Consider the following 72089-nt stretch of genomic DNA (forward strand, 5'->3'; position numbering starts at 1 on the left):
ATTCTGCCCAAATCTCTTCGCTAGCGATGTCCAAAACCAGAAAATTAGCCCACCAGTTGTCCAAAAATGTACATTATCTGTGCCCCCTTGAGGAGAAGGAGGGAAGATATTATGCCCCGGTACAAGTACAGGGGCAGGGTACAATCTTGGCACTGGTGGACACTGGATCTCAAGCTACCCTTCTGTCCAGAAGGGCCTTTGACGAACTGAATGCAGGAAGGGGAGAGAATTACCAAATTCCTCTCACCTCTCTTCCTGGACAACTGCAGAACTTTGACGGGAAGGAAATTCCCGTTGAGGGGACTGCAGACTTGGACATTAAGATCGGGCGACACAAGTTGAAACACCCAGTCATAGTTGTGACTCCAGAGGGCACCCTTTGTTTACTAGGGAATGACCTCCTGAGAAGGTTGTCACCCCTAATAGATTGCGTAAACAAGGTCCTCTGGACCCAGACTAGCCGACCCATAAAATTAAAACAGAGTGTCAACCATGTTAGTTTAAACGGCACCTGCCACATGGTTGAACAAAAATCTGACCAAGTAGAATTTCACTTCCAGAATAGCCAAATTCCAGACGTGACAGTAATAGCAGTAGGACAACAGACTGGTGATGGGGGGTCCTCTCTATTTCTGAAAATCAACCTTCCTTCCAGTCTAAAGTGGTACTCCACGCTGGAAGGAAACACTCTGAGATTCTATACTAATCCACAATCAGAAACTCCCACTCCTATAGTCCAGAAAGATGTGAAATCAGCTCAGAGCCTGGCTGATATTCAGCAAATTGGAGAGCAGTTGTTCATCCCTGTTCAGTTAAATGATGGGAAGGACTCTGTTCTCGCTCGAGTGTGTGTGAACAACGGTAAGAGCTTCATCAGCGAAGCCATGTTCCGCCAACTCCCAAAAGATCCAGCCATTCCCACATTCAAACTGATAGACAAATGGGAAATGGACCTGAAAGCGCCTAATTCCAAACATCTCCTGCCAAGCAGGTGTATGCTCAAAATCTCCATTGGCAACAAGAGCATAGTCCACAATTGTTGGGTCGTGCGAGACGTCCCTGCCGCCTTTTACTTAGGCAGTGACATTCTCAATCGCTTTGCCATTAGTTTGGACCTAATAAACTTCAAAGCTTGGTCCCGATTAGCGGATAATCCCATGGGCTTTGATGATCCAGAAAAAGCATTTAGGTCAGCTCAATTGCTACCTTATGCAGTTGAAATCCAGATTAAAGAGGAGGTCACCATCCCAGAAAGGACCCGACAATTCTTCCTGGAAGTGAAAGTTAAAAGAGGACAACATTTGAAAAACCCTGATGCTTACATACATCTAAACGCTTCTCTCCAACAGCAAGGGTTGGGGGTAAACCCAACTCCATTAGTCAACATAGAACATGACACCATTCTAATAGAGGTGGATAACAGCGACTTAAAGAGTATTGCTCTAGCCGCAGGCACCATTATTGGAATGGCGGTTGATGACCGACATTTTTCCATCGACTTAGTAAATGAACTGTTAGGACCAATCCCCAAGGACTGTTTTGACAGTGACAGTGATGACAATACAACACCAGACAGGATTTTTACCCGGCATGGGGGGAACTTCCTGGTGTACACTTCCTGCCCCTATGGTAAGGAAGATGTGACTTGTGACTTCAGGAGGGATGAGGTGATTTTCCAGGTCCATGAGGGCTGCCTTTCCCACCTGAAGCCTCCAGTCCAAATCAGCACTCTGACCAGGGACTTCTCCACCCAGCTGGAGGAGGCCGCTGAAATAGCCAAACCAGAAGTTTTTCCAGGCTTCAGGCAGATGGTGGAAGAGAGAGTCAACCTAGCTGATGCCTGTGTGACCCTGGAACAAAAGCAAAAGTTGAAACAAGTTTTCTTGGATTTCCAAGATCTCTTTGCGGTAGACTCATATGACTGTGGTCGCACTGACATCCACACAACAACAATCCCCACGGACCCTGGCATGACTCCTGTGTTTGTGAAGCAATACCGCTTGCCTCTCGCATCAATGGAGTCCCTTACTGAAATAATTAAGAACCTTGAGTCCCGGGGAATAATCCGTCCAGTCCACAGCACCTTCAATAATCCGGTGCTGGGAATATTGAAGCCAAACGGCCAGTGGAGACTCTGCGCTGACCTTAGGGAGCTCAACAAACGGGTCCATACTTCCCGATGGCCTCTGCCCTACATTGACCAAGGGCTGGCCCAGATCCAGGGGTCACAGGTATTCACTGCAATAGACCTGACCAATGGATACTGGACTGTGCCTGTCAGCAGGGAGGACCAATACAAACTGGCTTTTACCTTTGGGGGCCAGCAGTACACATGGACCCGGACTCCTTTCGGATACCTCAACTCCGGTAATGAGTTCAATATTTTCCTACATAAGGCCATGCCCGACCTGGGTGCGAGGGGTAACCTGGCTTATGTAGATGATGTCCTCATCAAAAGCGCAACTGTTGAGGAACACATAGCGGAGATCCGTTATGTTCTGACACAGTTGAGGGCCGCCGGAGCAAAACTTTCCTTTCAAAAAGCACAGTGGTGTAGAACCCGTGTTAATTTTTTGGGGCATGAGATTACTCCTCAGGGTCTCTGTCCCCAGGAAAAGAAAGTGGAAGCACTTCAGAAACTGAAAGACCCCACAACTCTGCGGGAACTAAGGAGCCTCCTTGGACTGACTAATTACAGAAGAAAGTTCATTGAGGGCTACGCAGAGATCACCAGACCCCTGATTCATCTCCTGAAGGGGGGGGTCAAGTGGGAATGGGGTCCAGAACAAGCCGAGGCAGTAAGACAACTCAAAAGAAGCCTCTCACAAGCGCCCTGCCTAGCTTACCCTGTCAGAAACAAGGAGTTCTTCCTGGAGACAGGGTTCTCTAATACGTGCTTGACGGCAGTATTATACCAAAAGCATGACAAGGTCAATAAAGTAATCTCCTATGCGAGCAAAACTTTATCCTCTGTGGAGGAAAAATTCAACGATTGTGAGAAGGCACTCCTGGCAACGGTGTGGGCATTGAAGAATTACCGCCCGTTTATCCAGGGGGAACACATCATAGTGGAGACTCCACACCAGCCTCTGCAATATCTCCAAAGTGACAGAATCCGGGCCGGAAATGTGAGTAATTCCCGAATTACTTCCTGGATTCTGTCAATGCAAGGCTTTCCTGTGGAGGTCAGATATGGCCAAAACAAGAAGAGTCACCTTGCGCAAGGTCTGGCTGACTTGCATGATTGTGCCAGAGAAAACTGTCTCGAGGACGAAAGTCTAAAAATCAAGGACAACATGGAGGCATACCTTAATTCCCCACACAAAGTCTTTGAAGAGGACAAGTGTGAGGGAATGCCCACTGTCTATGTGGATGGATGCTCTTACCATGTTGACAACAACGGGGAGAAAGAACTGGTGGCCGGCGTAGGGAATGCATGGGTGAATGAGTCCCCAGAACCCTCCGCTGGATACAAAATTGGTCCCCGAAGTAGTCAGGTGGCAGAATTGATGGCTGTGCATCAGGCCATCCTCACTGCTGTCCAGCATCAACTCCGCGAACTGGTCACAATCACAGATTCAGATTATGTACGGAACGGGTTCGTGGAGCACCTGGTTAATTGGAAAACCAGAGGAATGTTATGTGCTAACAACAAACCCTTGAAACATGGGAAGTTGATTCAAAACATTGATGATCTGGTCACCTCGAATGAGATGACCATCTATTGGAAAAAGATCAAGGGTCATTCCAAAGTAGAGGGACCAGACAAAACTGGAAATGACTTAGCTGATCAGCTGGCCAAAACCGGGGCCATCCAAGGGGATCTAATTGAGATTGAGTCCCTGTTGGGGGAAATCCAGGTCCCTGCTATCACTAGGTCCCAGACAAATGCTCACAACGACCTTTCAATTGCACAATGGAGTAAGGAGACCCCTGATGCTGATTTGATTACAGCTCAGAAGGGGGATCCAATAATTGGTCAATTTTACCAGCACCTTGAGGACCCTGAGAACTTTCCCCTGACGGATACCGATTACATTGGGAAAGAGGACCTAAGAGTGTTGATGAAATGTCCAAAAATGTTCCGAATCCAAGACGGTTTGCTGGTAAGGAAATCCAAAGCTGGCCACGATCAGTGGGTGGTTCCTACCTCATTCCAAAGCCTGATGTTAAGTCACGCCCATGATGCGGCCACCGACGGTCATAGGGGGTTTCACACAACACTGGAAATCTTAAGAGAGGTTGCATACTGGCCACACATGGGGCAGGACCTCGACCAATACTTGAAGGGGTGTCTCGTGTGTGCACAATTTCAGCCATCATCCCTCACGCACCGCGCGCCTCTCCAAAAGCGGGGGATGACACTGCCATGGTCAGATTTACAAATCGACTTTGTAGGCCCCGTGATTCGCTCTGCTAGGGGGAATAAGTACATGTTGACTGTCACATGCTTGTTCACCAAGTGGGTGGAATGTCTCCCAGCCCCAAACTGCAAGGCAGAAACGGCAGCTGCCTTGATGATTAACCACATCTTTTCCCGTTTTGGTCTACCTCAAAGGATTGAGTCAGACAGAGGTAGCCACTTCACCAGTGAAGTAATGACAAAGATGTGGGAGATACTGGGGGTCAAGAGAAAGCTGCATATTGCTTACAGGCCAGCTTCTTCTGGGGCAGTAGAGAGATATAACCGGACAATTGTGAGCATATTAAAGAAGTTTGTGGCAGATTCTGGGCCAAGTTGGGATATCCGATTACCTCTGGTCCTAATGGCCATCAGATCTACCCCTTCATCTGCAACCAAAATGTCACCATTTGAGTTGATGACTGGGCGCAAGATGGTGCTTCCGCAGCATTTGCTCTACAGGACCCAAGAGCAGACACTGATAAATGCCTCCACTACTCATGAGTATGTGGAGAATTTAAGGAAACACCTCCAACATGCTTTTGCTTACGCTCAGCGGAATCTGGAAAGATCGGCTGATAGCATGAAGACCCATTATGACCTGAAAACTTCCAGGAAGGAATATCAGGTGGGAGACCGGGTCTATCTATACAACTTCCAAAGGAACCAGGCCAAGCAGCGCAAATTTTTGCCTACATGGAAGGGACCCTTTGAGATCATCGACAAGATCTCCCCTGTGGCCTACAAAATCCACATCCCCAAAGGTCCTTTGGCAGCGGGGGAAGACAAGTGGGTCCACATAAACCAGTTGAAATGTTGCCATCCCAGGCACACTCTGCAACAACTGGAGGAATCCTCTGGAATCCTAGTGGGTACTGTCTCAGATTAATTCAGTTCCAACCATAAAACATACCACATCTAGTCTCTAAAATATTGTGATTTGCATGAAACTGTCTCTTAGTTATACTGTTTTTTTTTTTCAAAATAAGAATGTAATGTTTGTTATGATGAAATGCATATGCTGCCCCACTATCTCAACAGTGGTGGAAAAATGTCTATGAATAGGTATTGCCGCTCTTCCTTTGTCGCCCTAGGAGAAAGAAAACCTGGAGACGGGCCAAGGAGGATGATCCGGAGACCGGGAGCAGAGACGCAACGGGCCCGGGGTACCGCCCAATATTCCCATCAGGACCGGCGAGGAGAACCGATCGATCCGACCGGATGGAGAAAAAGATGCTGAACTGTGCCATCTATTGGAAGAAGATGAGGAAACATCCCAGGTCTTGCGAGTCCCATCAGTGAAACCGAATGGCCATCGCAAGAGGGGGGCTTGTGGGATGTATTTACCCATGCATCCGAGCCCTACCTCAAAACTGTGCAGTACTGACATGGAAAACATCATGATGGCCAGAGTTTCCCAGAAAATGTACAGGGAAATGCAGGAAGAATAGGCTGCCACTCATTTTTACCGATGTTATGGACACAGAAGGACACTGCCTAAAACCACCATTGGACTACCCACACAGTAGTTTGAAACCATCGGGAGTGGCAATGCTGATTGCCAAAAGCAAACCCATAACTGTTGGGAATTCATTTTCTAAAATCCCAAAAAGGGGTGCAGTACCAGTACTCACCACTATCCAAAAGCCGGCGTTTTAAAACAACACCAGATTTTACTTTTTTGTGTAAAACTGAATAAGTGAACCCAAGGCAAGCCAAAGAAAGACTTACTGAGAGGTGGATACAATGTAAAGTTATATTCTGAAGTGACTTGAAGGTTTATAACAAGACTGGCTTAGCTGTGGATTTCAGCAGTTTAAGTAAATTTGGACTGAAAGACACTACAAATCTAAATGTTTAAAAGAAATGAGTGACCTACTTTGAGTGTCACATAGGTTGCAATTGTTTAAATGTCATAGTTTTGAACTTAGAATCAGCATTCTAGCTGCATATGTAAAAAAATGTATTGACTTAAACTGGGGAACAAAAAGTGACATTTTATCTGAAACTTGGCTTAAGGAACTGAATTCTGCCTGGCAACTACCCCCATCAGGAGTGAAACTTGAGTCACAGCTGTGTTCCCAGGCCTATCTGCCTTTTGCTGGCCACACTAAGGATATGCCATCTCCCTGATAATGAATTAAGGGGAGCCCCACAGAACACAGGAGCTCTGAACAATGCAACCCCCTTCACCCAGGCAGATGGTTTATTGCAGAGGTCGTAAAACAGCTTCCTCTTGGCAGAAGCTGGGAGGGGCACTGCCTGTGAGAGCAAGCTGGCTTGGCAGAACTGGAAAAACCAGAAATTCAACCTTGTGCTGGGGGAAACCACACCCCTTTGGGGGCCAGAACATAACTTTAAAAAGAAGGATCATTCATAGAGCGGACATGTGAAAATTTTATCAATGATACCATAATTCTTGTGATTTTTCTGCCCACATTTTAAGAGGTTTTTCGAACCGGTGGCATGTTCAGGGGGGTTTTAGCGGAAAAGAGGATATTACTCAAAATGTGTGCATGTGAAAAATCTGACACTTCATCAATTAATTTCCATACTCCTTGCGCACATGTGTGTAAATTTGGGTTAATGTCAGAAATTGCAAAATCAGTTAAAAGTGCAAAATATTGCCATTTCTGAATGCAAGCCCCCAGGAAGAGCAAAGTTTGGACAGGGTATATCTCCTGTGATATGTGATGTGTGCATGTAATTTTAAACCAATGTTTACCTGTGCAAATATGTCTTTTGTTATCAAATCTAGATTTGTGTGCAAGTTGACAGGAGGAGTGGACTCTCTGCAAGCCATAAAATGACATCGCTCTGACTCACAGTTCTTTCCCCAATCATGGGAGAGGGGAGAATTGGGCCAATGGCAAGTGGAGAGGGGCTGGCTAGTGATGCTGCTCACACACACCCATTTTCAAAACACATAAAAGCAGAGAGAAAGGACAGATAGGGACTTTCAAATCCATTTGCAGCTGGAAGCTCTGCCGGGAAAATCCATACTTTACCTCCATCAATCTCCAGAGAAAGCTGTGCAGAAAGATCCAGACTTTAAATCCCTCAATCTTCAGAATCCAGAGAGAGAGCAGACCCAGATCACTGTGAAGTGCAGAGACCAGAGTCCCGTCTAAAACCTGACCAGATCCATGGCGAGACCCATTTCACTCAAGAATATAGTCTGAGTACCTAGAAAACTGTGCAGAACCAATCTCCTAGTTAAAATAATATAATTCAATCTAGCTTAATCTAAGTAGAACTGTCTCCTAACTGTCACCTGTCATTTGCAAAGCTGTCACCTGTCATTTTCTAGTTGCAAGCGGCACTTGTCTTTTTGAACTTTAAAATTTCAAATCTGAAAAACGACCTTTATTTAATCGCTCATATCTCCGTGACCGTTTGCAGTAACTTTCATCTGGAAGCTGAGATTCTAGGCTTTCCTAGGACCCCAAAATGATATTGCTAGCCCTTGTAGTTCCTCTGTAATCGCACCAGACGCATTCGCGAATTTTATCGCGATTTGCAAATTTCTCCACTTGCAAAAAGATAGCTGCTTTTGCTTTCCTCTGAAAGAAATTCGTTTAACCTGCTAATCATTCCTGAATCATTGCAAGAGTGAGCCTGGACTAATATTAACTAGATACCACTCACCCTGAACCTCTGAAAGGGAATTAAAAGCATTTCCAGCATATTTCTCATCCATTGCTAGCACAAATAAAAGCATTTGGGCCTGTGTTTTCAAAACTCCTATCTGTTTTCTTTAAGCGTGCTTGGGGGGGATTGAACTGAATTACATTGATTGCATTTCTGAGAACTGTGTGCTTTCCTCCCATTTCCTTGCATTGCATAAAGAGGGGGGGAGTGAATAGCCAGAGAAAAGTGATTACATTGTTTGGTTGAAATCATATTGAGTATTTTCTGTACTGCATTCATTGAATATTGCATCCACCTGAGCTTACATAAAGCATTCTGTACCACCTTCTTCTTTTGTTCCTATTCACCTGTGTGCTACCTTATCCATTTCATGTCAACTCCTTATTGATTATAGAGAAGCGTGTTGGTGCCAGATTCTCCGTTGTTAATCTTTATCATATCAGATTAAGTGTGCTATTCAATTATTAATTTATTATAAAGTGTGATATATATATCTATTGTTTAAATTATCAAATAAACCTTTTAACTTGCAAAACAGAACTACTTCTTGGCTCAGTGGGGTCAGGAGGATTCCAAGAGAGGGGTGTTATATAGGGGTAGTCATCCAGAACGCATGAACTGGACATAAAGATATATCAATAAGTGTTTTCATTCAGTATTATAGACTAGGCGTTGACTTAGCTGTAGTGTTGAATTGAATCCTCTTACAGTGCTGTGACTGTCCTTGTGGTGGATTCACTGGTGCTTGCTGTGGTTGCAAAGCCTGCTGCGTTTGCGGCACTTGCACTTGATACACTGTCTGATCTTGGGAAAACCCGTCCCTATTTTGTGAGCTATATGCTGGAGGATAAGCTGTCCCCCCTCTTGAGAATTGCCCATTCTGTAAATACCCTTGGCTCCCACATGTTCACGCAATGTGCCCTGTCATACGACATGTCCAACATAAAGGAGGGAGTCTTCTCATTTGTCCTCATTGCATATTTTGATTGTCATTCTGCATATTCTGAAACCCACCTTGGTTATTTTGAAAATCACCCTGATTATTCTGGAAACCACCTCTCCCTCTGAAACCGGTTCCTCTGCCTCTCGGCACGGACCCATTCCCTCGTTGATCCGATTGGCATTGATTATTCGCCTGAGGCATACCCACAGCTTGCTGTGTTCCTAGCCCCTCTCTGCTTGTCAGTACTGCTCCTTCTATGGCATATTTTGATTATTTCTTCAGGGCTAACTCAGCCTCCTCAAGCTTCCAAGTATCCTCCTTCTTCTTATTTTTCTCCTGCAGCAATCGGCAATGATGCACGATAGTCAACTGTATTTCTGCCCAGGGCTTTGCTTCCATTCCCACTTGTTTCTTAAGCTGTCTCTGTACCTGTTCTGGCAATCCCTGACACAAAATGTGGTAAAATACTGGCACTGATTTTCCCCATGGCTCTCGAGTTTCCAAAGGCCACCATCCCTGAAAATGCTGAATGTAAGCAAGCGGATCCTTGTCATCTTTCATCTTACGTGCCATAATTGCACCCATATCTGACGTATCAGTATACTGTACCCTGAATGCTTTCCAAACAGCCGCCCTTCAATTATTACTTGGTGCTCGGTCATGAGCTGTGTTCTGTGCCGTGACACTCGAATAACCTGCTCTTGTCCAAATGTCATCAGCTCTTTCGGCAATAATGGCTGCTAGGAAACCCCTAATGTCCCCTATAGCCAGCCTATTTCCTCCTATCATCTTTTCTAGCTCATAAATTCATTTTCCCGCAGCCGCTGTTAAACTAGGGAGATTGCATCTTAAATTATCCTTGTCCATCTGGGGCAATACCTGTCCATTCGCTCTGTACGAGCGTAACCTCGTCAGCTTTATCATTTTCTCCTTTCCATCTCTTAATCTCCGTTCTATATCTAAGGATTCATTTGATCATTTGATTTTCTCCTCTTTGTCTTGTAAGACCTTAAAGGTCTCCTCCTTTCCTTTAGTCCTTTCTCTTTCTGGACTCTCGTCACTGCTAAAGACATGTAACCCGGATTACTGTATCCTGTTGCCGCTTTTAGTTCCCTTAATGGATACAATCCTTCATCTTTTGTACTATCGCCATTTCCTTCAGGCGCAGTGGGGGAGCAGAAGGATCAACACCTTCCTCCCTGCACTGATTAAGCATCCAATCCTCAGGAGGTGTACCTTCTCGTTCCTCCTGGTACATCTTCCAAAGCTCTAGGCTAGCTAACCTTTTCTCCAATTTCTTCCCTGTGTACGCAGCGTGCAAGTATGTGGTCATGTGTGGCAAAACCACTTTTGACAGCGATCCCCCTTGTGGCCATGGCATGAACATTTTGTCTGTGGTACCCTTAACCCATTCCGCACTGTACTGTTTGAGCTTAGGTGGATGTTTTGGCAGTTGCTTGCTTGACTTAGGCACAGAGAGAAAAACGTTTATTTTCCCAAGATCATGCCATCTTTTTATGTGAGGAATCAGGCTCTCCTGTTTCCAAAATATACATCTGTGCCTGCAACAGGTTGACAAAAGTATAACTCACCAAGCTGCCCACCCAAATACTTATTATTGTGTATTGGAAAGAAATGTTTGGAATACATTTGATTGTTTAAGCAGGGGACATGATTCAACATACCTTTTGGAGACTCAGCGCCCAACAAATCTCCCCACGCATAAAAAGTGTCAGCCTATCAATCGTTTGTCTTTTCTGTGAAACAACCGAGGCTCATAAGTGAACCTGACAATATATCAGGGAAAATAACTGTATTAGGAAAAAAAAGCATGGATCACTTTTAGAGGAGACACCAGCACTAGAGAGAATACACAGCTCCCAAAGACAATGCAGTAAAAAAGGCTGATAACTTTTGAAATGATCCTGTGCTATTCCACAGAATGGAATTGAAAATGAAAGGAAAGAAAGACACTGTGAGTTTAGTTTTGAGAATGGGACAAACTTCAGCAAACAAACACAAAGCAACAGAGGTAATGAACTGCGGCATTTATTTATTTATTTACGCATTTATGAAGCGCGCCAAGGAGAGAAAATGAGATCCATCGTGTAAAAGCTTGGGCCCAGGTTATATGGCTGTGGCTACATGCAGCTTCCAGTCCCTTAAACTGTGCGGCTCTGGCGGATGACAATGAGGAGAGAATGTCCCTGCGAGGAGGGTTCGGGGGGTGCGTATCAGACACTTTATCTGCCCCAGCTGGACATCCTTTACACCGCCCCTTTCTGTTTATTAGAGCTGCACTATCGTCACTGTGTATTCATTTATATTACAGTGGTAATTATGTACTGTAGAGGGTGAGTGTTCAAATAGAGCTGGAGACCAGTCTATGCGTGCGTCAGATGGGTATAGAGGGTGTATGAGTAACAGTGGCCCAGGTGGGCTGCTGGGGGCAGGCACGGATGGTGGCATCATGTGGGAATCTCTGAGGCTGACTTGGCGCGGTTTTCTGGCAAGAGGGTAGGCTTTACCTGCCTGCCGCATTAAAATAACCCAGAAAAGCGCTCTCCTCCAAAGTTTTTGGAAGAGATCAAAAAGCAGCAGTATTACTCTGGTGACACTCTAGAGTATTCCTCACCACCCTGGGTGATATGGATTTCACCACATCACCTGCTCGGGATTCTTCCATGAAGTCTTCAAATTAAGACCAGAGTAGGCTTTGATATCGACTGGACAGTTCCAATCCTTGCAAGGAAGAAAGGACAGAAGCACTCAACAGCAAGCATGGTGTAGAAAAAGACACGATAAGATAAACAGCAACTCCCTTTATAGTGACTTATTGGACTGCGATACCGTTTGCTGCATCGACCTCGTGGCGCAACGGTAGCACGTCTGACTCCAGATCAGTAGCACGTCTGACTCCAGATCAGAAGTTTGCGTGTTCAAATCACGTCGGGGTCAATTAGCCTTTTCTATTTCAAAAGTAAGGATTGCAAGTTTGTTAGCTTCCGAACTGTCTTTAAAATCAATCGTGGTACACGTTTTCTAGAAATTCAATTTTTAAATTATGTTTTTAGAACACCTAGGTCAATGTATTCTTATTTTCTGCAACAACAACAAAAAAATGTCGTTTTTGCAGACAAACACTAGTAGTCTGCTGATTTACAGGCCAAATATTATGACCTTCCACCGATTAGTCACACACAGCACATTGCAAACCCACATATCGCGTTTACCTGCATTGCTAAAAAAAAAAAAAAAAAAGAACTGGACACCTTCAGGGCTGCCTCTTAAAGTTGCAACTGCCCTGTCATTATGATGGCTGTGTATGCTGTACTGCAGACTACCGCCCGCTAGAAAGCCAGAGTGGCGCAGTTTTGTTCTAGCAAATGGTCACTTAGTGTTAAGGCAACCCACACAGTTTGGCGCTTTGCAAATGCCAAATAAGCACGCCATTTCAGCGGTCAAGTTACTAACAGGTTAAATTTGACAGAGGCTTGAGTAAAAACAAGTCATAAACCGATTGCACAAATAGAGTATGATAACGGTCGGGGTAACACTCTTAAAACACAACTGGTACAAACATGTATACGAAATGTACAGTTTGAAATACGTATTTCCAAAATACATCGACTCTGGTGGGACTCGAACCCACAACCTTTGAATTGCTTCACAGCACCCTTAGAAGTCCAACGCGCTATCCATTGCGCCACAGAGCCAACTACCCGCATGGGCATAAATAATCAGGATTATCAACATACGGCCTGGATGGACACGGTGTATGTGTTTAGGAATGCTTTATAAACATGTTGAAAGTTGATATCGTTTTTTAGCGTGGCATCCCATGTACTTCAGTGCTTTGTCAACCTGCCACCTCCCGACATCAGTAGGAGTGGCATTTTGTTGCCTGTTTTGGGGATACTCCTATCAAGAGTACTGCCTACTACACTATGGAAAATCTCAAGAGAAATGCTTTGATGGCTGATCAGTGATGGGCAAAACTCCAGGAAGGGCCCTTTGACACACAGTGGTTGGTCTGTAATAGGTCAGCCTGGCTCCTGGCCCAGAGAGCAGTCACAGCTGTACTATTGCCACTGCTGATCCTTTAAAAGCCTCTCTCTGGTATGTCTCCCTGGGAATGTTCTTGCTTCTTTCCCCCAGCCACCGCCGAGGCCACCCACGTGCCCTATTAACGTGCAAGGCCTTGTCCCATCCAATCTTCCTGCTTCCCTGCGGTTTGCATGTTCTTAACTCAGAGCTCCTTAAACATTTTTTTGAAAAAGAGGAAGATTCTGAAAGTTCAGAAAATGTTTCTAGGCATTTTCCCTCCCTTCAGCAGCAGTGAAACTCTTTCCATAGATGGTGAGAACTGAACAACAGTATTTCACTAAAGTAAAACATAGAACCGACGAGCAAACCAAAAGAGGCTTTTCTGAACAGGTCACATTATAACCGCATCTGGCCTGGCGTTTTCAAGCAATCCTCCAACATGTCATCGTCATGGCAATGGTTTCTTTTCTGACTCGGCTGCATTGAGTGGACATTGTACTTTCTAGGAGTAGCGCCATGATGCCCTCGGGCGACCAATGCGTTTTATAAGTGTAAATAACATAACTAAAACAATGTTGCATGCTTGAAGTCTACAGTTTATCTGAATACAGGAAAGCCTTGTGGCAAAGTACAACATTGGAAGTCATGTTGGTTATGATGGCTCCATTACTTCGGTGCATGTGTTGAGTGAATCGCAGGGTCTATGGTGGAACAGTTACCACTCTGCTCTTTGAATCCTGCGCTCAAATATCGGTGGGATGATTAAGCACGTGACCTCTTAAAAGCCTTGATGGCTATTTCTTACTTTCTATGCTCTCACGTTGTTGAACATGATATACTTTACAATAATGTAATTTTCATTCTTTTTCACTTCAAAATATTGTTCTTTCATATAAATTCGAAATGTTTGAAACACTTCTATATAAAGCACTGAATGCATTATCCATGAAGGGCAAAGCGAAAGGAGGGACTCAAGGACTTATGTTTTTTGTGTTGCAATATGTCAACCTGTCTCTCGCACCAGGTTCAGTCACAGCTCTGCTATTGCAACTGCTGATCAGTTAAAAGCTTGTATTGCATTTTTCTCTGTGGGAATGTTCTTGCCTCTTTCCTCTGGCATCCACTTAAGTGAATCACCTGCTCTGTTAACTTGCTAAAATGACACCTTTCCATGCATCTTTCTACTTGCGTGGTGTTTACCTGTTCTTAATTCAAAGCTTTTTCGAAACATTTTTCAAAAGAAGGACGTTTCTGAAAGTTCAGAATTTTTTCTGGACATTGCCCTCCCACCAGCAGCAGCAAATCTCTTTCCATTTCGCTTACGCGAGCTGACCCAGTATTTCAATAAGAGCACCTGGAGACTGACTGCCCCTGGGTGGTAGCGGTGTGCGGTATAAATCAACATAACATAACATTAACATAAAACATTTTGAATCTCCCAGACCTGTGACGTCAGTTAATCTATACCCTTGCCCAAAGGCAATTACTGTTTTTTATGGCCTGCCCTTGTCATCAAATCCTTCGAGCATGGCCAATTCCCCTCGTACTATGGCTGCCTGAAGCTGTAAGGGAAAAATCTGTCCCCCTCTTCGTCCATGGGGATCTGTGGCCTGAACAAAAGTTCATCAGGTATCCTCCTAATCTTCCCACTAAGCTGGGTAGCCACGTTAACAAAATGGGTACCCCATAAAGAAAGAGTTCTGGCTCTAACGGCATTCCTCACATTCTTCACAGAGCTATCCGTCCTGTAAATGGAATGATACATTTGCCCACGTTTAAATAATATATCCCTGGTATGGAACACACTATAACTTTATCAGTAAAAGAAATCGTCATATTCAGCTTTGTCATTAAATCTCGACCCAGAATATTAACTGGTGTCTGCCTTGAATACAATAAAGGTATAAAACATATCACATTCTCCTATAGAGACTGGCAATTAATCAGTAAAAGGAACTCTACTTGCAGCTCCAGAGAAGTCTTGCGCATTCTCTACTAAAACAGAACAAGATTTGCCTCCTACGGTAACATCAAACCATGGTTCTTGTTGTCTCGGGAGGATAGCTCAGGGGCAACGTGCTTGCCTTGGAAGCAAGACGACACGGAGCAACACAGCTTCGATCCCTGGGTCCGTGCTTAGAAACCTCTGGGTATTAAGCGCATTATAAATAACATCTCATATCGATATCTTGAGGATTTGGTGTCACTGATAGTACTGAACACATCAAGTCAGCCTGTGAGCTGTCCTATTGTGGATACATGCTTATTCCCGTGCCTATAAAAGGACTTCCTCATGCGTCAGTGACACCCCCTACCCTAAGCATCAATAACTGTCCCATGTTTGCACTCTGCTGTATCTGCATGGGTGCGTGCTGTGGGATGTATTTACCCATGCATCCGAGCCCTACCTCAAAACTGTGCAGTACTGACATGGAAAACATCATGATGGCCAGAGTTTCCCAGAAAATGTACAGGGAAATGCAGGAAGAATAGGCTGCCACTCATTTTTACCGATGTTATGGGCACAGAAGGACACTGCCTAAAACCACCATTGGACTACCCACACAGTAGTTTGAAACCATCGGGAGTGGCAATGCTGATTGCCAAAAGCAAACCCATAACTGTTGGGAATTCATTTTCTTAAATCCCAAAAAGGGGTGCAGTACCAGTACTCACCACTATCCAAAAGCCGGCGTTTTAAAACAACACCAGATTTTACTTTTTTGTGTAAAACTGAATAAGTGAACCCAAGGCAAGCCAAAGAAAGACTTACTGAGAGGTGGATACAATGTAAAGTTATATTCTGAAGTGACTTGAAGGTTTATAACAAGACTGGCTTAGCTGTGGATTTCAGCAGTTTAAGTAAATTTGGACTGAAAGACACTACAAATCTAAATGTTTAAAAGAAATGAGTGACCTACTTTGAGTGTCACATAGGTTGCAATTGTTTAAATGTCATAGTTTTGAACTTAGAATCAGCATTCTAGCTGCATATGTAAAAAAATGTATTGACTTAAACTGGGGAACAAAAAGTGACATTTTATCTGAAACTTGGCTTAAGGAACTGAATTCTGCCTGGCAACTACCCCCATCAGGAGTGAAACTTGAGTCACAGCTGTGTTCCCAGGCCTATCTGCCTTTTGCTGGCCACACTAAGGATATGCCATCTCCCTGATAATTGAATTAAGGGGAGCCCCACAGAACACAGGAGCTCTGAACAATGCAACCCACTTCACCCAGGCAGATGGTTTATTACAGAGGTCGTAAAACAGCTTCCTCTTGGCAGAAGCTGGGAGGGGCACTGCCTGTGAGAGCAAGCTGGCTTGGCAGAACTGGAAAAACCAGAAATTCAACCTTGTGCTGGGGGAAACCACACCCCTTTGGGGGCCAGAACATAACTTTAAAAAGAAGGATCATTCATAGAGCGGCATGTGAAAATTTTATCAATGATACCATAATTCTTGTGATTTTTCTGCCCACATTTTAAGAGGTTTTTCGAACCGGTGGCATGTTCAGGGGGGTTTTAGCGGAAAAGAGGATATTACTCAAAATGTGTGCATGTGAAAAATCTGACACTTCATCAATTAATGTCCATACTCCTTGCGCACATGTGTGTAAATTTGGGTTAATGTCAGAAATTGCAAAATCAGTTAAAAGTGCAAAATATTGCCATTTCTGAATGCAAGCCCCCAGGAAGAGCAAAGTTTGGACAGGGTATATCTCCTGTGATATGTGATGTGTGCATGTAATTTTAAACCAATGTTTACCTGTGCAAATATGTCTTTTGTTATCAAATCTAGATTTGTGTGCAAGTTGACAGGAGGAGTGGACTCTCTGCAAGCCATAAAATGACATCGCTCTGACTCACAGTTCTTTCCCCAATCATGGGAGAGGGGAGAATTGGGCCAATGGCAAGTGGAGAGGGGCTGGCTAGTGATGCTGCTCACACACACCCATTTTCAAAACACATAAAAGCAGAGAGACAGGACAGATAGGGACTTTCAAATCCATTTGCAGCTGGAAGCTCTGCCGGGAAAATCCATACTTTACCTCCATCAATCTCCAGAGAAAGCTGTGCAGAAAGATCCAGACTTTAAATCCCTCAATCTTCAGAATCCAGAGAGAGAGCAGACCCAGATCACTGTGAAGTGCAGAGACCAGTGTCCCGTCTAAAACCTGACCAGATCCATGGCGAGGCCCATTTCACTCAAGAATATAGTGTGAGTACCTAGAAAACTGTGCAGAACCAATCTCCTCGTTAAAATAATATAATTCAATCTAGCTTAATCTAAGTAGAACTGTCTCCTAACTGTCACCTGTCATTTGCAAAGCTGTCACCTGTCATTTTCTAGTTGCAAGCGGCACTTGTCTTTTTGAACTTTAAAATTTCAAATCTGAAAAACGACCTTTATTTAATCGCTCATATCTCCGTGACCGTTTGTGCTAGAGACATGCAGTAACTTTCATCTGGAAGCTGAGATCCTAGGCTTTCCTAGGACCCCAAAACGATATTGCTAGCCCTTGTAGTTCCTCTGTAATCGCACCAGACGCATTCGCGAATTTTACAGCGATTTGCAAATTTCTCCACTTGCAAAAAGATAGCTGCTTTTGCTTTCCTCTGAAAGAAATTCGTTTAACCTGCTAATCATTCCTGAATCATTGCAAGAGTGAGCCTGGACTAATATTAACTAGATACCACTCACCCTGAACCTCTGAAAGGGAATTAAAAGCATTTCCAGCATATTTCTCATCCATTGCTAGCACAAATAAAAGCATTTGGGCCTGTGTTTTCAAAACTCCTATCTGTTTTCTTTAAGCGTGCTTGGGGGGGATTGAACTGAATTACATTGATTGCATTTCTGAGAACTGTGTGCTTTCCTCCCATTTCCTTGCATTGCATAAAGAGGGGGGGAGTGAATAGCCAGAGAAAAGTGATTACATTGTTTGGTTGAAATCATATTGAGTATTTTCTGTACTGCATTCATTGAATATTGCATCCACCTGAGCTTACATAAAGCATTCTGTACCACCTTCTTCTTTTGTTCCTATTCACCTGTGTGCTACCTTATCCATTTCATGTCAACTCCTTATTGATTATAGAGAAGCGTGTTGGTGCCAGATTCTCCGTTGTTAATCTTTATCATATCAGATTAAGTGTGCTATTCAATTATTAATTTATTATAAAGTGTGATATATATATCTATTGTTTAAATTATCAAATAAACCTTTTAACTTGCAAAACAGAACTACTTCTTGGCTCAGTGGGGTCAGGAGGATTCCAAGAGAGGGGTGTTATATAGGGGTAGTCATCCAGAACGCATGAACTGGACATAAAGATATATCAATAAGGGTTTTCATTCAGTATTATAGACTAGGCGTTGACTTAGCTGTAGTGTTGAATTGAATCCTCTTACAGTGCTGTGACTGTCCTTGTGGTGGATTCACTGGTGCTTGCTGTGGTTGCAAAGCCTGCTGCGTTTGCGGCACTTGCACTTGATACACTGTCTGATCTTGGGAAAACCCGTCCCTATTTTGTGAGCTATATGCTGGAGGATAAGCTGTCCCCCCTCTTGAGAATTGCCCATTCTGTACATACCCTTGGCTCCCACATGTTCACGCAATGTGCCCTGTCATACCACATGTCCAACATAAAGGAGGGAGTCTTCTCATTTGTCCTCATTGCATATTTTGATTGTCATTCTGCATATTCTGAAACCCACCTTGGTTATTTTGAAAATCACCCTGATTATTCTGGAAACCACCTCTCCCTCTGAAACCGGTTCCTCTGCCTCTCGGCACGGACCCATTCCCTCGTTGATCCGATTGGCATTGATTATTCGCCTGAGGCATACCCACAGCTTGCTGTGTTCCTAGCCCCTCTCTGCTTGTCAGTACTGCTCCTTCTATGGCATATTTTGATTATTTCTTCAGGGCTAACTCAGCCTCCTCAAGCTTCCAAGTATCCTCCTTCTTCTTATTTTTCTCCTGCAGCAATCGGCAATGATGCACGATAGTCAACTGTATTTCTGCCCAGGGCTTTGCTTCCATTCCCACTTGTTTCTTAAGGTGTCTCTGTACCTGTTCTGGCAATCCCTGACACAAAATGTGGTAAAATACTGGCACTGATTTTCCCCACGGCTCTCGAGTTTCCAAAGGCCACCATCCCTGAAAATGCTGAATGTAAGCAAGCGGATCCTTGTCATCTTTCATCTTACGTTCCATAATTGCACCCATATCTGACGTATCAGTATACTGTACCCTGAATGCTTTCCAAACAGCCGCCCTTCAATTATTACTTGGTGCTCGGTCATGAGCTGTGTTCTGTGCCGTGACACTCGAATAACCTGCTCTTGTCCAAATGTCATCAGCTCTTTCGGCAATAATGGCTGCTAGGAAACCCCTAATGTCCCCTATAGCCAGCCTATTTCCTCCTATCATCTTTTCTAGCTCATAAATTCATTTTCCCGCAGCCGCTGTTAAACTAGGGAGATTGCATCTTAAATTATCCTTGTCCATCTGGGGCAATACCTGTCCATTCGCTCTGTACGAGCGTAACCTCGTCAGCTTTATCATTTTCTCCTTTCCATCTCTTAATCTCCGTTCTATATCTAAGGATTCATTTGATCATTTGATTTTCTCCTCTTTGTCTTGTAAGACCTTAAAGGTCTCCTCCTTTCCTTTAGTCCTTTCTCTTTCTGGACTCTCGTCACTGCTAAAGACATGTAACCCGGATTACTGTATCCTGTTGCCGCTTTTAGTTCCCTTAATGGATACAATCCTTCATCTTTTGTACTATCGACATTTCCTTCAGGCGCAGTGGGGGAGCAGAAGGATCAACACCTTCCTCCCTGCACTGATTAAGCATCCAATCCTCAGGAGGTGTACCTTCTCGTTCCTCCTGGTACATCTTCCAAAGCTCTAGGCTAGCTAACCTTTTCTCCAATTTCTTCCCTGTGTACGCAGCGTGCAAGTATGTGGTCATGTGTGGCAAAACCACTTTTGACAGCGATCCCCCTTGTGGCCATGGCATGAACATTTTGTCTGTGGTACCCTTAACCCATTCCGCACTGTACTGTTTGAGCTTAGGTGGATGTTTTGGCAGTTGCTTGCTTGACTTAGGCACAGAGAGAAAAACGTTTATTTTCCCAAGATCATGCCATCTTTTTATGTGAGGAATCAGGCTCTCCTGTTTCCAAAATATACATCTGTGCCTGCAACAGGTTGACAAAAGTATAACTCACCAAGCTGCCCACCCAAATACTTATTATTGTGTATTGGAAAGAAATGTTTGGAATACATTTGATTGTTTAAGCAGGGGACATGATTCAACATACCTTTTGGAGACTCAGCGCCCAACAAATCTCCCCACGCATAAAAAGTGTCAGCCTATCAATCGTTTGTCTTTTCTGTGAAACAACCGAGGCTCATAAGTGAACCTGACAATATATCAGGGAAAATAACTGTATTAGGAAAAAAAAGCATGGATCACTTTTAGAGGAGACACCAGCACTAGAGAGAATACACAGCTCCCAAAGACAATGCAGTAAAAAAGGCTGATAACTTTTGAAATGATCCTGTGCTATTCCACAGAATGGAATTGAAAATGAAAGGAAAGAAAGACACTGTGAGTTTAGTTTTGAGAATGGGACAAACTTCAGCAAACAAACACAAAGCAACAGAGGTAATGAACTGCGGCATTTATTTATTTATTTACGCATTTATGAAGCGCGCCAAGGAGAGAAAATGAGATCCATCGTGTAAAAGCTTGGGCCCAGGTTATATGGCTGTGGCTACATGCAGCTTCCAGTCCCTTAAACTGTGCGGCTCTGGCGGATGACAATGAGGAGAGAATGTCCCTGCGAGGAGGGTTCGGGGGGTGCGTATCAGACACTTCATCTGCCCCAGCTGGACATCCTTTACACCGCCCCTTTCTGTTTATTAGAGCTGCACTATCGTCACTGTGTATTCATTTATATTACAGTGGTAATTATGTACTGTAGAGGGTGAGTGTTCAAATAGAGCTGGAGACCAGTCTATGCGTGCGTCAGATGGGTATAGAGGGTGTATGAGTAACAGTGGCCCAGGTGGGCTGCTGGGGGCAGGCACGGATGGTGGCATCATGTGGGAATCTCTGAGGCTGACTTGGCGCGGTTTTCTGGCAAGAGGGTAGGCTTTACCTGCCTGCCGCATTAAAATAACCCAGAAAAGCGCTCTCCTCCAAAGTTTTTGGAAGAGATCAAAAAGCAGCAGTATTACTCTGGTGACAATCTAGAGTATTCCTCACCACCCTGGGTGATATGGATTTCACCACATCACCTGCTCGGGATTCTTCCATGAAGTCTTCAAATTAAGACCAGAGTAGGCTTTGATATCGACTGGACAGTTCCAATCCTTGCAAGGAAGAAAGGACAGAAGCACTCAACAGCAAGCATGGTGTAGAAAAAGACACGATAAGATAAACAGCAACTCCCTTTATAGTGACTTATTGGACTGCGACACCGTTTGCTGCATCGACCTCGTGGCGCAACGGTAGCGCGTCTGACTCCAGATCAGAAGGTTGCGTGTTCAAATCACGTCGGGGTCAATTAGCCTTTTCTATTTCAAAAGTAAGGATTGCAAGTTTGTTAGCTTCCGAACTGTCTTTAAAATCAATCGTGGTACACGTTTTCTAGAAATTCAATTTTTAAATTATGTTTTTAGAACACCTAGGTCAATGTATTCTTATTTTCTGCAACAACAACAAAAAAATGTCGTTTTTGCAGACAAACACTAGTAGTCTGCTGATTTACAGGCCAAATATTATGACCTTCCACCGATTAGTCACACACAGCACATTGCAAACCCACATATCGCGTTTACCTGCATTGCTAATAAAAAAAAAAAAAAAAAGAACTGGACACCTTCAGGGCTGCCTCTTAAAGTTGCAACTGCACTGTCATTATGATGGCTGTGTATGCTGTACTGCAGACTACCGCCCGCTAGAAAGCCAGAGTGGCGCAGTTTTGTTCTAGCAAATGGTCACTTAGTGTTAAGGCAACCCACACAGTTTGGCGCTTTGCAAATGCCAAATAAGCACGCCATTTCAGCGGTCAAGTTACTAACAGGTTAAATTTGACAGAGGCTTGAGTAAAAACAAGTCATAAACCGATTGCACAAATAGAGTATGATAACGGTCGGGGTAACACTCTTAAAACACAACTGGTACAAACATGTATACGAAATGTACAGTTTGAAATACGTATTTCCAAAATACATCGACTCTGGTGGGACTCGAACCCACAACCTTTGAATTGCTTCACAGCACCCTTAGAAGTCCAACGCGCTATCCATTGCGCCACAGAGCCAACTACCCGCATGGGCAAAATAATCAGGATTATCAACATACGGCCTGGATGGACACGGTGTATGTGTTTAGGAATGCTTTATAAACATGTTGAAAGTTGATATCGTTTTTTAGCGTGGCATCCCATGTACTTCAGTGCTTTGTCAACCTGCCACCTCCCGACATCAGTAGGAGTGGCATTTTGTTGCCTGTTTTGGGGATACTCCTATCAAGAGTACTGCCTACTACACTATGGAAAATCTCAAGAGAAATGCTTTGATGGCTGATCAGTGATGGGCAAAACTCCAGGAAGGGCCCTTTGACACACAGTGGTTGGTCTGTAATAGGTCAGCCTGGCTCCTGGCCCAGAGTGCAGTCACAGCTGTACTATTGCCACTGCTGATCCTTTAAAAGCCTCTCTCTGGTATGTCTCCCTGGGAATGTTCTTGCTTCTTTCCCCCAGCCACCGCCGAGGCCACCCACGTGCCCTATTAACGTGCAAGGCCTTGTCCCATCCAATCTTCCTGCTTCCCTGCGGTTTGCATGTTCTTAACTCAGAGCTCCTTAAACATTTTTTTGAAAAAGAGGAAGATTCTGAAAGTTCAGAAAATGTTTCTAGGAATTTTCCCTCCCTTCAGCAGCAGTGAAACTCTTTCCATAGATGGTGAGAACTGAACAACAGTATTTCACTAAAGTAAAACATAGAACCGACGAGCAAACCAAAAGAGGCTTTTCTGAACAGGTCACATTATAACCGCATCTGGCCTGGCGTTTTCAAGCAATCCTCCAACATGTCATCGTCATGGCAATGGTTTCTTTTCTGACTCGGCTGCATTGAGTGGACATTGTACTTTCTAGGAGTAGCGCCATGATGCCCTCGGGCGACCAATGCGTTTTATAAGTGTAAATAACATAACTAAAACAATGTTGCATGCTTGAAGTCTACAGTTTATCTGAATACAGGAAAGCCTTGTGGCAAAGTACAACATTGGAAGTCATGTTGGTTATGATGGCTCCATTACTTCGGTGCATGTGTTGAGTGAATCGCAGGGTCTATGGTGGAACAGTTACCACTCTGCTCTTTGAATCCTGCGCTCAAATATCGGTGGGATGATTAAGCACGTGACCTCTTAAAAGCCTTGATGGCTATTTCTTACTTTCTATGCTCTCACGTTGTTGAACATGATATACTTTACAATAATGTAATTTTCATTCTTTTTCACTTCAAAATATTGTTCTTTCATATAAATTCGAAATGTTTGAAACACTTCTATATAAAGCACTGAATGCATTATCCATGAAGGGCAAAGCGAAAGGAGGGACTCAAGGACTTATGTTTTTTGTGTTGCAATATGTCAACCTGTCTCTCGCACCAGGTTCAGTCACAGCTCTGCTATTGCAACTGCTGATCAGTTAAAAGCTTGTATTGCATTTTTCTCTGTGGGAATGTTCTTGCCTCTTTCCTCTGGCATCCACTTAAGTGAATCACCTGCTCTGTTAACTTGCTAAAATGACACCTTTCCATGCATCTTTCTACTTGCGTGGTGTTTACCTGTTCTTAATTCAAAGCTTTTTCGAAACATTTTTCAAAAGAAGGACGTTTCTGAAAGTTCAGAATTTTTTCTGGACATTGCCCTCCCACCAGCAGCAGCAAATCTCTTTCCATTTCGCTTACGCGAGCTGACCCAGTATTTCAATAAGAGCACCTGGAGACTGACTGCCCCTGGGTGGTAGCGGTGTGCGGTATAAATCAACATAACATAACATTAACATAAAACATTTTGAATCTCCCAGACCTGTGACGTCAGTTAATCTATACCCTTGCCCAAAGGCAATTACTGTTTTTTATGGCCTGCCCTTGTCATCAAATCCTTCGAGCATGGCCAATTCCCCTCGTACTATGGCTGCCTGAAGCTGTAAGGGAAAAATCTGTCCCCCTCTTCGTCCATGGGGATCTGTGGCCTGAACAAAAGTTCATCAGGTATCCTCCTAATCTTCCCACTAAGCTGGGTAGCCACGTTAACAAAATGGGTACCCCATAAAGAAAGAGTTCTGGCTCTAACGGCATTCCTCACATTCTTCACAGAGCTATCCGTCCTGTAAATGGAATGATACATTTGCCCACGTTTAAATAATATATCCCTGGTATGGAACACACTATACCTTTATCAGTAAAAGAAATCGTCATATTCAGCTTTGTCATTAAATCTCGACCCAGAATATTAAATGGTGTCTGCCTTGAATACAATAAAGGTATAAAACATATCACATTCTCCTATAGAGACTGGCAATTAATCAGTAAAAGGAACTCTACTTGCAGCTCCAGAGAAGTCTTGCGCATTCTCTACTAAAACAGAACAAGATTTGCCTCCTCCGGTAACATCAAACCATGGTTCTTGTTGTCTCGGGAGGATAGCTCAGGGGCAACGTGCTTGCCTTGGAAGCAAGACGACACGGAGCAACACAGCTTCGATCCCTGGGTCCGTGCTTAGAAACCTCTGGGTATTAAGCGCATTATAAATAACATCTCATATCGATATCTTGAGGATTTGGTGTCACTGATAGTACTGAACACATCAAGTCAGCCTGTGAGCTGTCCTATTGTGGATACATGCTTATTCCCGTGCCTATAAAAGGACTTCCTCATGCGTCAGTGACACCCCCTACCCTAAGCATCAATAACTGTCCCATGTTTGCACTCTGCTGTATCTGCATGGGTGCGTGCTGTGGGATGTATTTACCCATGCATCCGAGCCCTACCTCAAAACTGTGCAGTACTGACATGGAAAACATCATGATGGCCAGAGTTTCCCAGAAAATGTACAGGGAAATGCAGGAAGAATAGGCTGCCACTCATTTTTACCGATGTTATGGGCACAGAAGGACACTGCCTAAAACCACCATTGGACTACCCACACAGTAGTTTGAAACCATCGGGAGTGGCAATGCTGATTGCCAAAAGCAAACCCATAACTGTTGGGAATTCATTTTCTTAAATCCCAAAAAGGGGGTGCAGTACCAGTACTCACCACTATCCAAAAGCCGGCGTTTTAAAACAACACCAGATTTTACTTTTTTGTGTAAAACTGAATAAGTGAACCCAAGGCAAGCCAAAGAAAGACTTACTGAGAGGTGGATACAATGTAAAGTTATATTCTGAAGTGACTTGAAGGTTTATAACAAGACTGGCTTAGCTGTGGATTTCAGCAGTTTAAGTAAATTTGGACTGAAAGACACTACAAATCTAAATGTTTAAAAGAAATGAGTGACCTACTTTGAGTGTCACATAGGTTGCAATTGTTTAAATGTCATAGTTTTGAACTTAGAATCAGCATTCTAGCTGCATATGTAAAAAAATGTATTGACTTAAACTGGGGAACAAAAAGTGACATTTTATCTGAAACTTGGCTTAAGGAACTGAATTCTGCCTGGCAACTACCCCCATCAGGAGTGAAACTTGAGTCACAGCTGTGTTCCCAGGCCTATCTGCCTTTTGCTGGCCACACTAAGGATATGCCATCTCCCTGATAATTGAATTAAGGGGAGCCCCACAGAACACAGGAGCTCTGAACAATGCAACCCACTTCACCCAGGCAGATGGTTTATTACAGAGGTCGTAAAACAGCTTCCTCTTGGCAGAAGCTGGGAGGGGCACTGCCTGTGAGAGCAAGCTGGCTTGGCAGAACTGGAAAAACCAGAAATTCAACCTTGTGCTGGGGGAAACCACACCCCTTTGGGGGCCAGAACATAACTTTAAAAAGAAGGATCATTCATAGAGCGGCATGTGAAAATTTTATCAATGATACCATAATTCTTGTGATTTTTCTGCCCACATTTTAAGAGGTTTTTCGAACCGGTGGCATGTTCAGGGGGGTTTTAGCGGAAAAGAGGATATTACTCAAAATGTGTGCATGTGAAAAATCTGACACTTCATCAATTAATGTCCATACTCCTTGCGCACATGTGTGTAAATTTGGGTTAATGTCAGAAATTGCAAAATCAGTTAAAAGTGCAAAATATTGCCATTTCTGAATGCAAGCCCCCAGGAAGAGCAAAGTTTGGACAGGGTATATCTCCTGTGATATGTGATGTGTGCATGTAATTTTAAACCAATGTTTACCTGTGCAAATATGTCTTTTGTTATCAAATCTAGATTTGTGTGCAAGTTGACAGGAGGAGTGGACTCTCTGCAAGCCATAAAATGACATCGCTCTGACTCACAGTTCTTTCCCCAATCATGGGAGAGGGGAGAATTGGGCCAATGGCAAGTGGAGAGGGGCTGGCTAGTGATGCTGCTCACACACACCCATTTTCAAAACACATAAAAGCAGAGAGACAGGACAGATAGGGACTTTCAAATCCATTTGCAGCTGGAAGCTCTGCCGGGAAAATCCATACTTTACCTCCATCAATCTCCAGAGAAAGCTGTGCAGAAAGATCCAGACTTTAAATCCCTCAATCTTCAGAATCCAGAGAGAGAGCAGACCCAGATCACTGTGAAGTGCAGAGACCAGTGTCCCGTCTAAAACCTGACCAGATCCATGGCGAGGCCCATTTCACTCAAGAATATAGTGTGAGTACCTAGAAAACTGTGCAGAACCAATCTCCTCGTTAAAATAATATTATTCAATCTAGCTTAATCTAAGTAGAACTGTCTCCTAACTGTCACCTGTCATTTGCAAAGCTGTCACCTGTCATTTTCTAGTTGCAAGCGGCACTTGTCTTTTTGAACTTTAAAATTTCAAATCTGAAAAACGACCTTTATTTAATCGCTCATATCTCCGTGACCGTTTGTGCTAGAGACATGCAGTAACTTTCATCTGGAAGCTGAGATCCTAGGCTTTCCTAGGACCCCAAAAAGATATTGCTAGCCCTTGTAGTTCCTCTGTAATCGCACCAGACGCATTCGCGAATTTTACCGCGATTTGCAAATTTCTCCACTTGCAAAAAGATAGCTGCTTTTGCTTTCCTCTGAAAGAAATTCGTTTAACCTGCTAATCATTCCTGAATCATTGCAAGAGTGAGCCTGGACTAATATTAACTAGATACCACTCACCCTGAACCTCTGAAAGGGAATTAAAAGCATTTCCAGCATATTTCTCATCCATTGCTAGCACAAATAAAAGCATTTGGGCCTGTGTTTTCAAAACTCCTATCTGTTTTCTTTAAGCGTGCTTGGGGGGGATTGAACTGAATTACATTGATTGCATTTCTGAGAACTGTGTGCTTTCCTCCCATTTCCTTGCATTGCATAAAGAGGGGGGGAGTGAATAGCCAGAGAAAAGTGATTACATTGTTTGGTTGAAATCATATTGAGTATTTTCTGTACTGCATTCATTGAATATTGCATCCACCTGAGCTTACATAAAGCATTCTGTACCACCTTCTTCTTTTGTTCCTATTCACCTGTGTGCTACCTTATCCATTTCATGTCAACTCCTTATTGATTATAGAGAAGCGTGTTGGTGCCAGATTCTCCGTTGTTAATCTTTATCATATCAGATTAAGTGTGCTATTCAATTATTAATTTATTATAAAGTGTGATATATATATATCTATTGTTTAAATTATCAAATAAACCTTTTAACTTGCAAAACAGAACTACTTCTTGGCTCAGTGGGGTCAGGAGGATTCCAAGAGAGGGGTGTTATATAGGGGTAGTCATCCAGAACGCATGAACTGGACATAAAGATATATCAATAAGGGTTTTCATTCAGTATTATAGACTAGGCGTTGACTTAGCTGTAGTGTTGAATTGAATCCTCTTACAAATTGGGGGCTCGGGCCGGACGTTTGGGTTAGAATACCACTTGTGCAGCTTAATACAGCGTGCCAGCTGACCAGATACACATATCCAGTCGGATCACCACGCTGCATTACGCTGTGAAGCATTCCTCAAAAGGGACACTCCAAGAAAAGTTCTGTTCTGCAAAAATAAAATACAAACTTCTGTAAGTCAGGACAGAGACCAATCTCTAGAATGACGACCTTGGTAGATATGAAAATAGCCAGAGAGCACTTCTTACATAAACTATTTGTGAGAGGTGAATGGGCTGAGCAGGGCCAGGATGCCTGGTTGCAGGCCATCACGCGACAGGTCACTGAAACAGGGTCAGACTCATGGAGAGATCAGGGTCCATTACATGTGGCCCTGAGTGAACTATATATGGCTCCTAAGGCCAAAGATGAACACGACAAGATTGTTAGGATAGCGGCATATTTATATTTATATATGGGAGCCATACAGAATAAATGTGCTGAAGGCCATGATCTGGCAAAAAGACAACAGATGGCGTTAGAGAAGGCCCAATCTGATCTGGACTCTTCTGAGCAAAGGCTGCACAGGAGCCAGGAGTCAGAAAATGAGACCAGGCAGTACATCACTAAAATAAAGGAGGATATGGATGTGCTGCAAAAGGAAAAGTCAGAACAGGATACCAGATTTCTGGCCTTGCAGAAGGAACACCAAGAAGGTTTGGACTCCCTACTGCAAAGCCAGAAAAAGCTGGAGCAACAACTGGACTTCAACAGGGTATGTGCTGAGCAGGTAGTCACCCTGCAAGGCCACCTAGATAGAGTGAAGGCAGAGAGCAACAAACTAATTCTGAAAGACCTGGATACCCAGGCAGAGTTTGATCAGGAGCGCCAGAAAGCTGGTGCCTTCCAAAGGCAAAGGGACGACCTGGCAGCACAGATGCAGGCTCTCAGTCAGGAAAGAGACACCATAGGCCAGGAAGTCTGCCATTTAAAAAGGAAAATGGAAGAAAATCACCTGGCCCTCCAGGGGCTGGGTGACCTCCAAAAAGAAAACCAGAACTTGGTAGAGCACACCAGAAGGGTGGAAGATGCTCTGGCAAGAAAGGAGCAGGCCGGTAGGGATGGGACTCAGGAGGTAAACCTCCTGCAGCAAAGACTGGCCCAGTTCTCCAGGACCAACCAGGAAGCACAGAGGGAAAATGAGGCCCTCTGTCAACACAATGATAGGCTCCAACAACAGGTAGCGATGCAGGAGAGACTGATAGAGTCTAGTAAGGCCTTGACTGAGGAACTGAAAGCACAAATGCAGGCTCTTGCATTGCAACAGGGAGCAGGGGCGGATAGAGATGAGGTCCGCTGGGAAAGAGAGACTCCTGACCATAACCTCAGGAGCCCTAACACCAGGGGCCTTCATCTCTCCCAGTCCCTGGACTCTACCACCCCCATGTCCCCGGGCGCACATGAGCACAGGGCCACAGGGATGGCAGATTACTATCCAGCTAAAAGTATGGGGCTCATAGGCCAGTACCACTCAGGAATGGAGGGGTGGGCATCCGGGTATGGGCACCCAAGTACAGTACAGTTCAGTGGGGAACCCCAGGAGAGTAGGCCCATTAAGGGCATCCTGAAAACCTCTGCCCAGTTAGGTCAGTGGAGGGGGTACCCATCAAATCCTGGCAGCAAGGAGGAATCTGAAGACTCCTCTGAACTGCGCAGGACACAGGAGACCAGGTCCCCACATTCTGCCAGCCATTCCCAGGCTCGCAGAATCCGGGAAAACCTGGAAGAACAGACGGGAACCTCTGGGAGCAGTGCCTCTGAGTCCGAGGACGAATGGACAAGGGTTACCCAAACCAAAAAGGTCAATAAGGCAAAAAGGGCCTTGCTTAAGGACCCCTTAAAGCAGATTAAGGCGATCAGGAGCGTCATCACGCCTTACCATAAGAACGCTAAGTATTCTGTTTGGGAGCACTTAGAGTTGTTTGAACAAATGATGGAGACTTTCCATTTGAAGGACAGCCAAAGCTGTATTCAATATGTAAAGTGAACCTTCTCCCCGGAATACTCCAGTTTCTTTGCGGGGCTGGAGGACCAAAATCATTTAAGATGGTCCACCTATAAGGCGGCCATCTTGAAACATTTTTCTGTTCACAGAAATCCTCAAGAGGCTCGCAAGGCAGCCTACAATTTGCAATGTGGGGAGGATCAGGCCCCACAAGAATTTGTGCAGGTGTTAAAGCGTGCTTTTGCACAGACCACAAGAAGGGTGCGCACGGATAGCAGGGAATTTATTAATACGTTTTTCCATGCCTTGCCCAAATATATCATGACCCAGCTCGTGAGGGATTTTCATGAGAAAAGATCTTTAGACTGGGTCATTGAACAGGCTACCCGGATCTATGAGGTGCAGAAACCGATAGATAGCAAAAGTAATGCCCAGAAAAACCCCAAAGCCAACAGCACCCCTGCTGCTGCCAAGGTGGCAGAGGTAAAGGTCACCCCCGTTTTGGATTTGGAGATGGGGGGGCCTAAAAACCTACCTGCACCTAATAATGCTAGGCCCAGAAGGTCCTCGGGTCAGTCACAGACAGGGAGCCAAGGAGGCAGCCCCACAAATGGGGTCCCTCGCTCTCCTGATTATGTAAGTCCCCGTTACAAGGGAAATCGACCCATCCTGGGTTATGTGTGGACTCCTCCAGCCCAAGGGGGGGGATCCAGCCAAGCACCTAACCCAGGGAACTTCCCTCCCAACTTCCCACAGGAGGGCAGAAATTCTCCAAATCCTGGGCAGAACTTTTTCCCCAGGTATCCACCCAATTTCCAACCCCAAAATCATCCATCCTTCTTTCCCCAATTCTCTGAGCCCAGACAACCTAATCCGGGAGAGGGGAGGCCAAGGGTGGAGGGGTACCCAAATCTTCCCAACCCGGGGTATTACCAGAGGAGGGACAGCTACCCTTCCCGGGATCAGCCCAGGGGAGAAAACAGGGCCCCGTATCAGCCTGAGCGGGTTTCCCAGTTAGAGCGCCAGGTTCAAAACATGGCGCGGGATCTGGGTCACATACTGAGGGCTCAGCAGAACCCTCAGATCGGCATGCTGGCGCAGAACGCACCCAACTCTGGACCTGGTGCCCCAGAACAATGACGGGGGCAGCACCCCGATAACTCACTGGTTCCCAGGGAGGAGGCACAAAGGGAAGGGGGGTGTAAAGCCTTGGAGGAAGCTTCCTTCCTCACTTGTAAACAGCCCCTGGAAACCCAGGAACCGGAAACAAAATCTCTTGCCCCTGAAAGTCTGCCTCCTAAGGAGCAGAGGGGGGGTAGGAGAAACAAAAGACCCAAACAGACTCAGTTTGAGGAGGAGGTACAGATCTTCCAATTTGAGGGAGAGGGATCCTCAGAGGATCCTAGGAAAAGGATCTTCTCCTTCAGAGAGCGGGGAACTCCTCCCAAAGAAAAATGGGTCCCTAGGGATGCAAATCCAGACTGGGGAGATGTGGAGACTGAGCTACCGCTGCCCACCATCTCATCCCAGAACCAACAGCAAGAAAATCCCCTGGTTCAAACCCATCCTGGTGACTGCCTCCAAAAAGGGGGGGGGGCGGCCCAGAACCGGAGCCAGGGGAACCCACAATGGCTCTGATCTCCAGTTGCCAAATTTTTCTTTCAGATTTCCAAGGCTCTCCACAGAATTCTGCCCAAATCTCTTCGCTAGCGATGTCCAAAACCAGAAAATTAGCCCACCAGTTGTCCAAAAATGTACATTATCTGTGCCCCCTTGAGGAGAAGGAGGGAAGATATTATGCCCCGGTACAAGTACAGGGGCAGGGTACAATCTTGGCACTGGTGGACACTGGATCTCAAGCTACCCTTCTGTCCAGAAGGGCCTTTGACGAACTGAATGCAGGAAGGGGAGAGAATTACCAAATTCCTCTCACCTCTCTTCCTGGACAACTGCAGAACTTTGACGGGAAGGAAATTCCCGTTGAGGGGACTGCAGACTTGGACATTAAGATCGGGCGACACAAGTTGAAACACCCAGTCATAGTTGTGACTCCAGAGGGCACCCTTTGTTTACTAGGGAATGACCTCCTGAGAAGGTTGTCACCCCTAATAGATTGCGTAAACAAGGTCCTCTGGACCCAGACTAGCCGACCCATAAAATTAAAACAGAGTGTCAACCATGTTAGTTTAAACGGCACCTGCCACATGGTTGAACAAAAATCTGACCAAGTAGAATTTCACTTCCAGAATAGCCAAATTCCAGACGTGACAGTAATAGCAGTAGGACAACAGACTGGTGATGGGGGGTCCTCTCTATTTCTGAAAATCAACCTTCCTTCCAGTCTAAAGTGGTACTCCACGCTGGAAGGAAACACTCTGAGATTCTATACTAATCCACAATCAGAAACTCCCACTCCTATAGTCCAGAAAGATGTGAAATCAGCTCAGAGCCTGGCTGATATTCAGCAAATTGGAGAGCAGTTGTTCATCCCTGTTCAGTTAAATGATGGGAAGGACTCTGTTCTCGCTCGAGTGTGTGTGAACAACGGTAAGAGTTTCATCAGCGAAGCCATGTTCCGCCAACTCCCAAAAGATCCAGCCATTCCCACATTCAAACTGATAGACAAATGGGAAATGGACCTGGAAGCGCCTAATTCCAAACATCTCCTGCCAAGCAGGTGTATGCTCAAAATCTCCATTGGCAACAAGAGCATAGTCCACAATTGTTGGGTCGTGCGAGACGTCCCTGCCGCCTTTTACTTAGGCAGTGACATTCTCAATCGCTTTGCCATTAGTTTGGACCTAATAAACTTCAAAGCTTGGTCCCGATTAGCGGATAATCCCATGGGCTTTGATGATCCAGAAAAAGCATTTAGGTCAGCTCAATTGCTACCTTATGCAGTTGAAATCCAGATTAAAGAGGAGGTCACCATCCCAGAAAGGACCCGACAATTCTCCCTGGAAGTGAAAGTTAAAAGAGGACAACATTTGAAAAACCCTGATGCTTACATACATCTAAACGCTTCTCTCCAACAGCAAGGGTTGGGGGTAAACCCAACTCCATTAGTCAACATAGAACATGACACCATTCTAATAGAGGTGGATAACAGCGACTTAAAGAGTATTGCTCTAGCCGCAGGCACCATTATTGGAATGGCGGTTGATGACCGACATTTTTCCATCGACTTAGTAAATGAACTGTTAGGACCAATCCCCAAGGACTGTTTTGACAGTGACAGTGATGACAATACAACACCAGACAGGATTTTTACCCGGCATGGGGGGAACTTCCTGGTGTACACTTCCTGCCCCTATGGTAAGGAAGATGTGACTTGTGACTTCAGGAGGGATGAGGTGATTTTCCAGGTCCATGAGGGCTGCCTTTCCCACCTGAAGCCTCCAGTCCAAATCAGCACTCTGACCAGGGACTTCTCCACCCAGCTGGAGGAGGCCGCTGAAATAGCCAAACCAGAAGTTTTTCCAGGCTTCAGGCAGATGGTGGAAGAGAGAGTCAACCTAGCTGATGCCTGTGTGACCCTGGAACAAAAGCAAAAGTTGAAACAAGTTTTCTTGGATTTCCAAGATCTCTTTGCGGTAGACTCATATGACTGTGGTCGCACTGACATCCACACAACAACAATCCCCACGGACCCTGGCATGACTCCTGTGTTTGTGAAGCAATACCGCTTGCCTCTCGCATCAATGGAGTCCCTTACTGAAATAATTAAGAACCTTGAGTCCCGGGGAATAATCCGTCCAGTCCACAGCACCTTCAATAATCCGGTGCTGGGAATATTGAAGCCAAACGGCCAGTGGAGACTCTGCGCTGACCTTAGGGAGCTCAACAAACGGGTCCATACTTCCCGATGGCCTCTGCCCTACATTGACCAAGGGCTGGCCCAGATCCAGGGGTCACAGGTATTCACTGCAATAGACCTGACCAATGGATACTGGACTGTGCCTGTCAGCAGGGAGGACCAATACAAACTGGCTTTTACCTTTGGGGGCCAGCAGTACACATGGACCCGGACTCCTTTCGGATACCTCAACTCCGGTAATGAGTTCAATATTTTCCTACATAAGGCCATGCCCGACCTGGGTGCGAGGGGTAACCTGGCTTATGTAGATGATGTCCTCATCAAAAGCACAACTGTTGAGGAACACATAGCGGAGATCCGTTATGTTCTGACACAGTTGAGGGCCGCCGGAGCAAAACTTTCCTTTCAAAAAGCACAGTGGTGTAGAACCCGTGTTAATTTTTTGGGGCATGAGATTACTCCTCAGGGTCTCTGTCCCCAGGAAAAGAAAGTGGAAGCACTTCAGAAACTGAAAGACCCCACAACTCTGCGGGAACTAAGGAGCCTCCTTGGACTGACTAATTACAGAAGAAAGTTCATTGAGGGCTACGCAGAGATCACCAGACCCCTGATTCATCTCCTGAAGGGGGGGGTCAAGTGGGAATGGGGTCCAGAACAAGCCGAGGCAGTAAGACAACTCAAAAGAAGCCTCTCACAAGCGCCCTGCCTAGCTTACCCTGTCAGAAACAAGGAGTTCTTCCTGGAGACAGGGTTCTCTAATACGTGCTTGACGGCAGTATTATACCAAAAGCATGACAAGGTCAATAAAGTAATCTCCTATGCGAGCAAAACTTTATCCTCTGTGGAGGAAAAATTCAACGATTGTGAGAAGGCACTCCTGGCAACGGTGTGGGCATTGAAGAATTACCGCCCGTTTATCCAGGGGGAACACATCATAGTGGAGACTCCACACCAGCCTCTGCAATATCTCCAAAGTGACAGAATCCGGGCCGGAAATGTGAGTAATTCCCGAATTACTTCCTGGATTCTGTCAATGCAAGGCTTTCCTGTGGAGGTCAGATATGGCCAAAACAAGAAGAGTCACCTTGCAGAAGGTCTGGCTGACTTGCATGATTGTGCCAGAGAAAACTGTCTCGAGGACGAAAGTCTAAAAATCAAGGACAACATGGAGGCATACCTTAATTCCCCACACAAAGTCTTTGAAGAGGACAAGTGTGAGGGAATGCCCACTGTCTATGTGGATGGATGCTCTTACCATGTTGACAACAACGGGGAGAAAGAACTGGTGGCCGGCGTAGGGAATGCATGGGTGAATGAGTCCCCAGAACCCTCCGCTGGATACAAAATTGGTCCCCGAAGTAGTCAGGTGGCAGAATTGATGGCTGTGCATCAGGCCATCCTCACTGCTGTCCAGCATCAACTCCGCGAACTGGTCACAATCACAGATTCGGATTATGTACGGAACGGGTTCGTGGAGCACCTGGTTAATTGGAAAACCAGAGGCATGTTATGTGCTAACAACAAACCCTTGAAACATGGGAAGTTGATTCAAAACATTGATGATCTGGTCACCTCGAATGAGATGACCATCTATTGGAAAAAGATCAAGGGTCATTCCAAAGTAGAGGGACCAGACAAAACTGGAAATGACTTAGCTGATCAGCTGGCCAAAACCGGGGCCATCCAAGGGGATCTAATTGAGATTGAGTCCCTGTTGGGGGAAATCCAGGTCCCTGCTATCACTAGGTCCCAGACAAATGCTCACAACGACCTTTCAATTGCACAATGGAGTAAGGAGACCCCTGATGCTGATTTGATTACAGCTCAGAAGGGGGATCCAATAATTGGTCAATTTTACCAGCACCTTGAGGACCCTGAGAACTTTCCCCTGACGGATACCGATTACATTGGGAAAGAGGACCTAAGAGTGTTGATGAAATGTCCAAAAATGTTCCGAATCCAAGACGGTTTGCTGGTAAGGAAATCCAAAGCTGGCCACGATCAGTGGGTGGTTCCTACCTCATTCCGAAGCCTGATGTTAAGTCACGCCCATGATGCGGCCACCGACGGTCATAGGGGGTTTCACACAACACTGGAAATCTTAAGAGAGGTTGCATACTGGCCACACATGGGGCAGGACCTCGACCAATACTTGAAGGGGTGTCTCGTGTGTGCACAATTTCAGCCATCATCCCTCACGCACCGCGCGCCTCTCCAAAAGCGGGGGATGACACTGCCATGGTCAGATTTACAAATCGACTTTGTAGGCCCCGTGATTCGCTCTGCTAGGGGGAATAAGTACATGTTGACTGTCACATGCTTGTTCACCAAGTGGGTGGAATGTCTCCCAGCCCCAAACTGCAAGGCAGAAACGGCAGCTGCCTTGATGATTAACCACATCTTTTCCCGTTTTGGTCTACCTCAAAGGATTGAGTCAGACAGAGGTAGCCACTTCACCAGTGAAGTAATGACAAAGATGTGGGAGATACTGGGGGTCAAGAGAAAGCTGCATATTGCTTACAGGCCAGCTTCTTCTGGGGCAGTAGAGAGATATAACCGGACAATTGTGAGCATATTAAAGAAGTTTGTGGCAGATTCTGGGCCAAGTTGGGATATCCGATTACCTCTGGTCCTAATGGCCATCAGATCTACCCCTTCATCTGCAACCAAAATGTCACCATTTGAGTTGATGACTGGGCGCAAGATGGTGCTTCCGCAGCATTTGCTCTACAGGACCCAAGAGCAGACACTGATAAATGCCTCCACTACTCATGAGTATGTGGAGAATTTAAGGAAACACCTCCAACATGCTTTTGCTTACGCTCAGCGGAATCTGGAAAGATCGGCTGATAGCATGAAGACCCATTATGACCTGAAAACTTCCAGGAAGGAATATCAGGTGGGAGACCGGGTCTATCTATACAACTTCCAAAGGAACCAGGCCAAGCAGCGCAAATTTTTGCCTACATGGAAGGGACCCTTTGAGATCATCGACAAGATCTCCCCTGTGGCCTACAAAATCCACATCCCCAAAGGTCCTTTGGCAGCGGGGGAAGACAAGTGGGTCCACATAAACCAGTTGAAATGTTGCCATCCCAGGCACACTCTGCAACAACTGGAGGAATCCTCTGGAATCCTAGTGGGTACTGTCTCAGATTAATTCAGTTCCAACCATAAAACATACCACATCTAGTCTCTAAAATATTGTGATTTGCATGAAACTGTCTCTTAGTTATACTGTTTTTTTTTCAAAATAAGAATGTAATGTTTGTTATGATGAAATGCATATGCTGCCCCACTATCTCAACAGTGGTGGAAAAATGTCTATGAATAGGTATTGCCGCTCTTCCTTTGTCGCCCTAGGAGAAAGAAAACCTGGAGACGGGCCAAGGAGGATGATCCGGAGACCGGGAGCAGAGACGCAACGGGCCCGGGGTACCGCCCAATATTCCCATCAGGACCGGCGAGGAGAACCGATCGATCCGACCGGATGGAGAAAAAGATGCTGAACTGTGCCATCTATTGGAAGAAGATGAGGAAACATCCCAGGTCTTGCGAGTCCCATCAGTGAAACCGAATGGCCTTCGCAAGAGGGGGGCTTGTGGGATGTATTTACCCATGCATCCGAGCCCTACCTCAAAACTGTGCAGTACTGACATGGAAAACATCATGATGGCCAGAGTTTCCCAGAAAATGTACAGGGAAATGCAGGAAGAATAGGCTGCCACTCATTTTTACCGATGTTATGGACACAGAAGGACACTGCCTAAAACCACCATTGGACTACCCACACAGTAGTTTGAAACCATCGGGAGTGGCAATGCTGATTGCCAAAAGCAAACCCATAACTGTTGGGAATTCATTTTCTTAAATCCCAAAAAGGGGTGCAGTACCAGTACTCACCACTATCCAAAAGCCGGCGTTTTAAAACAACACCAGATTTTACTTTTTTGTGTAAAACTGAATAAGTGAACCCAAGGCAAGCCAAAGAAAGACTTACTGAGAGGTGGATACAATGTAAAGTTATATTCTGAAGTGACTTGAAGGTTTATAACAAGACTGGCTTAGCTGTGGATTTCAGCAGTTTAAGTAAATCTGGACTGAAAGACACTACAAATCTAAATGTTTAAAAGAAATGAGTGACCTACTTTGAGTGTCACATAGGTTGCAATTGTTTAAATGTCATAGTTTTGAACTTAGAATCAGCATTCTAGCTGCATATGTAAAAAAATGTATTGACTTAAACTGGGGAACAAAAAGTGACATTTTATCTGAAACTTGGCTTAAGGAACTGAATTCTGCCTGGCAACTACCCCCATCAGGAGTGAAACTTGAGTCACAGCTGTGTTCCCAGGCCTATCTGCCTTTTGCTGGCCACACTAAGGATATGCCATCTCCCTGATAATGAATTAAGGGGAGCCCCACAGAACACAGGAGCTCTGAACAATGCAACCCCCTTCACCCAGGCAGATGGTTTATTGCAGAGGTCGTAAAACAGCTTCCTCTTGGCAGAAGCTGGGAGGGGCACTGCCTGTGAGAGCAAGCTGGCTTGGCAGAACTGGAAAAACCAGAAATTCAACCTTGTGCTGGGGGAAACCACACCCCTTTGGGGGCCAGAACATAACTTTAAAAAGAAGGATCATTCATAGAGCGGACATGTGAAAATTTTATCAATGATACCATAATTCTTGTGATTTTTCTGCCCACATTTTAAGAGGTTTTTCGAACCGGTGGCATGTTCAGGGGGGTTTTAGCGGAAAAGAGGATATTACTCAAAATGTGTGCATGTGAAAAATCTGACACTTCATCAATTAATGTCCATACTCCTTGCGCACATGTGTGTAAATTGGGGTTAATGTCAGAAATTGCAAAATCAGTTAAAAGTGCAAAATATTGCCATTTCTGAATGCAAGCCCCCAGGAAGAGCAAAGTTTGGACAGGGTATATCTCCTGTGATATGTGATGTGTGCATGTAATTTTAAACCAATGTTTACCTGTGCAAATATGTCTTTTGTTATCAAATCTAGATTTGTGTGCAAGTTGACAGGAGGAGTGGACTCTCTGCAAGCCATAAAATGACATCGCTCTGACTCACAGTTCTTTCCCCAATCATGGGAGAGGGGAGAATTGGGCCAATGGCAAGTGGAGAGGGGCTGGCTAGTGATGCTGCTCACACACACCCATTTTCAAAACACATAAAAGCAGAGAGACAGGACAGATAGGGACTTTCAAATCCATTTGCAGCTGGAAGCTCTGCCGGGAAAATCCATACTTTACCTCCATCAATCTCCAGAGAAAGCTGTGCAGAAAGATCCAGACTTTAAATCCCTCAATCTTCAGAATCCAGAGAGAGAGCAGACCCAGATCACTGTGAAGTGCAGAGACCAGAGTCCCGTCTAAAACCTGACCAGATCCATGGCGAGACCCATTTCACTCAAGAATATAGTGTGAGTACCTAGAAAACTGTGCAGAACCAATCTCCTAGTTAAAATAATATAATTCAATCTAGCTTAATCTAAGTAGAACTGTCTCCTAACTGTCACCTGTCATTTGCAAAGCTGTCACCTGTCATTTTCTAGTTGCAAGCGGCACTTGTCTTTTTGAACTTTAAAATTTAAAATCTGAAAAACGACCTTTATTTAATCGCTCATATCTCCGTGACCGTTTGCAGTAACTTTCATCTGGAAGCTGAGATTCTAGGCTTTCCTAGGACCCCAAAATGATATTGCTAGCCCTTGTAGTTCCTCTGTAATCGCACCAGACGCATTCGCGAATTTTATCGCGATTTGCAAATTTCTCCACTTGCAAAAAGATAGCTGCTTTTGCTTTCCTCTGAAAGAAATTCGTTTAACCTGCTAATCATTCCTGAATCATTGCAAGAGTGAGCCTGGACTAATATTAACTAGATACCACTCACCCTGAACCTCTGAAAGGGAATTAAAAGCATTTCCAGCATATTTCTCATCCATTGCTAGCACAAATAAAAGCATTTGGGCCTGTGTTTTCAAAACTCCTATCTGTTTTCTTTAAGCGTGCTTGGGGGGGGATTGAACTGAATTACATTGATTGCATTTCTGAGAACTGTGTGCTTTCCTCCCATTTCCTTGCATTGCATAAAGAGGGGGGGAGTGAATAGCCAGAGAAAAGTGATTACATTGTTTGGTTGAAATCATATTGAGTATTTTCTGTACTGCATTCATTGAATATTGCATCCACCTGAGCTTACATAAAGCATTCTGTACCACCTTCTTCTTTTGTTCCTATTCACCTGTGTGCTACCTTATCCATTTCATGTCAACTCCTTATTGATTATAGAGAAGCGTGTTGGTGCCAGATTCTCCGTTGTTAATCTTTATCATATCAGATTAAGTGTGCTATTCAATTATTAATTTATTATAAAGTGTGATATATATATCTATTGTTTAAATTATCAAATAAACCTTTTAACTTGCAAAACAGAACTACTTATTGGCTCAGTGGGGTCAGGAGGATTCCAAGAGAGGGGTGTTATATAGGGGTAGTCATCCAGAACGCATGAACTGGACATAAAGATATATCAATAAGTGTTTTCATTCAGTATTATAGACTAGGCATTGACTTAGCTGTAGTGTTGAATTGAATCCTCTTACAGTGCTGTGACTGTCCTTGTGGTGGATTCACTGGTGCTTGCTGTGGTTGCAAAGCCTGCTGCGTTTGCGGCACTTGCACTTGATACACTGTCTGATCTTGGGAAAACCCGTCCCTATTTTGTGAGCTATATGCTGGAGGATAAGCTGTCCCCCCTCTTGAGAATTGCCCATTCTGTACATACCCTTGGCTCCCACATGTTCACGCAATGTGCCCTGTCATACCACATGTCCAACATAAAGGAGGGAGTCTTCTCATTTGTCCTCATTGCATATTTTGATTGTCATTCTGCATATTCTGAAACCCACCTTGGTTATTTTGAAAATCACCCTGATTATTCTGGAAACCACCTCTCCCTCTGAAACCGGTTCCTCTGCCTCTCGGCACGGACCCATTCCCTCGTTGATCCGATTGGCATTGATTATTCGCCTGAGGCATACCCACAGCTTGCTGTGTTCCTAGCCCCTCTCTGCTTGTCAGTACTGCTCCTTCTATGGCATATTTTGATTATTTCTTCAGGGCTAACTCAGCCTCCTCAAGCTTCCAAGTATCCTCCTTCTTCTTATTTTTCTCCTGCAGCAATCGGCAATGATGCACGATAGTCAACTGTATTTCTGCCCAGGGCTTTGCTTCCATTCCCACTTGTTTCTTAAGCTGTCTCTGTACCTGTTCTGGCAATCCCTGACACAAAATGTGGTAAAATACTGGCACTGATTTTCCCCACGGCTCTCGAGTTTCCAAAGGCCACCATCCCTGAAAATGCTGAATGTAAGCAAGCGGATCCTTGTCATCTTTCATCTTACGTTCCATAATTGCACCCATATCTGACGTATCAGTATACTGTACCCTGAATGCTTTCCAAACAGCCGCCCTTCAATTATTACTTGGTGCTCGGTCATGAGCTGTGTTCTGTGCCGTGACACTCGAATAACCTGCTCTTGTCCAAATGTCATCAGCTCTTTCGGCAATAATGGCTGCTAGGAAACCCCTAATGTCCCCTATAGCCAGCCTATTTCCTCCTATCATCTTTTCTAGCTCATAAATTCATTTTCCCGCAGCCGCTGTTAAACTAGGGAGATTGCATCTTAAATTATCCTTGTCCATCTGGGGCAATACCTGTCCATTCGCTCTGTACGAGCGTAACCTCGTCAGCTTTATCATTTTCTCCTTTCCATCTCTTAATCTCCCGTTCTATATCTAAGGATTCATTTGATCATTTGATTTTCTCCTCTTTGCCTTGTAAGACCTTAAAGGTCTCCTCCTTTCCTTTAGTCCTTTCTCTTTCTGGACTCTCGTCACTGCTAAAGACATGTAACCCGGATTACTGTATCCTGTTGCCGCTTTTAGTTCCCTTAATGGATACAATCCTTCATCTTTTGTACTATCGCCATTTCCTTCAGGCGCAGTGGGGGAGCAGAAGGATCAACACCTTCCTCCCTGCACTGATTAAGCATCCAATCCTCAGGAGGTGTACCTTCTCGTTCCTCCTGGTACATCTTCCAAAGCTCTAGGCTAGCTAACCTTTTCTCCAATTTCTTCCCTGTGTACGCAGCGTGCAAGTATGTGGTCATGTGTGGCAAAACCACTTTTGACAGCGATCCCCCTTGTGGCCATGGCATGAACATTTTGTCTGTGGTACCCTTAACCCATTCCGCACTGTACTGTTTGAGCTTAGGTGGATGTTTTGGCAGTTGCTTGCTTGACTTAGGCACAGAGAGAAAAACGTTTATTTTCCCAAGATCATGCCATCTTTTTATGTGAGGAATCAGGCTCTCCTGTTTCCAAAATATACATCTGTGCCTGCAACAGGTTGACAAAAGTGTAACTCACCAAGCTGCCCACCCAAATACTTATTATTGTGTATTGGAAAGAAATGTTTGGAATACATTTGATTGTTTAAGCAGGGGACATGATTCAACATACCTTTTGGAGACTCAGCGCCCAACAAATCTCCCCACGCATAAAAAGTGTCAGCCTATCAATTGTTTGTCTTTTCTGTGAAACAACCGAGGCTCATAAGTGAACCTGACAATATATCAGGGAAAATAACTGTATTAGGAAAAAAAAGCATGGATCACTTTTAGAGGAGACACCAGCACTAGAGAGAATACACAGCTCCCAAAGACAATGCAGTAAAAAAGGCTGATAACTTTTGAAATGATCCTGTGCTATTCCACAGAATGGAATTGAAAATGAAAGGAAAGAAAGACACTGTGAGTTTAGTTTTGAGAATGGGACAAACTTCAGCAAACAAACACAAAGCAACAGAGGTAATGAACTGCGGCATTTATTTATTTATTTACGCATTTATGAAGCGCGCCAAGGAGAGAAAATGAGATCCATCGTGTAAAAGCTTGGGCCCAGGTTATATGGCTGTGGCTACATGCAGCTTCCAGTCCCTTAAACTGTGCGGCTCTGGCGGATGACAATGAGGAGAGAATGTCCCTGCGAGGAGGGTTCGGGGGGTGCGTATCAGACACTTCATCTGCCCCAGCTGGACATCCTTTACACCGCCCCTTTCTGTTTATTAGAGCTGCACTATCGTCACTGTGTATTCATTTATATTACAGTGGTAATTATGTACTGTAGAGGGTGAGTGTTCAAATAGAGCTGGAGACCAGTCTATGCGTGCGTCAGATGGGTATAGAGGGTGTATGAGTAACAGTGGCCCAGGTGGGCTGCTGGGGGCAGGCACGGATGGTGGCATCATGTGGGAATCTCTGAGGCTGACTTGGCGCGGTTTTCTGGGAAGAGGGTAGGCTTTACCTGCCTGCCGCATTAAAATAACCCAGAAAAGCGCTCTCCTCCAAAGTTTTTGGAAGAGATCAAAAAGCAGCAGTATTACTCTGGTGACACTCTAGAGTATTCCTCACCACCCTGGGTGATATGGATTTCACCACATCACCTGCTCGGGATTCTTCCATGAAGTCTTCAAATTAAGACCAGAGTAGGCTTTGATATCGACTGGACAGTTCGAATCCTTGCAAGGAAGAAAGGACAGAAGCACTCAACAGCAAGCATGGTGTAGAAAAAGACACGATAAGATAAACAGCAACTCCCTTTATAGTGACTTATTGGACTGCGATACCGTTTGCTGCATCGACCTCGTGGCGCAACGGTAGCACGTCTGACTCCAGATCAGAAGGTTGCGTGTTCAAATCACGTCGGGGTCAATTAGCCTTTTCTATTTCAAAAGTAAGGATTGCAAGTTTGTTAGCTTCCGAACTGTCTTTAAAATCAATCGTGGTACACGTTTTCTAGAAATTCAATTTTTAAATTATGTTTTTAGAACACCTAGGTCAATGTATTCTTATTTTCTGCAACAACAACAAAAAAATGTCGTTTTTGCAGACAAACACTAGTAGTCTGCTGATTTACAGGCCAAATATTATGACCTTCCACCGATTAGTCACACACAGCACATTGCAAACCCACATATCGCGTTTATCTGCATTGCTAAAAACAAAAAAAAAAAAAAGAACTGGACACCTTCAGGGCTGCCTCTTAAACTTGCAACTGCCCTGTCATTATGATGGCTGTGTATGCTGTACTGCAGACTACCGCCCGCTAGAAAGCCAGAGTGGCGCAGTTTTGTTCTAGCAAATGGTCACTTAGTGTTAAGGCAACCCACACAGTTTGGCGCTTTGCAAATGCCAAATAAGCACGCCATTTCAGCGGTCAAGTTACTAACAGGTTAAATTTGACAGAGGCTTGAGTAAAAACAAGTCATAAACCGATTGCACAAATAGAGTATGATAACGGTCGGGGTAACACTCTTAAAACACAACTGGTACAAACATGTATACGAAATGTACAGTTTGAAATACGTATTTCCAAAATACATCGACTCTGGTGGGACTCGCACCCACAACCTTTGAATTGCTTCACAGCACCCTAAGAAGTCCAACGCGCTATCCATTGCGCCACAGAGCCAACTACCCGCATGGGCATAAATAATCAGGATTATCAACATACGGCCTGGATGGACACGGTGTATGTGTTTAGGAATGCTTTATAAACATGTTGAAAGTTGATATCGTTTTTTAGCGTGGCATCCCATGTACTTCAGTGCTTTGTCAACCTGCCACCTCCCGACATCAGTAGGAGTGGCATTTTGTTGCCTGTTTTGGGGATACTCCTATCAAGAGTACTGCCTACTACACTATGGAAAATCTCAAGAGAAATGCTTTGATGGCTGATCAGTGATGGGCAAAACTCCAGGAAGGGCCCTTTGACACACAGTGGTTGGTCTGTAATAGGTCAGCCTGGCTCCTGGCCCAGAGTGCAGTCACAGCTGTACTATTGCCACTGCTGATCCTTTAAAAGCCTCTCTCTGGTATGTCTCCCTGGGAATGTTCTTGCTTCTTTCCCCCAGCCACCGCCGAGGCCACCCACGTGCCCTATTAACGTGCAAGGCCTTGTCCCATCCAATCTTCCTGCTTCCCTGCGGTTTGCATGTTCTTAACTCAGAGCTCCTTAAACATTTTTTTGAAAAAGAGGAAGATTCTGAAAGTTCAGAAAATGTTTCTGGGCATTTTCCCTCCCTTCAGCAGCAGTGAAACTCTTTCCATAGATGGTGAGAACTGAACAACAGTATTTCACTAAAGTAAAACATAGAACCGACGAGCAAACCAAAAGAGGCTTTTCTGAACAGGTCACATTATAACCGCATCTGGCCTGGCGTTTTCAAGCAATCCTCCAACATGTCATCGTCATGGCAATGGTTTCTTTTCTGACTCGGCTGCATTGAGTGGACATTGTACTTTCTAGGAGTAGCGCCATGATGCCCTCGGGTGACCAATGCGTTTTATAAGTGTAAATAACATAACTAAAACAATGTTGCATGCTTGAAGTCTACAGTTTATCTGAATACAGGAAAGCCTTGTGGCAAAGTACAACATTGGAAGTCATGTTGGTTATGATGGCTCCATTACTTCGGTGCATGTGTTGAGTGAATCGCAGGGTCTATGGTGGAACAGTTACCACTCTGCTCTTTGAATCCTGCGCTCAAATATCGATGGGATGATTAAGCACGTGACCTCTTAAAAGCCTTGATGGCTATTTCTTACTTTCTATGCTCTCACGTTGTTGAACATGATATACTTTACAATAATGTAATTTTCATTCTTTTTCACTTCAAAATATTGTTCTTTCATATAAATCCGAAATGTTTGAAACACTTCTATATAAAGCACTGAATGCATTATCCATGAAGGGCAAAGCAAAAGGAGGGACTCAAGGACTTATGTTTTTTGTGTTGCAATATGTCAACCTGCCTCTCGCACCAGGTTCAGTCACAGCTGTGCTATTGCAACTGCTGATCAGTTAAAAGCTTGTATTGCATTTTTCTCTCTGGGAATGTTCTTGCCTCTTTCCTCTGGCATCCACTTAAGTGAATCACCTGCTCTGTTAACTTGCTAAAATGACACCTTTCCATGCATCTTTCTACTTGCCTGGTGTTTACCTGTTCTTAATTCAAAGCTTTTTCGAAACATTTTTCAAAACAAGGACGTTTCTGAAAGTTCAGAATTTTTTCTGAACATTGCCCTCCCACCAGCAGCAGCAAATCTCTTTCCATTTCGCTTACGCGAGCTGACCCAGTATTTCAATAAGAGCACCTGGAGACTGACTGCCCCTGGGTGGTAGCGGTGTGCGGTATAAATCAACATAACATAACATTAACATAAAACATTTTGAATCTCCCAGACCTGTGACGTCAGTTAATCTATACCCTTGCCCAAAGGCAATTACTGTTTTTTATGGCCTGCCCTTGTCATCAAATCCTTCGAGCATGGCCAATTCCCCTCGTACTATGGCTGCCTGAAGCTGTAAGGGAAAAATCTGTCCCCCTCTTCGTCCATGGGGATCTGTGGCCTGAACAAAAGTTCATCAGGTATCCTCCTAATCTTCCCACTAAGCTGGGTAGCCACGTTAACAAAATGGGTACCCCATAAAGAAAGAGTTCTGGCTCTAACGGCATTCCTCACATTCTTCACAGAGCTATCCGTCCTGTAAATGGAATGATACATTTGCCCACGTTTAAATAATATATCCCTGGTATGGAACACACTATACCTTTATCAGTAAAAGAAATCGTCATATTCAGCTTTGTCATTAAATCTCGACCCAGAATATTAACTGGTGTCTGCCTTGAATACAATAAAGGTATAAACATATCACATTCTCCTATAGAGACTGGCAATTAATCAGTAAAAGGAACTCTACTTGCAGCTCCAGAGAAGTCTTGCGCATTCTCTACTAAAACAGAACAAGAATTGCCTCCTACGGTAACATCAAACCATGGTTCCTGTTGTCTCGGGAGGATAGCTCAGGGGCAACGTGCTTGCCTTGGAAGCAAGACGACACGGAGCAACACAGCTTCGATCCCTGGGTCCGTGCTTAGAAACCTCTGGGTATTAAGCGCATTATAAATAACATCTCATATCGATATCTTGAGGATTTGGTGTCACTGATAGTACTGAACACATCAAGTCAGCCTGTGAGCTGTCCTATTGTGGATACATGCTTATTCCCGTGCCTATAAAAGGACTTCCTCATGCGTCAGTGACACCCCCTACCCTAAGCATCAATAACTGTCCCATGTTTGCACTCTGCTGTATCTGCATGGGTGCGTGCTGTGGGATGTATTTACCCATGCATCCGAGCCCTACCTCAAAACTGTGCAGTACTGACATGGAAAACATCATGATGGCCAGAGTTTCCCAGAAAATGTACAGGGAAATGCAGGAAGAATAGGCTGCCACTCATTTTTACCGATGTTATGGGCACAGAAGGACACTGCCTAAAACCACCATTGGACTACCCACACAGTAGTTTGAAACCATCGGGAGTGGCAATGCTGATTGCCAAAAGCAAACCCATAACTGTTGGGAATTCATTTTCTTAAATCCCAAAAGGGGGTGCAGTACCAGTACTCACCACTATCCAAAAGCCGGCGTTTTAAAACAACACCAGATTTTACTTTTTTGTGTAAAACTGAATAAGTGAACCCAAGGCAAGCCAAAGAAAGACTTACTGAGAGGTGGATACAATGTAAAGTTATATTCTGAAGTGACTTGAAGGTTTATAACAAGACTGGCTTAGCTGTGGATTTCAGCAGTTTAAGTAAATTTGGACTGAAAGACACTACAAATCTAAATGTTTAAAAGAAATGAGTGACCTACTTTGAGTGTCACATAGGTTGCAATTGTTTAAATGTCATAGTTTTGAACTTAGAATCAGCATTCTAGCTGCATATGTAAAAAAATGTATTGACTTAAACTGGGGAACAAAAAGTGACATTTTATCTGAAACTTGGCTTAAGGAACTGAATTCTGCCTGGCAACTACCCCCATCAGGAGTGAAACTTGAGTCACAGCTGTGTTCCCAGGCCTATCTGCCTTTTGCTGGCCACACTAAGGATATGCCATCTCCCTGATAATTGAATTAAGGGGAGCCCCACAGAACACAGGAGCTCTGAACAATGCAACCCACTTCACCCAGGCAGATGGTTTATTACAGAGGTCGTAAAACAGCTTCCTCTTGGCAGAAGCTGGGAGGGGCACTGCCTGTGAGAGCAAGCTGGCTTGGCAGAACTGGAAAAACCAGAAATTCAACCTTGTGCTGGGGGAAACCACACCCCTTTGGGGGCCAGAACATAACTTTAAAAAGAAGGATCATTCATAGAGCGGACATGTGAAAATTTTATCAATGATACCATAATTCTTGTGATTTTTCTGCCCACATTTTAAGAGGTTTTTCGAACCGGTGGCATGTTCATGGGGGTTTTAGCGGAAAAGAGGATATTACTCAAAATGTGTGCATGTGAAAAATCTGACACTTCATCAATTAATGTCCATACTCCTTGCGCACATGTGTGTAAATTTGGGTTAATGTCAGAAATTGCAAAATCAGTTAAAAGTGCAAAATATTGCCATTTCTGAATGCAAGCCCCCAGGAAGAGCAAAGTTTGGACAGGGTATATCTCCTGTGATATGTGATGTGTGCATGTAATTTTAAACCAATGTTTACCTGTGCAAATATGTCTTTTGTTATCAAATCTAGATTTGTGTGCAAGTTGACAGGAGGAGTGGACTCTCTGCAAGCCATAAAATGACATCGCTCTGACTCACAGTTCTTTCCCCAATCATGGGAGAGGGGAGAATTGGGCCAATGGCAAGTGGAGAGGGGCTGGCTAGTGATGCTGCTCACACACACCCATTTTCAAAACACATAAAAGCAGAGAGACAGGACAGATAGGGACTTTCAAATCCATTTGCAGCTGGAAGCTCTGCCGGGAAAATCCATACTTTACCTCCATCAATCTCCAGAGAAAGCTGTGCAGAAAGATCCAGACTTTAAATCCCTCAATCTTCAGAATCCAGAGAGAGAGCAGACCCAGATCACTGTGAAGTGCAGAGACCAGAGTCCCGTCTAAAACCTGACCAGATCCATGGCGAGGCCCATTTCACTCAAGAATATAGTGTGAGTACCTAGAAAACTGTGCAGAACCAATCTCCTAGTTAAAATAATATAATTCAATCTAGCTTAATCTAAGTAGAACTGTCTCCTAACTGTCACCTGTCATTTGCAAAGCTGTCACCTGTCATTTTCTAGTTGCAAGCGGCACTTGTCTTTTTGAACTTTAAAATTTCAAATCTGAAAAACGACCTTTATTTAATCGCTCATATCTCCGTGACCGTTTGTGCTAGAGACTTGCAGTAACTTTCATCTGGAAGCTGAGATCCTAGGCTTCCCTAGGACCCCATAACGATATTGCTAGCCCTTGTAGTTCCTCTGTAATCGCACCAGACGCATTCGCGAATTTTACCGCGATTTGCAAATTTCTCCACTTGCAAAAAGATAGCTGCTTTTGCTTTCCTCTGAAAGAAATTCGTTTAACCTGCTAATCATTCCTGAATCATTGCAAGAGTGAGCCTGGACTAATATTAACTAGATACCACTCACCCTGAACCTCTGAAAGGGAATTAAAAGCATTTCCAGCATATTTCTCATCCATTGCTAGCACATATAAAAGCATTTGGGCCTGTGTTTTCAAAACTCCTATCTGTTTTCTTTAAGCGTGCTTGGGGGGGATTGAACTGAATTACATTGATTGCATTTCTGAGAACTGTGTGCTTTCCTCCCATTTCCTTGCATTGCATAAAGAGGGGGGGAGTGAATAGCCAGAGAAAAGTGATTACATTGTTTGGTTGAAATCATATTGAGTATTTTCTGTACTGCAGTCATTGAATATTGCATCCACCTGAGCTTACATAAAGCATTCTGTACCACCTTCTTCTTTTGTTCCTATTCACCTGTGTGCTACCTTATCCATTTCATGTCAACTCCTTATTGATTATAGAGAAGCGTGTTGGTGCCAGATTCTCCGTTGTTAATCTTTATCATATCAGATTAAGTGTGCTATTCAATTATTAATTTATTATAAAGTGTGATATATATATCTATTGTTTAAATTATCAAATAAACCTTTTAACTTGCAAAACAGAACTACTTCTTGGCTCAGTGGGGTCAGGAGGATTCCAAGAGAGGGGTGTTATATAGGGGTAGTCATCCAGAACGCATGAACTGGACATAAAGATATATCAATAAGTGTTTTCATTCAGTATTATAGACTAGGCGTTGACTTAGCTGTAGTGTTGAATTGAATCCTCTTACAAATTGGGGGCTCGGGCCGGACGTTTGGGTTAGAATACCACTTGTGCAGCTTAATACAGCGTGCCAGCTGACCAGATACACATATCCAGTCGGATCACCACGCTGCATTACGCTGTGAAGCATTCCTCAAAAGGGACACTCCAAGAAAAGTTCTGTTCTGCAAAAATAAAATACAAACTTCTGTAAGTCAGGACAGAGACCAATCTCTAGAATGACGACCTTGGTAGATATGAAAATAGCCAGAGAGCACTTCTTACATAAACTATTTGTGAGAGGTGAATGGGCTGAGCAGGGCCAGGATGCCTGGTTGCAGGCCATCACGCGACAGGTCACTGAAACAGGGTCAGACTCATGGAGAGATCAGGGTCCATTACATGTGGCCCTGAGTGAACTATATATGGCTCCTAAGGCCAAAGATGAACACGACAAGATTGTTAGGATAGCGGCATATTTATATTTATATATGGGAGCCATACAGAATAAATGTGCTGAAGGCCATGATCTGGCAAAAAGACAACAGATGGCGTTAGAGAAGGCCCAATCTGATCTGGACTCTTCTGAGCAAAGGCTGCACAGGAGCCAGGAGTCAGAAAATGAGACCAGGCAGTACATCACTAAAATAAAGGAGGATATGGATGTGCTGCAAAAGGAAAAGTCAGAACAGGATACCAGATTTCTGGCCTTGCAGAAGGAACACCAAGAAGGTTTGGACTCCCTACTGCAAAGCCAGAAAAAGCTGGAGCAACAACTGGACTTCAACAGGGTATGTGCTGAGCAGGTAGTCACCCTGCAAGGCCACCTAGATAGAGTGAAGGCAGAGAGCAACAAACTAATTCTGAAAGACCTGGATACCCAGGCAGAGTTTGATCAGGAGCGCCAGAAAGCTGGTGCCTTCCAAAGGCAAAGGGACGACCTGGCAGCACAGATGCAGGCTCTCAGTCAGGAAAGAGACACCATAGGCCAGGAAGTCTGCCATTTAAAAAGGAAAATGGAAGAAAATCACCTGGCCCTCCAGGGGCTGGGTGACCTCCAAAAAGAAAACCAGAACTTGGTAGAGCACACCAGAAGGGTGGAAGATGCTCTGGCAAGAAAGGAGCAGGCCGGTAGGGATGGGACTCAGGAGGTAAACCTCCTGCAGCAAGGACTGGCCCAGTTCTCCAGGACCAACCAGGAAGCACAGAGGGAAAATGAGGCCCTCTGTCAACACAATGATAGGCTCCAACAACAGGTAGCGATGCAGGAGAGACTGATAGAGTCTAGTAAGGCCTTGACTGAGGAACTGAAAGCACAAATGCAGGCTCTTGCATTGCAACAGGGAGCAGGGGCGGATAGAGATGAGGTCCGCTGGGAAAGAGAGACTCCTGACCATAACCTCAGGAGCCCTAACACCAGGGGCCTTCATCTCTCCCAGTCCCTGGACTCTACCACCCCCATGTCCCCGGGCGCACATGAGCACAGGGCCACAGGGATGGCAGATTACTATCCAGCTAAAAGTATGGGGCTCATAGGCCAGTACCACTCAGGAATGGAGGGGTGGGCATCCGGGTATGGGCACCCAAGTACAGTACAGTTCAGTGGGGAACCCCAGGAGAGTAGGCCCATTAAGGGCATCCTGAAAACCTCTGCCCAGTTAGGTCAGTGGAGGGGGTACCCATCAAATCCTGGCAGCAAGGAGGAATCTGAAGACTCCTCTGAACTGCGCAGGACACAGGAGACCAGGTCCCCACATTCTGCCAGCCATTCCCAGGCTCGCAGAATCCGGGAAAACCTGGAAGAACAGACGGGAACCTCTGGGAGCAGTGCCTCTGAGTCCGAGGACGAATGGACAAGGGTTACCCAAACCAAAAAGGTCAATAAGGCAAAAAGGGCCTTGCTTAAGGACCCCTTAAAGCAGATTAAGGCGATCAGGAGCGTCATCACGCCTTACCATAAGAACGCTAAGTATTCTGTTTGGGAGCACTTAGAGTTGTTTGAACAAATGATGGAGACTTTCCATTTGAAGGACAGCCAAAGCTGTATTCAATATGTAAAGTGAACCTTCTCCCCGGAATACTCCAGTTTCTTTGCGGGGCTGGAGGACCAAAATCATTTAAGATGGTCCACCTATAAGGCGGCCATCTTGAAACATTTTTCTGTTCACAGAAATCCTCAAGAGGCTCGCAAGGCAGCCTACAATTTGCAATGTGGGGAGGATCAGGCCCCACAAGAATTTGTGCAGGAGTTAAAGCGTGCTTTTGCACAGACCACAAGAAGGGTGCGCACGGATAGCAGGGAATTTATTAATACGTTTTTCCATGCCTTGCCCAAATATATCATGACCCAGCTCGTGAGGGATTTTCACGAGAAAAGATCTTTAGACTGGGTCATTGAACAGGCTACCCGGATCTATGAGGTGCAGAAACCGATAGATAGCAAAAGTAATGCCCAGAAAAACCCCAAAGCCAACAGCACCCCTGCTGCTGCCAAGGTGGCAGAGGTAAAGGTCACCCCCGTTTTGGATTTGGAGATGGGGGGGCCTAAAAACCTACCTGCACCTAATAATGCTAGGCCCAGAAGGTCCTCGGGTCAGTCACAGACAGGGAGCCAAGGAGGCAGCCCCACAAATGGGGTCCCTCGCTCTCCTGATTATGTAAGTCCCCGTTACAAGGGAAATCGACCCATCCTGGGTTATGTGTGGACTCCTCCAGCCCAAGGGGGGGGATCCAGCCAAGCACCTAACCCAGGGAACTTCCCTCCCAACTTCCCACAGGAGGGCAGAAATTCTCCAAATCCTGGGCAGAACTTTTTCCCCAGGTATCCACCCAATTTCCAACCCCAAAATCATCCATCCTTCTTTCCCCAATTCTCTGAGCCCAGACAACCTAATCCGGGAGAGGGGAGGCCAAGGGTGGAGGGGTACCCAAATCTTCCCAACCCGGGGTATTACCAGAGGAGGGACAGCTACCCTTCCCGGGATCAGCCCAGGGGAGAAAACAGGGCCCCGTATCAGCCTGAGCGGGTTTCCCAGTTAGAGCGCCAGGTTCAAAACATGGCGCGGGATCTGGGTCACATACTGAGGGCTCAGCAGAACCCTCAGATCGGCATGCCGGCGCAGAACGCACCCAACTCTGGACCTGGTGCCCCAGAACAATGACGGGGGCAGCACCCCGATAACTCACTGGTTCCCAGGGAGGAGGCACAAAGGGAAGGGGGGTGTAAAGCCTTGGAGGAAGCTTCCTTCCTCACTTGTAAACAGCCCCTGGAAACCCAGGAACCGGAAACAAAATCTCTTGCCCCTGAAAGTCTGCCTCCTAAGGAGCAGAGGGGGGTTAGGAGAAACAAAAGACCCAAACAGACTCAGTTTGAGGAGGAGGTACAGATCTTCCAATTTGAGGGAGAGGGATCCTCAGAGGATCCTAGGAAAAGGATCTTCTCCTTCAGAGAGGGGGGAACTCCTCCCAAAGAAAAATGGGTCCCTAGGGATGCAAATCCAGACTGGGGAGATGTGGAGACTGAGCTACCGCTGCCCACCATCTCATCCCAGAACCAACAGCAAGAAAATCCCCTGGTTCAAACCCATCCTGGTGACTGCCTCCAAAAAGGGGGGGGGCGGCCCAGAACCGGAGCCAGGGGAACCCACAATGGCTCTGATCTCCAGTTGCCACATTTTTCTTTCAGATTTCCAAGGCTCTCCACAGAATTCTGCCCAAATCTCTTCGCTAGCGATGTCCAAAACCAGAAAATTAGCCCACCAGTTGTCCAAAAATGTACATTATCTGTGCCCCCTTGAGGAGAAGGAGGGAAGATATTATGCCCCGGTACAAGTACAGGGGCAGGGTACAATCTTGGCACTGGTGGACACTGGATCTCAAGCTACCCTTCTGTCCAGAAGGGCCTTTGACGAACTGAATGCAGGAAGGGGAGAGAATTACCAAATTCCTCTCACCTCTCTTCCTGGACAACTGCAGAACTTTGACGGGAAGGAAATTCCCGTTGAGGGGACTGCAGACTTGGACATTAAGATCGGGCGACACAAGTTGAAACACCCAGTCATAGTTGTGACTCCAGAGGGCACCCTTTGTTTACTAGGGAATGACCTCCTGAGAAGGTTGTCACCCCTAATAGATTGCGTAAACAAGGTCCTCTGGACCCAGACTAGCCGACCCATAAAATTAAAACAGAGTGTCAACCATGTTAGTTTAAACGGCACCTGCCACATGGTTGAACAAAAATCTGACCAAGTAGAATTTCACTTCCAGAATAGCCAAATTCCAGACGTGACAGTAATAGCAGTAGGACAACAGACTGGTGATGGGGGGTCCTCTCTATTTCTGAAAATCAACCTTCCTTCCAGTCTAAAGTGGTACTCCACGCTGGAAGGAAACACTCTGAGATTCTATACTAATCCACAATCAGAAACTCCCACTCCTATAGTCCAGAAAGATGTGAAATCAGCTCAGAGCCTGGCTGATATTCAGCAAATTGGAGAGCAGTTGTTCATCCCTGTTCAGTTAAATGATGGGAAGGACTCTGTTCTCGCTCGAGTGTGTGTGAACAACGGTAAGAGCTTCATCAGCGAAGCCATGTTCCGCCAACTCCCAAAAGATCCAGCCATTCCCACATTCAAACTGATAGACAAATGGGAAATGGACCTGAAAGCGCCTAATTCCAAACATCTCCTGCCAAGCAGGTGTATGCTCAAAATCTCCATTGGCAACAAGAGCATAGTCCACAATTGTTGGGTCGTGCGAGACGTCCCTGCCGCCTTTTACTTAGGCAGTGACATTCTCAATCGCTTTGCCATTAGTTTGGACCTAATAAACTTCAAAGCTTGGTCCCGATTAGCGGATAATCCCATGGGCTTTGATGATCCAGAAAAAGCATTTAGGTCAGCTCAATTGCTACCTTATGCAGTTGAAATCCAGATTAAAGAGGGGGTCACCATCCCAGAAAGGACCCGACAATTCTCCCTGGAAGTGAAAGTTAAAAGAGGACAACATTTGAAAAACCCTGATGCTTACATACATCTAAACGCTTCTCTCCAACAGCAAGGGTTGGGGGTAAACCCAACTCCATTAGTCAACATAGAACATGACACCATTCTAATAGAGGTGGATAACAGCGACTTAAAGAGTATTGCTCTAGCCGCAGGCACCATTATTGGAATGGCGGTTGATGACCGACATTTTTCCATCGACTTAGTAAATGAACTGTTAGGACCAATCCCCAAGGACTGTTTTGACAGTGACAGTGATGACAATACAACACCAGACAGGATTTTTACCCGGCATGGGGGGAACTTCCTGGTGTACACTTCCTGCCCCTATGGTAAGGAAGATGTGACTTGTGACTTCAGGAGGGATGAGGTGATTTTCCAGGTCCATGAGGGCTGCCTTTCCCACCTGAAGCCTCCAGTCCAAATCAGCACTCTGACCAGGGACTTCTCCACCCAGCTGGAGGAGGCCGCTGAAATAGCCAAACCAGAAGTTTTTCCAGGCTTCAGGCAGATGGTGGAAGAGAGAGTCAACCTAGATGATGCCTGTGTGACCCTGGAACAAAAGCAAAAGTTGAAACAAGTTTTCTTGGATTTCCAAGATCTCTTTGCGGTAGACTCATATGACTGTGGTCGCACTGACATCCACACAACAACAATCCCCACGGACCCTGGCATGACTCCTGTGTTTGTGAAGCAATACCGCTTGCCTCTCGCATCAATGGAGTCCCTTACTGAAATAATTAAGAACCTTGAGTCCCGGGGAATAATCCGTCCAGTCCACAGCACCTTCAATAATCCGGTGCTGGGAATATTGAAGCCAAACGGCCAGTGGAGACTCTGCGCTGACCTTAGGGAGCTCAACAAACGGGTCCATACTTCCCGATGGCCTCTGCCCTACATTGACCAAGGGCTGGCCCAGATCCAGGGGTCACAGGTATTCACTGCAATAGACCTGACCAATGGATACTGGACTGTGCCTGTCAGCAGGGAGGACCAATACAAACTGGCTTTTACCTTTGGGGGCCAGCAGTACACATGGACCCGGACTCCTTTCGGATACCTCAACTCCGGTAATGAGTTCAATATTTTCCTACATAAGGCCATGCCCGACCTGGGTGCGAGGGGTAACCTGGCTTATGTAGATGATGTCCTCATCAAAAGCGCAACTGTTGAGGAACACATAGCGGAGATCCGTTATGTTCTGACACAGTTGAGGGCCGCCGGAGCAAAACTTTCCTTTCAAAAAGCACAGTGGTGTAGAACCCGTGTTAATTTTTTGGGGCATGAGATTACTCCTCAGGGTCTCTGTCCCCAGGAAAAGAAAGTGGAAGCACTTCAGAAACTGAAAGACCCCACAACTCTGCGGGAACTAAGGAGCCTCCTTGGACTGACTAATTACAGAAGAAAGTTCATTGAGGGCTACGCAGAGATCACCAGACCCCTGATTCATCTCCTGAAGGGGGGGGTCAAGTGGGAATGGGGTCCAGAACAAGCCGAGGCAGTAAGACAACTCAAAAGAAGCCTCTCACAAGCGCCCTGCCTAGCTTACCCTGTCAGAAACAAGGAGTTCTTCCTGGAGACAGGGTTCTCTAATACGTGCTTGACGGCAGTATTATACCAAAAGCATGACAAGGTCAATAAAGTAATCTCCTATGCGAGCAAAACTTTATCCTCTGTGGAGGAAAAATTCAACGATTGTGAGAAGGCACTCCTGGCAACGGTGTGGGCATTGAAGAATTACCGCCCGTTTATCCAGGGGGAACACATCATAGTGGAGACTCCACACCAGCCTCTGCAATATCTCCAAAGTGACAGAATCCGGGCCGGAAATGTGAGTAATTCCCGAATTACTTCCTGGATTCTGTCAATGCAAGGCTTTCCTGTGGAGGTCAGATATGGCCAAAACAAGAAGAGTCACCTTGCGCAAGGTCTGGCTGACTTGCATGATTGTGCCAGAGAAAACTGTCTCGAGGACGAAAGTCTAAAAATCAAGGACAACATGGAGGCATACCTTAATTCCCCACACAAAGTCTTTGAAGAGGACAAGTGTGAGGGAATGCCCACTGTCTATGTGGATGGATGCTCTTACCATGTTGACAACAACGGGGAGAAAGAACTGGTGGCCGGCGTAGGGAATGCATGGGTGAATGAGTCCCCAGAACCCTCCGCTGGATACAAAATTGGTCCCCGAAGTAGTCAGGTGGCAGAATTGATGGCTGTGCATCAGGCCATCCTCACTGCTGTCCAGCATCAACTCCGCGAACTGGTCACAATCACAGATTCAGATTATGTACGGAACGGGTTCGTGGAGCACCTGGTTAATTGGAAAACCAGAGGAATGTTATGTGCTAACAACAAACCCTTGAAACATGGGAAGTTGATTCAAAACATTGATGATCTGGTCACCTCGAATGAGATGACCATCTATTGGAAAAAGATCAAGGGTCATTCCAAAGTAGAGGGACCAGACAAAACTGGAAATGACTTAGCTGATCAGCTGGCCAAAACCGGGGCCATCCAAGGGGATCTAATTGAGATTGAGTCCCTGTTGGGGGAAATCCAGGTCCCTGCTATCACTAGGTCCCAGACAAATGCTCACAACGACCTTTCAATTGCACAATGGAGTAAGGAGACCCCTGATGCTGATTTGATTACAGCTCAGAAGGGGGATCCAATAATTGGTCAATTTTACCAGCACCTTGAGGACCCTGAGAACTTTCCCCTGACGGATACCGATTACATTGGGAAAGAGGACCTAAGAGTGTTGATGAAATGTCCAAAAATGTTCCGAATCCAAGACGGTTTGCTGGTAAGGAAATCCAAAGCTGGCCACGATCAGTGGGTGGTTCCTACCTCATTCCGAAGCCTGATGTTAAGTCACGCCCATGATGCGGCCACCGACGGTCATAGGGGGTTTCACACAACACTGGAAATCTTAAGAGAGGTTGCATACTGGCCACACATGGGGCAGGACCTCGACCAATACTTGAAGGGGTGTCTCGTGTGTGCACAATTTCAGCCATCATCCCTCACGCACCGCGCGCCTCTCCAAAAGCGGGGGATGACACTGCCATGGTCAGATTTACAAATCGACTTTGTAGGCCCCGTGATTCGCTCTGCTAGGGGGAATAAGTACATGTTGACTGTCACATGCTTGTTCACCAAGTGGGTGGAATGTCTCCCAGCCCCAAACTGCAAGGCAGAAACGGCAGCTGCCTTGATGATTAACCACATCTTTTCCCGTTTTGGTCTACCTCAAAGGATTGAGTCAGACAGAGGTAGCCACTTCACCAGTGAAGTAATGACAAAGATGTGGGAGATACTGGGGGTCAAGAGAAAGCTGCATATTGCTTACAGGCCAGCTTCTTCTGGGGCAGTAGAGAGATATAACCGGACAATTGTGAGCATATTAAAGAAGTTTGTGGCAGATTCTGGGCCAAGTTGGGATATCCGATTACCTCTGGTCCTAATGGCCATCAGATCTACCCCTTCATCTGCAACCAAAATGTCACCATTTGAGTTGATGACTGGGCGCAAGATGGTGCTTCCGCAGCATTTGCTCTACAGGACCCAAGAGCAGACACTGATAAATGCCTCCACTACTCATGAGTATGTGGAGAATTTAAGGAAACACCTCCAACATGCTTTTGCTTACGCTCAGCGGAATCTGGAAAGATCGGCTGATAGCATGAAGACCCATTATGACCTGAAAACTTCCAGGAAGGAATATCAGGTGGGAGACCGGGTCTATCTATACAACTTCCAAAGGAACCAGGCCAAGCAGCGCAAATGTTTGCCTACATGGAAGGGACCCTTTGAGATCATCGACAAGATCTCCCCTGTGGCCTACAAAATCCACATCCCCAAAGGTCCTTTGGCAGCGGGGGAAGACAAGTGGGTCCACATAAACCAGTTGAAATGTTGCCATCCCAGGCACACTCTGCAACAACTGGAGGAATCCTCTGGAATCCTAGTGGGTACTGTCTCAGATTAATTCAGTTCCAACCATAAAACATACCACATCTAGTCTCTAAAATATTGTGATTTGCATGAAACTGTCTCTTAGTTATACTGTTTTTTTTTTTCAAAATAAGAATGTAATGTTTGTTATGATGAAATGCATATGCTGCCCCACTATCTCAACAGTGGTGGAAAAATGTCTATGAATAGGTATTGCCGCTCTTCCTTTGTCGCCCTAGGAGAAAGAAAACCTGGAGACGGGCCAAGGAGGATGATCCGGAGACCGGGAGCAGAGACGCAACGGGCCCGGGGTACCGCCCAATATTCCCATCAGGACCGGCGAGGAGAACCGATCGATCCGACCGGATGGAGAAAAAGATGCTGAACTGTGCCATCTATTGGAAGAAGATGAGGAAACATCCCAGGTCTTGCGAGTCCCATCAGTGAAACCGAATGGCCATCGCAAGAGGGGGGCTTGTGGGATGTATTTACCCATGCATCCGAGCCCTACCTCAAAACTGTGCAGTACTGACATGGAAAACATCATGATGGCCAGAGTTTCCCAGAAAATGTACAGGGAAATGCAGGAAGAATAGGCTGCCACTCATTTTTACCGATGTTATGGACACAGAAGGACACTGCCTAAAACCACCATTGGACTACCCACACAGTAGTTTGAAACCATCGGGAGTGGCAATGCTGATTGCCAAAAGCAAACCCATAACTGTTGGGAATTCATTTTCTTAAATCCCAAAAAGGGGTGCAGTACCAGTACTCACCACTATCCAAAAGCCGGCGTTTTAAAACAACACCAGATTTTACTTTTTTGTGTAAAACTGAATAAGTGAACCCAAGGCAAGCCAAAGAAAGACTTACTGAGAGGTGGATACAATGTAAAGTTATATTCTGAAGTGACTTGAAGGTTTATAACAAGACTGGCTTAGCTGTGGATTTCAGCAGTTTAAGTAAATTTGGACTGAAAGACACTACAAATCTAAATGTTTAAAAGAAATGAGTGACCTACTTTGAGTGTCACATAGGTTGCAATTGTTTAAATGTCATAGTTTTGAACTTAGAATCAGCATTCTAGCTGCATATGTAAAAAAATGTATTGACTTAAACTGGGGAACAAAAAGTGACATTTTATCTGAAACTTGGCTTAAGGAACTGAATTCTGCCTGGCAACTACCCCCATCAGGAGTGAAACTTGAGTCACAGCTGTGTTCCCAGGCCTATCTGCCTTTTGCTGGCCACACTAAGGATATGCCATCTCCCTGATAATGAATTAAGGGGAGCCCCACAGAACACAGGAGCTCTGAACAATGCAACCCCCTTCACCCAGGCAGATGGTTTATTGCAGAGGTCGTAAAACAGCTTCCTCTTGGCAGAAGCTGGGAGGGGCACTGCCTGTGAGAGCAAGCTGGCTTGGCAGAACTGGAAAAACCAGAAATTCAACCTTGTGCTGGGGGAAACCACACCCCTTTGGGGGCCAGAACATAACTTTAAAAAGAAGGATCATTCATAGAGCGGACATGTGAAAATTTTATCAATGATACCATAATTCTTGTGATTTTTCTGCCCACATTTTAAGAGGTTTTTCGAACCGGTGGCATGTTCAGGGGGGTTTTAGCGGAAAAGAGGATATTACTCAAAATGTGTGCATGTGAAAAATCTGACACTTCATCAATTAATGTCCATACTCCTTGCGCACATGTGTGTAAATTTGGGTTAATGTCAGAAATTGCAAAATCAGTTAAAAGTGCAAAATATTGCCATTTCTGAATGCAAGCCCCCAGGAAGAGCAAAGTTTGGACAGGGTATATCTCCTGTGATATGTGATGTGTGCATGTAATTTTAAACCAATGTTTACCTGTGCAAATATGTCTTTTGTTATCAAATCTAGATTTGTGTGCAAGTTGACAGGAGGAGTGGACTCTCTGCAAGCCATAAAATGACATCGCTCTGACTCACAGTTCTTTCCCCAATCATGGGAGAGGGGAGAATTGGGCCAATGGCAAGTGGAGAGGGGCTGGCTAGTGATGCTGCTCACACACACCCATTTTCAAAACACATAAAAGCAGAGAGACAGGACAGATAGGGACTTTCAAATCCATTTGCAGCTGGAAGCTCTGCCGGGAAAATCCATACTTTACCTCCATCAATCTCCAGAGAAAGCTGTGCAGAAAGATCCAGACTTTAAATCCCTCAATCTTCAGAATCCAGAGAGAGAGCAGACCCAGATCACTGTGAAGTGCAGAGACCAGAGTCCCGTCTAAAACCTGACCAGATCCATGGCGAGACCCATTTCACTCAAGAATATAGTCTGAGTACCTAGAAAACTGTGCAGAACCAATCTCCTAGTTAAAATAATATAATTCAATCTAGCTTAATCTAAGTAGAACTGTCTCCTAACTGTCACCTGTCATTTGCAAAGCTGTCACCTGTCATTTTCTAGTTGCAAGCGGCACTTGTCTTTTTGAACTTTAAAATTTCAAATCTGAAAAACGACCTTTATTTAATCGCTCATATCTCCGTGACCGTTTGCAGTAACTTTCATCTGGAAGCTGAGATTCTAGGCTTTCCTAGGACCCCAAAATGATATTGCTAGCCCTTGTAGTTCCTCTGTAATCGCACCAGACGCATTCGCGAATTTTATCGCGATTTGCAAATTTCTCCACTTGCAAAAAGATAGCTGCTTTTGCTTTCCTCTGAAAGAAATTCGTTTAACCTGCTAATCATTCCTGAATCATTGCAAGAGTGAGCCTGGACTAATATTAACTAGATACCACTCACCCTGAACCTCTGAAAGGGAATTAAAAGCATTTCCAGCATATTTCTCATCCATTGCTAGCACAAATAAAAGCATTTGGGCCTGTGTTTTCAAAACTCCTATCTGTTTTCTTTAAGCGTGCTTGGGGGGGATTGAACTGAATTACATTGATTGCATTTCTGAGAACTGTGTGCTTTCCTCCCATTTCCTTGCATTGCATAAAGAGGGGGGGAGTGAATAGCCAGAGAAAAGTGATTACATTGTTTGGTTGAAATCATATTGAGTATTTTCTGTACTGCATTCATTGAATATTGCATCCACCTGAGCTTACATAAAGCATTCTGTACCACCTTCTTCTTTTGTTCCTATTCACCTGTGTGCTACCTTATCCATTTCATGTCAACTCCTTATTGATTATAGAGAAGCGTGTTGGTGCCAGATTCTCCGTTGTTAATCTTTATCATATCAGATTAAGTGTGCTATTCAATTATTAATTTATTATAAAGTGTGATATATATATCTATTGTTTAAATTATCAAATAAACCTTTTAACTTGCAAAACAGAACTACTTCTTGGCTCAGTGGGGTCAGGAGGATTCCAAGAGAGGGGTGTTATATAGGGGTAGTCATCCAGAACGCATGAACTGGACATAAAGATATATCAATAAGTGTTTTCATTCAGTATTATAGACTAGGCGTTGACTTAGCTGTAGTGTTGAATTGAATCCTCTTACAGTGCTGTGACTGTCCTTGTGGTGGATTCACTGGTGCTTGCTGTGGTTGCAAAGCCTGCTGCGTTTGCGGCACTTGCACTTGATACACTGTCTGATCTTGGGAAAACCCGTCCCTATTTTGTGAGCTATATGCTGGAGGATAAGCTGTCCCCCCTCTTGAGAATTGCCCATTCTGTAAATACCCTTGGCTCCCACATGTTCACGCAATGTGCCCTGTCATACCACATGTCCAACATAAAGGAGGGAGTCTTCTCATTTGTCCTCATTGCATATTTTGATTGTCATTCTGCATATTCTGAAACCCACCTTGGTTATTTTGAAAATCACCCTGATTATTCTGGAAACCACCTCTCCCTCTGAAACCGGTTCCTCTGCCTCTCGGCACGGACCCATTCCCTCGTTGATCCGATTGGCATTGATTATTCGCCTGAGGCATACCCACAGCTTGCTGTGTTCCTAGCCCCTCTCTGCTTGTCAGTACTGCTCCTTCTATGGCATATTTTGATTATTTCTTCAGGGCTAACTCAGCCTCCTCAAGCTTCCAAGTATCCTCCTTCTTCTTATTTTTCTCCTGCAGCAATCGGCAATGATGCACGATAGTCAACTGTATTTCTGCCCAGGGCTTTGCTTCCATTCCCACTTGTTTCTTAAGCTGTCTCTGTACCTGTTCTGGCAATCCCTGACACAAAATGTGGTAAAATACTGGCACTGATTTTCCCCATGGCTCTCGAGTTTCCAAAGGCCACCATCCCTGAAAATGCTGAATGTAAGCAAGCGGATCCTTGTCATCTTTCATCTTACGTGCCATAATTGCACCCATATCTGACGTATCAGTATACTGTACCCTGAATGCTTTCCAAACAGCCGCCCTTCAATTATTACTTGGTGCTCGGTCATGAGCTGTGTTCTGTGCCGTGACACTCGAATAACCTGCTCTTGTCCAAATGTCATCAGCTCTTTCGGCAATAATGGCTGCTAGGAAACCCCTAATGTCCCCTATAGCCAGCCTATTTCCTCCTATCATCTTTTCTAGCTCATAAATTCATTTTCCCGCAGCCGCTGTTAAACTAGGGAGATTGCATCTTAAATTATCCTTGTCCATCTGGGGCAATACCTGTCCATTCGCTCTGTACGAGCGTAACCTCGTCAGCTTTATCATTTTCTCCTTTCCATCTCTTAATCTCCGTTCTATATCTAAGGATTCATTTGATCATTTGATTTTCTCCTCTTTGTCTTGTAAGACCTTAAAGGTCTCCTCCTTTCCTTTAGTCCTTTCTCTTTCTGGACTCTCGTCACTGCTAAAGACATGTAACCCGGATTACTGTATCCTGTTGCCGCTTTTAGTTCCCTTAATGGATACAATCCTTCATCTTTTGTACTATCGCCATTTCCTTCAGGCGCAGTGGGGGAGCAGAAGGATCAACACCTTCCTCCCTGCACTGATTAAGCATCCAATCCTCAGGAGGTGTACCTTCTCGTTCCTCCTGGTACATCTTCCAAAGCTCTAGGCTAGCTAACCTTTTCTCCAATTTCTTCCCTGTGTACGCAGCGTGCAAGTATGTGGTCATGTGTGGCAAAACCACTTTTGACAGCGATCCCCCTTGTGGCCATGGCATGAACATTTTGTCTGTGGTACCCTTAACCCATTCCGCACTGTACTGTTTGAGCTTAGGTGGATGTTTTGGCAGTTGCTTGCTTGACTTAGGCACAGAGAGAAAAACGTTTATTTTCCCAAGATCATGCCATCTTTTTATGTGAGGAATCAGGCTCTCCTGTTTCCAAAATATACATCTGTGCCTGCAACAGGTTGACAAAAGTATAACTCACCAAGCTGCCCACCCAAATACTTATTATTGTGTATTGGAAAGAAATGTTTGGAATACATTTGATTGTTTAAGCAGGGGACATGATTTAACATACCTTTTGGAGACTCAGCGCCCAACAAATCTCCCCACGCATAAAAGTGTCAGCCTATCAATTGTTTGTCTTTTCTGTGAAACAACCGAGGCTCATAAGTGAACCTGACAATATATCAGGGAAAATAACTGTATTAGGAAAAAAAAGCATGGATCACTTTTAGAGGAGACACCAGCACTAGAGAGAATACACAGCTCCCAAAGACAATGCAGTAAAAAAGGCTGATAACTTTTGAAATGATCCTGTGCTATTCCACAGAATGGAATTGAAAATGAAAGGAAAGAAAGACACTGTGAGTTTAGTTTTGAGAATGGGACAAACTTCAGCAAACAAACACAAAGCAACAGAGGTAATGAACTGCGGCATTTATTTATTTATTTACGCATTTATGAAGCGCGCCAAGGAGAGAAAATGAGATCCATCGTGTAAAAGCTTGGGCCCAGGTTATATGGCTGTGGCTACATGCAGCTTCCAGTCCCTTAAACTGTGCGGCTCTGGCGGATGACAATGAGGAGAGAATGTCCCTGCGAGGAGGGTTCGGGGGGTGCGTATCAGACACTTCATCTGCCCCAGCTGGACATCCTTTACACCGCCCCTTTCTGTTTATTAGAGCTGCACTATCGTCACTGTGTATTCATTTATATTACAGTGGTAATTATGTACTGTAGAGGGTGAGTGTTCAAATAGAGCTGGAGACCAGTCTATGCGTGCGTCAGATGGGTATAGAGGGTGTATGAGTAACAGTGGCCCAGGTGGGCTGCTGGGGGCAGGCACGGATGGTGGCATCATGTGGGAATCTCTGAGGCTGACTTGGCGCGGTTTTCTGGCAAGAGGGTAGGCTTTACCTGCCTGCCGCATTAAAATAACCCAGAAAAGCGCTCTCCTCCAAAGTTTTTGGAAGAGATCAAAAAGCAGCAGTATTACTCTGGTGACACTCTAGAGTATTCCTCACCACCCTGGGTGATATGGATTTCACCACATCACCTGCTCGGGATTCTTCCATGAAGTCTTCAAATTAAGACCAGAGTAGGCTTTGATATCGACTGGACAGTTCCAATGTTTGCAAGGAAGAAAGGACAGAAGCACTCAACAGCAAGCATGGTGTAGAAAAACACACGATAAGATAAACAGCAACTCCCTTTATAGTGACTTATTGGACTGCGACACCGTTTGCTGCATCGACCTCGTGGCGCAACGGTAGCGCGTCTGACTCCAGATCAGAAGGTTGCGTGTTCAAATCACGTCGGGGTCAATTAGCCTTTTCTATTTCAAAAGTAAGGATTGCAAGTTTGTTAGCTTCCGAACTATCTTTAAAATCAATCGTGGTACACGTTTTCTAGAAATTCAATTTTTAAATTATGTTTTTAGAACACCTAGGTCAATGTATTCTTATTTTCTGCAACAACAACAAAAAAATGTCGTTTTTTCAGACAAACACTAGTAGTCTGCTGATTTACAGGCCAAATATTATGACCTTCCACCGATTAGTCACACACAGCACATTGCAAACCCACATATCGCGTTTACCTGCATTGCTAAAAAAAAAAAAAAAAAAGAACTGGACACCTTCAGGGCTGCCTCTTAAACTTGCAACTGCCCTGTCATTATGATGGCTGTGTATGCTGTACTGCAGACTACCGCCCGCTAGAAAGCCAGAGTGGCGCAGTTTTGTTCTAGCAAATGGTCACTTAGTGTTAAGGCAACCCACACAGTTTGGCGCTTTGCAAATGCCAAATAAGCACGCCATTTCAGCGGTCAAGTTACTAACAGGTTAAATTTGACAGAGGCTTGAGTAAAAACAAGTCATAAACCGATTGCACAAATAGAGTATGATAACGGTCGGGGTAACACTCTTAAAATACAACTGGTACAAACATGTATACGAAATGTACAGTTTGAAATACGTATTTCCAAAATACATCGACTCTGGTGGGACTCGAATCCACAACCTTTGAATTGCTTCACAGCACCCTTAGAAGTCCAACGCGCTATCCATTGCGCCACAGAGCCAACTACCCGCATGGGCATAAATAATCAGGATTATCAACCTACGGCCTGGATGGACACGGTGTATGTGTTTAGGAATGCTTTATAAACATGTTGAAAGTTGATATCGTTTTTTAGCGTGGCATCCCATGTACTTCAGTGCTTTGTCAACCTGCCACCTCCCGACATCAGTAGGAGTGGCATTTTGTTGCCTGTTTTGGGGATACTCCTATCAAGAGTACTGCCTACTACACTATGGAAAATCTCAAGAGAAATGCTTTGATGGCTGATCAGTGATGGGCAAAACTCCAGGAAGGGCCCTTTGACACACAGTGGTTGGTTTGTAATAGGTCAGCTTGGCTCCTGGCCCAGAGTGCAGTCACAGCTGTACTATTGCCACTGCTGATCCTTTAAAAGCCTCTCTCTGGTATGTCTCCCTGGGAATGTTCTTGCTTCTTTCCCCCAGCCACCGCCGAGGCCACCCACGTGCCCTATTAACGTGCAAGGCCTTGTCCCATCCAATCTTCCTGCTTCCCTGCGGTTTGCATGTTCTTAACTCAGAGGTCCTTAAACATTTTTTTGAAAAAGAGGAAGATTCTGAAAGTTCAGAAAATGTTTCTGGGCATTTTCCCTCCCTTCAGCAGCAGTGAAACTCTTTCCATAGATGGTGAGAACTGAACAACAGTATTTCACTAAAGTAAAACATAGAACCGACGAGCAAACCAAAAGAGGCTTTTCTGAACAGGTCACATTATAACCGCATCTGGCCTGGCATTTTCAAGCAATCCTCCAACATGTCATCGTCATGGCAATGGTTTCTTTTCTGACTCGGCTGCATTGAGTGGACATTGTACTTTCTAGGAGTAGCGCCATGATGCCCTCGGGCGACCAATGCGTTTTATAAGTGTAAATAACATAACTAAAACAATGTTGCATGCTTGAAGTCTACAGTTTATCTGAATACAGGAAAGCCTTGTGGCAAAGTACAACATTGGAAGTCATGTTGGTTATGATGGCTCCATTACTTCGGTGCATGTGTTGAGTGAATCGCAGGGTCTATGGTGGAACAGTTACCACTCTGCTCTTTGAATCCTGCGCTCAAATATCGGTGGGATGATTAAGCACGTGACCTCTTAAAAGCCTTGATGGCTATTTCTTACTTTCTATGCTCTCACGTTGTTGAACATGATATACTTTACAATAATGTAATTTTCATTCTTTTTCACTTCAAAATATTGTTCTTTCATATAAATCCGAAATGTTTGAAACACTTCTATATAAAGCACTGAATGCATTATCCATGAAGGGCAAAGCAAAAGGAGGGACTCAAGGACTTATGGTTTTTGTGTTGCAATATGTCAACCTGTCTCTCACACCAGATTCAGTCACAGCTGTACTATTGCAACTGCTGATCAGTTAAAAGCTTGTATTGGATTTTTCTCTCTGGGAATGTTCTTGCCTCTTTCCTCTAGCAACCACTTAAGTGAATCACCTGTTCCGTTAACTTGCTAAAATGACACCTTTCCATGCATCTTTCTACTTGCGTGGTGTTTACCTGTTCTTAATTCAAAGCTTTTTCGAAACATTTTTCAAAACAAGGACGTTTCTGGAAGTTCCGAATTTTTTCTGGACATTGCCTTTCCATTTCGCTTACGCGAGCTGACCCAGTATTTCAATAAGAGCACCTGGAGACTGACTGCCCCTGGGTGGTAGCGGTGTGCGGTATAAATCAACATAACATAACATTAACATAAAACATTTTGAATCTCCCAGACCTGTGACGTCAGTTAATCTATACCCTTGCCCAAAGGCAATTACTGTTTTTTATGGCCTGCCCTTGTCATCAAATCCTTCGAGCATGGCCAATTCCCCTCGTACTATGGCTGCCTGAAGCTGTAAGGGAAAAATCTGTCCCCCTCTTCGTCCATGGGGATCTGTGGCCTGAACAAAAGTTCATCAGGTATCCTCCTAATCTTCCCACTAAGCTGGGTAGCCACGTTAACAAAATGGGTACCCCATAAAGAAAGAGTTCTGGCTCTAACGGCATTCCTCACATTCTTCACAGAGCTATCCGTCCTGTAAATGGAATGATACATTTGCCCACGTTTAAATAATATATCCCTGGTATGGAACACACTATACCTTTATCAGTAAAAGAAATCGTCATATTCAGCTTTGTCATTAAATCTCGACCCAGAATATTAACTGGTGTCTGCCTTGAATACAATAAAGGTATAGACATATCACATTCTCCTATAGAGACTGGCAATTAATCAGTAAAAGGAACTCTACTTGCAGCTCCAGAGAAGTCTTGCGCATTCTCTACTAAAACAGAACAAGATTTGCCTCCTACGGTAACATCAAACCATGGTTCCTGTTGTCTCGAGGGGGCAACGTGCTTGCCTTGGAAGCAAGACGACACGGAGCAACACAGCTTATATGATATGATATGATATGGCATTTGTAACGCGCCTATACACAGGTGTTTCAAGGCGCGACGAGGCAGGGAGGGGAGGAACAAGGGGAGACAGACAACGATCCTACTAGGCCAGGTGTCATTCAGATCGCGCAAGTGCAGGGGTGGGGGAGGGGGAAAAGTGCAAGGGGAAGGGGATGGGGGGAAGTGCAGTACAAGGTAGGTGGCGTAAAGTAATAAATAAATAGGGCCAGCTGGTGGCAAGTGCAAGGTAAGTGCAGAACAAGTGCTGGAGAAGGGGGGGGGGGCTGTAGGGATACAGAGACAGTCCCGCAGTGCAGAGGGGTTCCAGGGCATCAGTGCAAGTGGAGAGTGACTGGGCCTAGGACCGAGGCTGTTAAGAGTGGTCCAGTTGCAGAATCAGTGCAGTTTCAGTGAAGAATATTAGATGTTCAGCAGGGGAGAGGGAGAGGGAAAGCAGAAGCAAAGAGGAAGGTTTTGAGGTGCTTCCGGAACCGGAGATGGTTCTCCTCAAGTTTCAGGGAGGCAGGAAGGCTGTTCCAGAGGGAGGCCCCTGCTGCGGAGAGAGATCTACCCCCAGCTCGTTGCTTCGAGAAGCGGCTGACCCTGAGGGAGTTGGAGGCGGATGAGCGAAGGGCTCGGGAAGGAAGATATTTGGGAAGAGAGAGTTGAAGGTATTTAGGACCCAGGCCCCAGAAGGCCTTGTGGACAATGCAGAGGGTTTTGAACTTTATCCTCGCAGCCACTGGGAGCCAGTGTAGAGATTTCAGTCCTGGAGAGATAGGGTCCCTGGGCTTGAGGCCAAGGACAAGTCTCGCAGTTCTGTTCTGGATGAGTTGCAAAGGGCGGTCCGTGCTTAGAAACCTCTGGGTATTAAGCACATTATAAATAACATCTCATATCGATATCTTGAGGATTTGGTGTCACTGATAGTACTGAACACATCAAGTCAGCTTGTGAGCTGTCCTATTGTGAATACATGCTTATTCCCGTGCCTATAAAACGACTTCCTCATGCGTCAGTGACACCCCCTACCCTAAGCATCAATAACTGTCCCATGTTTGCACTCTGCTGTATCTGCATGGGTGCGTGCTGTGACTGTCCTTGTGGTGGATTCACTGGTGCTTGCTGTGGTTGCAAAGCCTGCTGCATTTGCGGCACTTGCACTTCATACACTGTCTGATCTTGGGAAAACCCGTCCCTATTTTGTGAGCCATATGCTGGAGGATAAGCTGTCCCCCCTCTTGAGAATTGCCCATTCTGTACATGCCCTTGGCTCCCACATGTTCACGCAATGTGCCCTGTCATACCACATGTCCAACATAAAGGAGGGAGTCTTCTCATTTGTCCTTATTGCATATTTTGATTGTCATTCTGCATATTCTGAAACCCACCTTGGTTATTTTGAAAATCACCCTGATTATTCTGGAAACCACCTCTTCCTCTGAAACCAGTTCCTCTGCCTCTCGGCACGGACCCATTCCCTTGTTGATCCGATTGGCATTGATTATTCGCCTGAGGCATACCCACAGCTTGCTGTGTTCCTAGCTCCTCTCTGCTTGTCAGTACTGCTCCTTCTATGGCATATTTTGATTATTTCTTCAGGGCTAACTTAGCCTCCTCAAGCTTCCAAGCATCCTCCTTCTTCTTATTTTTCTCCTGCAGCAATCGGCAATGATGCACGATAGTCAACTGTATTTCTGCCCAGGGCTTTGCTTCCATTCCCACTTGTTTCTTAAGCTGTCTCTGTACCTGTTCTGGCAATCCCTGACACAAAATGTGGTAAAATACTGGCACTGATTTTCTCCACGGCTCTAGAGTTTCCAAAGGCCACCATCCCTGAAAATGTTGAATGTAAGCAAGCGGATCCTTGTCATCTTTCATCTTACGTGCCATAATTGCACCCATATCTGACGTATCAGTATACTGTACCCTGAGTGCTTTCCAAACAGCCGCCCTACAATTATTACTTGGTGCTCGGTCATGAGCTGTGTTCTGTGCCGTGACACTCGAATAGCCTGCTCTTGTCCAAATGTCATCAGGTCTTTCGGCAATAATGGCTGCTAGGAAACCCCTAATGTCCCCTATAGCTAGCCTATTTCCTCCTATCATCTTTTCTAGCTCATAAATTCATTTTCCCGCAGCCGCTGTTAAACTGGGGAGATTGCATCTTAAATTATCCTTGTCCATCTGGGGCAATACCTGTCCATTCGGTCTGTACGAGCGTAACCTCGTCAGCTTTATCCTTTTCTCCGTTCCATCTCTTAATCTCCCGTTCTATATCTAAGGATTCATTTGATCATTTGATTTTCTCCTCTTTGTCTTGTAAGACCTTAAAGGTCTCCTCCTTTCGTTTAGTCCTTTCTCTTTCTGCACTCTCGTCACTGCTATAGACATGTAACCCGGATTACTATATCCTGTTGCCGCTTTTAGTTCCCTTAATGGATACATTCCTTCATATTTTGTACTATCGCCATTTCCTTCAGGCGCAGTGGGGGAGCAGAAGGATCAACACCTTCCTCCCTGCACTGATTAAGCATCCAATCCTCAGGAGGTGTACCTTCTCGTTCCTCCTGGTACATCTTCCAAAGCTCTAGGCTAGCTAACCTTTTCTCCAATTTCTTCCCTGTGTACGCAGCGTGCAAGTATGTGGTCATGTGTGGCAAAACCACTTTTGACAGCGATCCCCCTTGTGGCCATGGCATGAACATTTTGTCTGTGGTACCCTTAACCCATTCCGCACTGTACTGTTTGAGCTTAGGTGGATGTTTTGGCAGTTGCTTGCTTGACTGAGGCACAGAGAGAAAAACGTTTATTTGGCCAAGATTGTGCCATTTTTTTATGTGAGGAATCAGGCTCTCCTGTTTCCAAAATATACATCTGTGCCTGCAACAGGTTGACAAAAGTATAACTTACCAAGCTGCCCACCCAAATACTTATTATTGTGTATTGGAAAGAAATGTTTGGAATACATTTGATTGTTTAAGCAGGGGACCTGATACAACATACCTTTTGGAGACTCAGCGCCCAACAAATCTCCCCACGCATAAAAAGTGTCAGC

The 72089-nt window shown here is 45.0% G+C and overlaps 5 non-coding genes across 5 annotated transcripts; 3 read left to right on the top strand and 2 right to left on the bottom strand.

Moving 5' to 3' along the window:
- Positions 1-12623: 12623 nt before the first annotated feature.
- TRNAR-UCU (transfer RNA arginine (anticodon UCU)) lies at positions 12624-12712 on the bottom strand. Its single transcript is given in 2 exon segments — positions 12624-12659; positions 12676-12712. It is a non-coding gene; the product is annotated as a tRNA-Arg (tRNA).
- An 8843-nt stretch (positions 12713-21555) lies between these two features.
- TRNAW-CCA (transfer RNA tryptophan (anticodon CCA)) lies at positions 21556-21627 on the top strand. The gene has a single exon. It is a non-coding gene; the product is annotated as a tRNA-Trp (tRNA).
- Positions 21628-22298: 671 nt separating this feature from the next.
- TRNAR-UCU (transfer RNA arginine (anticodon UCU)) lies at positions 22299-22387 on the bottom strand. The gene is given in 2 exon segments: positions 22299-22334; positions 22351-22387. It is a non-coding gene; the product is annotated as a tRNA-Arg (tRNA).
- Positions 22388-43672: 21285 nt separating this feature from the next.
- On the top strand, positions 43673-43744 carry TRNAW-CCA (transfer RNA tryptophan (anticodon CCA)). Its single transcript has one exon. It is a non-coding gene; the product is annotated as a tRNA-Trp (tRNA).
- Positions 43745-65785: 22041 nt separating this feature from the next.
- On the top strand, positions 65786-65857 carry TRNAW-CCA (transfer RNA tryptophan (anticodon CCA)). Its single transcript has one exon. It is a non-coding gene; the product is annotated as a tRNA-Trp (tRNA).
- Positions 65858-72089: the final 6232 nt, after the last annotated feature.

Source organism: Ambystoma mexicanum (assembly GCF_040938575.1).
Source record: "Ambystoma mexicanum isolate Mex_15411 chromosome 12 unlocalized genomic scaffold, UKY_AmexF1_1 Mex_chr12_unloc.2, whole genome shotgun sequence".
NCBI lineage: Eukaryota > Metazoa > Chordata > Amphibia > Caudata > Ambystomatidae > Ambystoma > Ambystoma mexicanum.